This window comes from Cucumis melo, chromosome 6 (assembly GCF_025177605.1).
Source record: "Cucumis melo cultivar AY chromosome 6, USDA_Cmelo_AY_1.0, whole genome shotgun sequence".
Taxonomy (NCBI): Eukaryota; Viridiplantae; Streptophyta; class Magnoliopsida; order Cucurbitales; family Cucurbitaceae; genus Cucumis; species Cucumis melo.
In genome coordinates, this window is record NC_066862.1 from 22,708,286 (window position 1) to 22,780,374 (window position 72,089).

The 72,089-nt window shown below is 34.1% G+C and overlaps 2 protein-coding genes and 1 long non-coding RNA gene across 18 annotated transcripts; all 3 read left to right on the forward strand.

Moving 5' to 3' along the window:
• The first annotated feature begins 14,777 nt into the window (after positions 1 to 14,777).
• On the forward strand, positions 14,778 to 24,436 carry LOC103491772 (ribulose-1,5 bisphosphate carboxylase/oxygenase large subunit N-methyltransferase, chloroplastic). Of its 2 annotated transcripts, none has more exons than XM_008451853.3 (13): positions 14,778 to 15,374; positions 15,484 to 15,559; positions 15,930 to 16,135; positions 16,239 to 16,325; positions 16,434 to 16,526; positions 22,258 to 22,412; positions 22,538 to 22,622; positions 22,697 to 22,783; positions 22,862 to 22,981; positions 23,412 to 23,513; positions 23,588 to 23,760; positions 23,853 to 23,951; positions 24,170 to 24,436. In XM_008451853.3, the coding sequence occupies exons 1-11, from the start codon at positions 14,988 to 14,990 to the stop codon at positions 23,753 to 23,755; spliced, it is 1,566 nt and encodes a 521-aa protein (XP_008450075.1). In that variant the 5' UTR covers positions 14,778 to 14,987; the 3' UTR covers positions 23,756 to 23,760; positions 23,853 to 23,951; positions 24,170 to 24,436. The 2 variants fall into 2 exon arrangements, with proteins under 2 accessions (XP_008450075.1, XP_008450074.1); XM_008451852.3 differs by having other exon boundaries at positions 14,807 to 15,374; positions 23,847 to 23,951.
• Positions 24,437 to 32,798: 8,362 nt separating this feature from the next.
• Positions 32,799 to 40,223, forward strand: LOC103491771 (transcription factor GTE8). Of its 15 annotated transcripts, none has more exons than XM_051086845.1 (12): positions 32,799 to 32,991; positions 33,110 to 33,202; positions 33,511 to 34,932; positions 35,020 to 35,074; positions 35,166 to 35,306; positions 35,601 to 35,671; positions 35,790 to 35,862; positions 38,430 to 38,507; positions 38,937 to 39,052; positions 39,168 to 39,234; positions 39,321 to 39,451; positions 39,532 to 40,223. In XM_051086845.1, exons 3-12 carry the CDS (start codon positions 33,679 to 33,681, stop codon positions 39,799 to 39,801), a joined length of 2,256 nt encoding a protein of 751 aa, XP_050942802.1. In that variant the 5' UTR covers positions 32,799 to 32,991; positions 33,110 to 33,202; positions 33,511 to 33,678; the 3' UTR covers positions 39,802 to 40,223. The 15 variants fall into 15 exon arrangements, with proteins under 15 accessions (XP_050942802.1, XP_050942803.1, XP_050942808.1 ...); XM_051086846.1 differs by having other exon boundaries at positions 33,540 to 34,932; XM_051086851.1 differs by having other exon boundaries at positions 33,540 to 34,932; positions 35,604 to 35,671.
• Positions 40,224 to 43,823: 3,600 nt separating this feature from the next.
• On the forward strand, positions 43,824 to 45,956 carry LOC103491769 (uncharacterized). Its single transcript, XR_538130.3, has 3 exons — positions 43,824 to 45,135; positions 45,225 to 45,479; positions 45,556 to 45,956. It is a non-coding gene; the product is annotated as an uncharacterized LOC103491769 (long non-coding RNA).
• Positions 45,957 to 72,089: the final 26,133 nt, after the last annotated feature.

The following is a 72,089-nucleotide window of genomic DNA, read 5'->3' on the forward strand; positions in this document are numbered from 1 at the left end:
TTTAAATTGTTAAATGCAGTTTGACATTCGACTGACGATCTCCAAGTCGTACCTTTCTTCAACAACTTGATCAATGGTGCAGTCCTTTTTAAAATCCTTCAATGAACCGACGATAGTAATTAGCCAATCCAACGAAAGATTGTAACTCTGTCACAGAAGTGAGGGCTCCCTACTCTTTAATGGCTCGTAGTTTATCTTCGTCCATTCGAATCTTTCCACATTCGATGACGTGACCCAGAAAATTAATACGCTGTTGAGCAAAAGCACATTTCTCTTTCTTGACATACAACTGACTCTGTCGGAGCTTATCAAAGACTAGCCACAGATAGACCTGGTGTTCTTTAAGACTATAACTAAAAACCACAATGTCATCGAGATAGACCATTACAAATTGAACTAGAGACTCATGAAATACTTGAATCATTAAGGTGCAGAAAGTTGATGGGGGGCGTTGGTTAAGCCGAAAGGCATTACGAGAAATTCAAAGGTCCAGTACCTTGTTAACATGTAGTCTTCGGTCCATCCCCTTGTGCTATCCGAACTTGGTAGTAGCCTGACTGGAGATCAAGCTTCGTGAAGTACTGAGCTCCATCCAATTGGTCAAATAAATCATTTATGATCGGGAAGGGATATCTATTTTGAACTGTGACTTTGTTTAAAGCTCTGTAGTCTATGCACAGTCGTAATGACTCATCTTTCTTCTTTTGAAATAGCACAGGAGTCCCATAAGATGCTTTTGCAGGTTTGATAAATTCGGCAACTAAGAACTCGTTCAATTGTTTCCTGAGCTCAGCTAACTCAAGTGGAGCCATCCGGTAAGCATTCTTTGTTGGAGGCTTGGTTCTGGCTCTTAGGACAAGTTCGATCTCGTGATCGAGAATCTCCTGTCGAAGAGGCAGTGTCTTTGGCAGTTCATGCGGCATGATATCAACATACTTATTCAGAACTTTCTGGATCTCTATTAGTACAATTCTCGTTTCTATCTGCTCATCACCAACGAGATGGGCATAAAGGTTGGCTTTTCTCTACTGAGGCATTTTTTCAGTTGTAAGGCTGAAATCATTCTCACCCCACTCGGTTGTTTGATTTTTGCTTGGATCACTGTTGGGTTATTGCTTGTTACTACCATATACTGAGCTAATGGCATGATGATGACTTTATGTTGTAAGAGAAATTCCATATGGAGTACTACGTCAAAGTCATCCGTACAGACCACGACTAAATCAACATCTCCTCTCCACTCGTCAAATTTTAGAGATACCTTTTTTGATACCCTAACAATTGGCAAGACTTTAGAGTTCATCGCTTTCATCTTGCTCGTGTCCTCGATTTTCAATTTCAATCGACGTGCTTCTTGTTCGAAAATGAAGTTATGAGTTGCACTTGAATCCACTATGGTGCTTTTTACGGTTTTGGAGTTTATGACTGCATTAATAAACATGATCCCTTTTGAAAATCCTTCTTTTGGTGAGATGCCTTCTTTTGGATTGCCGATAAGAATTCTAAAGCACCCATTCGAGGGGTGTTCCCCTCATCTTCCCTTTTCGCTTCTATTTCTGCCTCTGAATCATTAGAACACTATAAGGAGGCTTGCAAAGCTATTAGCGAGCCTCGGTGTGAGCATTCGGCTACCCGATGGGGGGCTTTACACAAGAAGCAAGAAATTGGTCTTGCTTGATTTGAATTTTATGGGTGTGCTCCTCGAGGAGTGTTAGAGCTTGAGGTATGTGGTTTCTTATTGTTTGTGAAGTTTCTTGGGAGATTAGACTTTGAGATCCTATTCTTGGAATTCAGTGTGGTCACATTCTTCTTTTGGAACCCTTGGTCGCCACCGTAGTCAGTCTCTATGTAGCAGCCAAAGCAGAGGCAAGATCTTGAACTTTCTGTTCATATATAGCTTAGTTCTGGCCCACAACTTAAGTCCCTCTACAAAGTATAATACTTTATCTTTTTTCGACATGTCTCGAATATCCAACATAACATCGAAGAACTATTTCACATACTCTCTGATGGTTCTGGTGTGTTTGAGTTCCCAGTAGTTTTCTTCTAGCAATAAATTCAACATTTTCAAGGAAGAACTGAGCTGTTAATTCTTTCTTTAGATCTTTTCACGTGTCAATGATACATCGACCATTTTGGACGTCATTCACTTTCAACCTCCACCAGAGTTTTGTATCATCAGACAGATGCATGGAGGCTAATATCACCTTGGTTTCTTCAGAGTTGGTTCCACAAGCCTTAAAGTGCTGCTCCATATTGAAGATGAAAATTTCAAGCTCTTTAGTATTGCAGTTCTCATGAAAGTCTTAGATTTTGAGATCTTAAGCCTACTCGAAACATTACATACTTGATTCGGGGTCTATTTTCCTACTGCATACATCGTCAAATTTACTTACATTTTCATCTCGACCATCTTGTCCTTGATTGTTTTGAACGTTGCTCTAAAGTCGCTGAACAACTTTAGCATGGTCTTTCGGGAATAGTCAAGCTCTTCGACGCGCTCTTTCATGTGCACAACAGAGCTCGAAGAGTTACCCCACATTCAAAACTACCCACTTGGGTGGTTTTATGTTCCGACAAATCAACCCTCAGTGTCAGTTCACTTATGGGTAGCCCATCTACTCAAGCATTCAAGGCGTCTACTTCTCCGACTTCTTCTTCTAACCCCTCTAGACGGGTCTGGAGAAATCTTACTTTGTCAGGCAATTCTCTCAGATACAAGAATTGCTCCTTAATCTCAGTCAATTGCTTAGATTGCGACTTCGACGGTTGTTTAATAGCTGACATATTTGCGTCTCGCTTAGTCAAGGAGCTAACAAAGCTCTGTTACCACTTGTCACAATCGCAATTTTTTAAACATGGGACGGGCGATTGTGCGACACTTGTTCTAACTCGATGAACAAGTCAGCTGTCTAAAATTTGAAAGTCACGGACAAACTCGTAGTAGGATGTAGCCTCCCTTCACGTTTTGAGAGAAAATGGTTTTATAAAACGTGAGAGAGAGAAATTCATTGAAAACGTCGTTAAAAAATCATTGAAGACTGTCAATTGCAAAAAAAAAAGCTTAGATTGCAAAGAGTACAACAATGCTTGGTCGGGGATTCAACTACTATGTCTCCCCTATAGTACATTTTTAACATTTTTAGCTTTGGCAAGCTTGCATATGAAAATGTCGAAATGTCACTTTCTAGGTCGGCGACAACAAAATGAAAGCAATGAGCTAAACTAAGTACAAATCATAAAGATAAGGTGGTTTGAGGATGTTTGGGCATGCGACCATGGGCAAACAATGCCTTGGACATGCATTCTTGTGACACTATAGGAGAGACGTAGTAGTTGAATTCCTGACCAAGTCTTGTTATACTCTTTGCAATATAAGTTTTTTTTTTGCAAATTACAGTCTTCAATACTTTTTTTAATGATATCTTCAATGTTTTTTTTTTCCTCTCACGTTTTATAAAACAAATTTCTCTCAAAACATGAAAGGAGGCTATATCATACCGCGAGTTTGTCCGAGATTTTCAGATTTCATACGGTTGACTAGTTCATCTAGTTAGAACAAGTGCTGTATAATCGTTTGTCCCGTGTTTAAAAGGTGCAACTGTGACAAGTGGTTTTAGAGCTTTGCTAGCTCCTTGGCTAAGCGAGACACAATTATGTCAGTAATTAAACAACTTTCGAAGTTGCAGTCTGAGCGACTGAGTGAGATTGAAGAGTAATTCTTGTATTTGAGAGAATTGCTAGACGAAGTAAGATTTCTCCAGACCAAGCTAGAAGGGTTAGAAGAAAAAGTCAGAGAAATAGACGCATTGAATGCCTGAGTAGACGAACTACCCATAAATGAATTGACATTGAGGGTTGATTTGTTGAAACATAAAACCACCTATGCAGGTAGTTTTGAACGTAAGAGTAGCTCTTCAAATTCTGTTGCACACATGGAAGAGCACGTCAAAGAACTTGACTGTTCCCAAAAGACCATGCTAAAGTTGTTAAGTGATCTATTAGATGATTTTAGAGCAACGATAGAGACAATTAAGGCTGAGAATGCAAGTAAATTTAATGATGCCAACAGTGGGGAACCAGACCCCGAATCAAGCATATAGTGTTTTGAGCAAGTTGAAGATCTTGAAACTTAAAGCCTTCAATGGGAACCGCGATGCTAAAGAGTTTGAGAATTTCATCTTCGATATGGAGCAGTACTTTAAGGCTAGTGGAACCAATTACGAAAAAACCAAGGTGACATTAGCCTTTATGCATCTGTCTGATGATGCAAAACTCTGGTGGAGGTCGAGAGTGAATGACATCCAAAATGGTCAATGTACCATTGATACTGGGAAGAACTTAAATAAGGACTTAGTTCTTCCATGAAAATGTTGAGTTTATTGCTAGAAGAAAATTGCGGGACTTAAACGCATGAGAACCATTAGAAAGTATGTTAAACAATTCTCTAGTATTATGTTGGACATTAGAGACACGTCAGAAAAAGATAAAGTATTCTGTTTTGTAAAAGGACTTAAGTCATGGGCTAGGACTAAGTAATATAAATAGAAAGTTCAAGATCTTGTCTTTTTGCTCTTGCTATTGCAAAGAGATTGTTTGACTATGGTGGCAACCAAAGGTCCCAAAAGAAGAATGTGACCACATCGAATCCCAGGAATAGGATCTCCAAGCCTAATTTTTCAAGAAACTTCTCGAACGATAAGAAACCACAAACCTCAAGTTTTAATACTCTTCGTAGAGCATTTCAGTCAAATTTGAATCAGACAAGACCTATTTCTTCCTTCTTATGTAAAGGCCCTCATTGTGTAGCAAAATGCCCACACCAAGGCTCGTTGACAGCTTTGCAAGCCTTCTTACAGTGTTCTAACGATTTCGAAGGTAGAAACAAAAGCGAAAAGGGAAGATGAAGGGGACACCCATTGAATGGGTGTGTTAAAATTCTTATCGGCAATTTAAAAGAAGGCATCTCACCAAAAGAATGCTTCCGGAAAGGGACTAATGTTTGTTGACGCGGTCATAAACTTAAAACCCACATGAGCACTATGATGGACTTAAGTGCAACTCATAATTTCATTTCTGAACAAGAAGCACATCGGTTGGAGTTAAAACTTGAGAAAGACGCAGGCAAGATGAAAGATGTTAATTCCGAAGCCTTGCCAATTGTTGGAGTATTGTAAAGGATATCTCTAAAATTAAGCGAATGGAAAGGAGATGTTGATTTAGTCGTGGTTCGCATGCATGACTTTGACGTAGTACTCGATATGGAATTCCTCTTGCGACATAAAGTCATTTTCATGACACTGGCTCAGAGTATGGTAGTAACGAGCAGTAATCTGACAATTGTCCAAGAAAAGTTCAAACAACTAAGTGAGGTGAAAATGATTTCAACCCTATAACTGAAAAAAGGGCCTCAGTAGAGAAGAGTCGTCCTTCATGACCATCCCGTTAGTGGTTGAGCAAATAGAAACTGGGACTATCTCAGTAGAGATTCAGAATGTTCTGAATGAATAAGTTGATATTATGCCCACCTGAACTACCAAAGACACTGCCTCCTTGACGAGGGATTGATCACAAGATTGAGCTTGTCTCAGGAACCAAGCCCCCAACAAAGAATGCTTACAGAATGGCTCCAACTGAGTTAGCTGAGCTCAAGAAACAGTTAGACGGTCTATTGACCGTTAGATTTGTCAGACCTGCAAAAGTTTCCTATGAGGGCTATGTGCTGTTTCAAAAGAAGAAAGACGGGACACCCTGACTGTGTATAGACTATTGAGCTTTAAACAAGGTTACAGTTTGAAATATATATCCCTTCCCAATCATAATTGATTTGTTTGACTAATTGAATGTAACTCTATACTTTACGAAGCTCCACCTTCAGTTAGGCTACTACCAAGTTCGGATACCACAAGAGAACGAACCGAAGACTACGTGGGTAACAAGGTATGGGACCTTCGAGTTCTTCGTAATGCCTTTCGACTTGACAAACGTCCCTACAACCTTTTTTACCTTGATGAATCAGGTATTCTACGAGTATTTAGATTAGTTTGTGGTGGTATATCTTGACGATAACGTGGTTTTTAGTTCTAGTCTTGAAGAACACCAAGTCCATCTTCAGTTAGTCTTTAACGAGCTTTAGCAGAATTAGTTGTATGTTAAGAAAGAGAAATGTGTAGTTTGTGCAAGGCAGGGTGGTGTGATGGTCACGAAGCGTTTGGCTCAATGCAAGTGCTTGGGGCATGCAGTTATAAGGTTAGCCAGTGCTACCTAGGGCTATGCTAGGACTTGCTTGCGTGCGTGCAGCATGCCATTGACGGAGTCATGGCATGGGCAATATCCTAAAGTTAGACTTTTGAGAGTTTGGTGATTTTTAAGTGGTTTGTTGTTATTTTCTAAGTGCAAAAGAGGAAATTTGGAGTATTAATTTCTTTTCTCTAGATCGAGAAGAGGAGAGAGGAATTTTAAGCTAAGGGATTGTGTTACAAGTTGTGAGTGACCTTATGCATTTAACTCTTTTCAAATATGCTTGAGGTTTCCAAGCATGAGATTCTTTGCTAAAAGTATTCAAGCATGCTTCGAGAAATCTGAAATGTGATTTCCTTATTAATTTATAAAAAATTTGCAAAGCATAAGTTTAAACATGAGTTTGATAAAGTATTCCTACTAAGCATGTTTTATAAGCTACTTCTAAGCATTAGATATAAAACATGAGGTTTGAAAGCTAAGTTCTAAAAGTTAAAGCAAGCATGCTTCTAAAGTTATTAAACCTTTTAAGTTAAGCAAGTATTTATTCGAGTATGCTTTCAAGCTAAAGTTTAATGAATGTTTTACATGATTCTATACTTGAGACTATACAAAGTTAGTCGAATTGTGCCAGTAGCTTTTCCATACTGATGTGAAGGCAATAACTGCCCAGTTCCAATACATCAATGAAGGAATAAAGTGTTGTGCCAAGGGAGAAGGTTCAGTATGAACTATACCTAGTTAACTAAGTTATGTCAAGTGGCAATGAGGTGTGTTGTCACCCTGTTTCAGTTATAGATGGCTTACAGATTAATGTTCAATAAAGGTTTATGAAATGCTTGTTTGTTTACATGTTTCGAGTAAAGCATAGAGCATTACTATTTATAAAAACATGTTTTATTTGTGAACTAAGGTTATTCTTCTTATAGTTGGCATGTGTATGCATTTAGCATGAGTTAGAAGTTATGGGCCTAGGTAGTAAGGTTGTTTAATAAAGTTTATATTTCCATTGAGTGTCTATAGTAGTTGCATTAGAAGTTTGTTTCATGAGCATTTAACTTGTGTTGGTTTTGTTTTTAACGATAGTGCTGAGGCCGCTTAGTTAGTTGGTTAGTTGGTTCGTGAGTGTTATCAAACGATGGCAATGCTTATGATGTAACTCGAGTAAGAGAGTTTTATTAATGATTTTGAAGTTGTGAATATAAGAAAACAACTACTCTATTACAGCAAAAATAAAGTAATCCTAATCATAATCCTAATCCTAACTAATAAGAGACCTAACGAAAGGAAACTAATCCTAATCCTAATCCTAATTAATAAAAGAAACTTAATCCTAGTCCTAAATAATAAAAGAAACTAATTCTAATTCTAATAAACCAAAGAAACTAACCCTAATCCCATTAACTATCACTCATCCACTGAAGACTAACAATTGTCCTATTCTCATTGTAGATTTATTTTTGTATCTATTGGATATAACCAATCGACAGATCAATGACCCTTCACAAATTGCTTGAAAATACAGCTAGGTCAAAATTACCGTTATGCCCCTGTAGTTATATTTCACTCCTTAGGTACAACTAATCCCTCTAATGAACAATAAGTTATAGTCTCACCTCGGGCCAAGAGGGGGTGTGACGCCACATTGTTCAACCCCTTGAAATCAACCCTTAAGAGAGCAATTTATTTACTTGCTCTATCTATAAAAATTAAGTGAATTCCTTCTTATGCAACTGTGTTCTTAGCTCCCCAATTAAAAAAATTCCTAAAATGTAAGGCATATTGAGTCAGCGACATGGACCATTCTCACCCATGCAGATCAAAGGACCGCCTTTATAGGCAGGAGTTCACAACTCACTCAAGATTCATGTCAAGTCACCTGTGGTCATACTGATGAAATGTAGTTTCTTCTAGTAATGGTGTTAATAAAAGAGACTATTTATTTCGTGGTTTGGTTTGGTTTTATGAACTCTTTATATAGAATACTCGACTTTAATATCTTGACATCAATAATCAAGATTGTATTATTTGTAGCATTTTAGAACAATATTACTACAAACCGGGTCATATTTTTGTAGCGTCACAAGGATAAGGTATCCAACTTTATTCATTTATTACAGATCGTTTAGGTTATCACTTAAACATGATTCGCTTGTATGTCACCACATACATGTTCAGGTTACAGAAGATAACTTTGGATATTATTTTATTGGTTTCGTAGGTTAATGCAATTAACTGTCAAATAAAATAAAACACTTTATTTTATTAGATAAATAAAATCTTTGTACAATACCATTACAAACTACAAGACCTTAAGATTTATGACATCAACCCAAACAGTTTTCATATCCTTTTCACTAATGTTTTCATATCCTTTTCACTAATGTAAATTTTTATAAAGATATGTTCCTTAGTATTGTGATTTGATCATGGATTAAAAGTGTGTTTTGGATGTTTGAAAGTACATTTTGGATCATTTTTAACTAATCGAAATTATTTTTAATGTTTTGATATTTTCCATTTAGAAAACTTATTCTTATGTCATTTCATGAATGGCGAAACTTATTTTGTATAAGCTCATTCATATATTAATTGTAACCTATAGTTTTTATATGCATCTCATTCATATAATTAATATTTAAATCTTATTCAAATTTTAATCTCTCGTAATATTAAGTAAAAGTTAGAGTCTCATTAAAAAATAATTTTATATTATAATGTATCTATATATACATTATATTAATTGCATCATATACAATTAATTCCCTAATGTAATTTAAACAATTCTAATCATCCAGAATTAACCGATTATTATTTAACCCTTAATGAGCTAGCAAGGATCTCATAGACCTACAAATTATAAACTCTAATGACGTGAGATTAATTAATTAAGCTCTTTAATTATAGTTAGACTAGTAAATATTCATTAACTACAGGTCACTCCACCAAAGACTCGTAGTTGTACTATCCGCATTGTAAATATATTTCTATGTCTACAAATATGACTAGTCAACGGTAAGTCAGCATTTTACAATTGTTCTTAAATATAATCGAGTCTAATTATCATTTTATCCATGTAGTTACATCTAACTTTTTAAGAAGCATTGATCTCTTTAACTAATAAACAGTTTATATTCCAACTATAAACTAACGCCTCTTAGGCCAGTGAAAGGGGTGAGACTTCATTATTTAAGATCCATAATCAGTTTTTAAGGGTGCAATTTATCTAATTACCTTATAGACAGTAGTGAACAAATTATATATTGTGAAGATATACAATATATATGTTTCTAGCTCCTTGCTCAGACAAATCCCTCATATGTTAGGCTTATTGAGTTGACATTTTGGTTTCTCTCACTCATACAGATCAAAGGATTGCCCTTATAAGCATGAGTTCATAACTCTCTCAAAATTAAGGTCCAGTCACATGTGATCATCCTATGAAGTGAGAATTTCTTCAATAACGACGTTAAGAAAGAGAAATTAAACATTTAGTGGTTCGTTATTATATAAACTCTTTGTATAGGATACCCCTACTCACATGTTTCTACATGAATGAGTAAACAATCACACCATCTGAAACATTTTACAACATTTGTAACAAATACAAAGTGGGTCGCACCCATGGTCAAAATAAAACACCCAACCTTATCCACATACTTGTTGGGTTTTATGTCCTAAAACTCGTTGATAACAGATGTAAATAACTGACCATTGTCAACAAAGTGTTTTTGTTATTATTTCAATTAAAGTTATTGATTATCTAGTATTAATCTTGTCTTAATAACCCTAAATTCAATAAGCTAATATCTACTATATAATGAGTCTTGAATTGTATGTAGAGACATACAAAGATCAATGTTCAAAATATAGTCTAAAGGGTAGTCTATAGTATAAGGATAAGGTTGGATACCTTATTCTAGTAATATCATGGATACGTCCCACTTTTGTATTTGATACAAACGCAATTATCAAATGTGTTAGTAATATGGTATGCAAGTGAGAGTATTCTATATGATGAGTTTGATAAGACCAGACCACGAAATGGTAACTACTAAATATAACTCTATTGGCTACTTAGGTTTCTGTTTTAATAAGATGATTGAGATCCTAAGAGTATTATGAACTCCTGTTTATGAGGGATTATTTTTTATTTGCATGGGTGATAGTAGTCAGCTCGCCGACTCAATAAGCTTATCATTTTGAGAACAAGATCGAGTGAGAAGCTAAGAGCATTATATTACAAGATGGAATTAACTCTTTCCCATTTTAATGTAAGTAGATGAGTGTTCGCTTAAATGTTGACTTTGTAACTTGAGCAAACAGTCATACTCTCTTATTGACTCGATAGAGGTTTATGCTTAATGGTGGGACCATAAACATGTTTTTCACTAAAGAAGCATGGGTATTTAACATCTTGTTATTGGTTTAGATGTAACTCAGGGGTAAAATGGTAATTTGACTAAGCTTGTGTTAAGAACCCTCGTGAATGACTAACTTGTTGTTATTGGTTTATATCTGTGGATACACAAATATATCTATAATGAGAAGAGTGCAATTGTGAGTCTTTAGTTGAGTGTACACACATGATATAATATTGATTAATGTGGTTAATAAGTTTAGCCAATTAATCTCATATCATTGAAACTTTTGATATGTATGTTCATTAGATCTCTTTTCTAACTCGTAAAGTGTATTAATATTATTACGTTTTAAATGTAATTTGAAATGTTCAAATTTACTTAGAAAATTAATATCATTTATAGTGATACATTACAATATAAAATTTATATTTTAATTAAACTTTGTTATATAAAATCAATTTTGGATATGAGAAAATTAATTATTTGCAAGAGTTCAAATATTAATTCAAATATAAATTAGATTCATATTAAAACTATAAGTTAAAATTAATGAATGTTAGATACATATTAATACTATAGGTTATGAGAGAAATAAAATTGATTATGATTCAAATGTAGGTTAAACTAAATATTTTGTAATCAATTAATTGGAGATTTAATTAAATTAGGTGAGTTAAACTATAGGTTACATATTAGTAAAATTAATAGATTTACTGACTATCCATAGTTAGTTTCATACTCTAGATATACACTACAAAAGAGTGAGCTAGGCGTTCAAAACTAGCAATTTATTAATCCCTGTGTTCAACCCAACTTGCTAGAAGACGTCTCTCAACACATGCACTTGGGTGTAATGGAGAAATACTTGTACACAAGACTTCTCGTTATTTCTTTAAGGCACATAATTAAGCTATCATTACATTGAATATTGAATGCATGATAAAGATAGTTCAACACCAAATTGAATCGTACACTTAAAGCCATAAATAAAAACACATTCACTAAATGAGAACTTAAGCAAAATCCATGTCTCATAGAATATATACATTCCATTACCAAACAAGCTTTTGGTGTCGTTGCCAGGAAATTTAGTTTTGAATTACTTGTTTTGTTTTTTGTAGAGCTACAACCAATGATGTATGTGCACATATACGAAAGTGTGCAAACAATATAATGAGCAGAGACCCTCAAGCTAAGCTTGTATTTGACCTAAAGATTGAGCGCACCTTTAGCAGATAAACAAGGAGAATTGACAGAGGAGGTTGAGAAACCAAAATATGGCTGACAACATGAACCAAAATGTAGAATATAACAATGCTCCTTTAGTGGCCAATAGTAATAACAAAAACATTCGAAATATGGCCAATGACAACAACAACAAACTGATCCAAGCGCACCATATATTGATTGCCCATAATTGTTTTATTTGTGATTACGCATCAACAAACCTTTATAATTTTTCCCTATGGATCATGTGTCTGGTATTTGCTAGTGCACGATTTGATATGAAGTCTATCACGCTCCAAATGATATAGATTGCAAGTCAATTTGGAAGATAGTTTTAGAGAAGATCTCCATGAACACTTGAAAAGTTTCCTAAAAATATACAGTACTTTTGCTCTCTCCAACATTACTCAAGAAGAGATACGAATAACATTATTCCCCTTCACTTCAAAGGAAGAAGCTAGGAATTAGTGGACATATCCATTGAAACTAGGTGAGATCACCACCTAAGACCAAACGGAGGAGAAGTTTATGAAAAAGTACTTTCCTTCCACCGAAAATGCAAAAACAAAGAGATATAGCAAAAATTTAAACAAAGTGATTGAGAGATGCTAAGTGATGCCTGGAATAGGTTTAAATGTCTAGTCGAGAATTTTCTACGTAATGACATCCCTAACTAAGTAAAGATAGAAATATTTTACGATGGGCTTAACAAGACTTTGCAACAAGCTGTCAATGTTGCGACCATTGGTACAGGAGGGCTTTTAAAAAATAAAAAGGTATACTAAGGCAAAAGGGATTTTGAAAAGGATCTCACGAGATCAAGAAAACTCGGAAGATAATAACTTTAGCTAAAAGGCACGAAGGAGATGAAATGAATCATGACTAACTTGCTACAATCCATGATGTTGAACCAAGTTAGCATGGAGGAAGCAATTAAGTTAAGGCGATGAGTCGTATCGATGATGTTAGTTGTTTGGAATGAGGTGAAGCTCACAATTATGATAAATGCCCACAGAATTATGGTAATTTTATTACCTTGTAGTACTACCTAAGAAATGAATTTAGTATAAAAAAAAACTTTTAAGTTTTCTAGAAAAAATTAAAAAGGAATTTAGGTTTTCTAAAAAAACTTAATCTAAAAAATTTAACCCTTAACTTAATTTTTTTATTCGTCTATTTCAGTCAGACATGTTAGAGCAATTACTAGACAAACGACTTATTTAACTATCAAAATGCAAGCGTCCGAAACAATAGTCTGAAAAAAATAGATGATCCTAACTACTGCAGGTATCGTGGAGTTGTTAATCACTCGGTTGAAAAGGACTTTGTGTTGAAGAAGTTGATTATAAGGTTAGTTCGTGAAAAGAAATATTGAACTAGATGTTGATGATGTAACTCAAACAAATTACTTGATAATGGCGATAACTTCAAGTCACCATTAGTTAAGCTTAACCCCATCGCTTGGCAGCGTCTGTCGCCAACTACTCAAGAGAGTAAGTAGCAAAGACATAGCTAATGCGCACAGGAAGGAGTTTTGGAGACATCCCAGTGATTAAACCTCCATCACTTGTATACCGAAAAGAGAATAAGTGTGGTAACTTGGTGCGAGAGGTTGTCACCTTAAAAGGGAGGTAATATGAGTCTTATATATAAGCAACAACTTCTTGCTAGCTATCGCTTAATTAAGCTTTATCATTTGCATCCCGAGAGGCGAGCAAGTGTGGCATTTAAGGCACTGAGAGGTATTCACCATAATTAAAAGATAGTTAACTGATCGCTATCGAATCAAGGACTACAACACACTTAATCGCTTACAACGAGGAGACCTTCCTTTACACCTTCTTAACACAAGTTAGTTCATCCTCCATCTTTTTACCATTTTATGTTGTCTTTCACAAAATCTCTAGTGTAGATATTAGGTTTAATGCATAGATATACTTTTACTTTAACTGGATAGAGTTTGTATATCGCTTAGATGAAAAGTAAACTTTATAACTAAGGTTTGATAGAAATTCCTTTAGTTTGACTTTGGCTCATCCAAGAAACCTATCGTTTCAATTACACTTGGGCAAGCGAAAGAAAAACTTGACTCATGTTTATCATTTGTGAATCAGCAACGCATCGATAGGAAGCACTTTTTATCACATAATCTTATCCTAATCACCTACTAAGTCAACCATTCAGAACTTACATGACATAACCATGAACAAACGTCGCACACAATTCAAACATTTGATGGAGTGGTTGACTTTTTATCGCATAATAAACGTTACCATTTTACCCTTGAGCTCACAATTCATAACCACTCTTCTTTTCTTTATAATTATGTGATAAAACACTAAAACATGGTAAAACGGGCATGAAGACTTATGCAAGTTGTATTCTCTTATATTTATGAATTTACGATAGAAGCTACATGTTTTAACACTTTTATCCTGCGTTTTGGCTCTATTATTCTACCTAAACAACCATAATAACTTGTATTTCTACAAGTTACTAGCCTTCAAAAGGCTAAGTCTGTCCACAACAAAGAACGATCAACCTTCAATAGTTTCTTTTTTTATCGTCTCAAAATGACAAGCGACCAACATGAAAGAAAGAGGAAAATCTTGAAGGCAAAACCATTTCATATAGAAAACAAACCCGTAAAGATTCACAGTCGTATTCTTTACTTTTTTATATAACGAACAATTTTATAGAAAATTAGTCGAAATAGTCTTTTTTTTTTCTTTTCTTCAACCCTTGAAATTTGAATAAAAAAAATAAACTCTTTCTATCTTATACCTAAACTATGTTTTTTTTTTTTTTTTTTTAATGAAATAGCCAACGAGATTGCACGTAATGTCAAGGGAAACAAAAGAAAAGAAAAAGGGAAAAAAAATTAATTTGGCAATGTGTTTAATTTGGGCAGTGTGACCAACTGTCTCTTTCCCTCCAACTCTTGTGCAGCTCTTTCATTATCCCAACATTTGGACACAATTTCAAATCCGAATCCAAAAATCACATTACAAATTTGAGATTGAGAGATTACGGCCAAACAAATATCTACCCATCAATTCTTCTTCTTCACTCAGTTTCAACCTTCCACTCTGTACATTCATCCACCTCAAACCCTAAATTTCCGCTTAATCTCAACCTTCTATGTAGTATACTCCCATGGAACTTTCTCGTCCTTTACTCCACACTTTTCTTCCTTCCCCCTCACCCTCCTACTTTTCTTCTTCCTCCCACCGGCCCCTTCTTCTCCTTTCCAAAGTTTACGTTTCTTCTCCCAGAATTTCCCATTTTTCGAGTTCTTTTAGCCCAATTCATCGCCGAAATGTTTGTTCTGCTTCAAGCTCCGAAACCCTTGTTGCCGGCTCGCTTAAGGAAAATGGTAAGACCGGAGAAGCCGCTAAGAAGAAAGATGACGAGTTTGGAGATTTGAAGGCTTGGATGCACGATAATGGGCTTCCTTCTTGCAAGGTCATTCTTCAGGAAAAGCCTTCGCATGATAAGAATCATAGGCCTATACATTACGTGGCTGCCAGTGAAGATCTTGAGGTGAATTTCTGTTGATTTTTTGTGGGTTTTTCCTTTTCCTTTTCTTTTTAATTTTCAATTCAATTAAATGGATTCATGGTGGAGCTTTTTTGGGGTTGTTATATTTCAGGTGGGTGATGTTGCATTTTCGGTTCCGAATTCTTTGGTCGTCACGCTTGAGAGAGTTCTAGGAAATGAGACCGTCGGTATGATTTCTTCTGTCATAAAAAACATTTTCGTGATGCTGCTACTTAGTTCTTCAGATTACTGAGGAAGTTTAATAGTGGCTACTGGAGACTAGCAAGTGAAATAAATTCTGTTTTTCTGATCGTGGTTCGTTTGTAGCTTGGAAGTGGAATGTTTATAGTCTTCATGTGGGTTCAACCATGCTATTTTTTTACTGTGTATCAAACATTTTTGCTCTCATTTTAAGACTGTTTCATGTTGCTTTATTGGCCTCAAATTATTAGTGTTGCATTTGCCAGTCAACCCCATAATAAACTAAATTTTACAGTGAATTTGGAAGCTGGAAGGCAATCTTGATTTAATAACTTTGGCTGTTTGAATTTCTTGCAGCCGAATTGTTAACTACCAATAAGTTGTCAGAGTTGGCGTGCTTAGCCTTGTATTTGATGTATGAGAAGAAACAAGGAAAGAAGTCTTTCTGGTATCCTTACATTAGAGAGCTTGATCGTCAACGTGGGAGGGGCCAGCTAGCTGTAGAGTCACCTCTTCTTTGGTCAGAAGATGAACTTGATTACCTCTCAGGCAGTCCAACAAAGGTACCAAAACAAAATTGATAAGAAAATTATTGTATGCCTAATTCACCATTGCTCATTCTGAGTTGGAAAATTCCTGCCTGATATTTGTACTTGGATGGATCAGAAAGAAGTTCTTGAAAGGGCTGAAGGAATCAAGAAGGAGTATAATGAACTCGATACTGTATGGTTTATGGCTGGCTCTCTGTTTCAGGTAATGCCCTTATGAAATTTGTTGAACTATTCGATGGAGGAAAAATAGCAGCTTTTGTTGAGTATAGCAGATGATCATTAAAGCTAATTTTTATTGGGAAATTTGCAGCAATACCCGTATGATATTCCAACTGAAGCATTTTCCTTTGAGATTTTCAAACAAGCCTTTGTTGCAGTTCAGTCATGTGTGGTGCATTTGCAGGTAATTGAAACCTTTTTAGTTTCACCATCCCTCTTCGTGTTCTTCTTCTTCCCTCAATAATTTATTTTTGAAAACTGGTTACGATTATTAAATTGTTTCCAGTGGGAAATTGGGAATGCATCTGTTTTAGACTTGATTTTTATGATTTGTATACGATCTAGATTTCTTAACTATCATTACAACTACTGCAGTCTGTGAAATTATGGGCTTAAGCAACCAGCACATACGCCTCCATGATTCTCACAATTTAAAGCCCATTTTTACCTTCATGTTTGATTAGATTAAGTGTTTCTATGAGACAAAGATTCATGCACAGAATAATATTTTATTTGTTAACGGTCTATAGAGTTGCGTGATATACTCAAATTACTAACTCTATCGGAAACATTCTAAAATGACCGTGGACAAGAATTTATTGCTTTCTCTTTTTAAGATGTCTGTTCTTGATTCAATTTGCTTTGGTAAAATGTTCTTGTGTCTATGGCAAGGATAGTAGGGTGGCTGCCAAGGAATGTAATTTTCTGTGCATTTCACAAATAAAAGAACAACCCTTTATAAATAAGGAAAAATAATTTTGGCAAATATACTACAACCAATGCAATAAATTATAATACAAAAAAGGGAATAATCAACAATCCCCCTCAAGCTGGTTTGAAGGTATGAATCATTGCCAGCCTGTCAATCAATTTATTGAATTGCCACTTTGGAAGGCCTTTAGTTAACACATCTGCAATTTGTTCTGTTGTCGGAAGATAGGGTATGCATGTTACTCCCGCATCGATCTTTTCCTTTATAAAGTGTTTATGAACTTCGATATGATTCGTCCTATCATGAAGGATTGGATTGTGGGCAATGGAAATTGCTGCCTTGTTATCACAGTAAACGCGCATGGGCATCATCTAAGTGAATCTTAATTCTTCCAACAGTCTTCTTATCCCTATACTCTCACAAATACCATGGGCTAAAGCTCTAAATTTTGCTTTTGCATTACTTCTTATAACCACACTCTATTTTTTACTTTGCCAAGTAACAATATTTCCTCCAACAAAGGAGCGATAACCAAACCTGGATCTTCTATCAGTTGTGCTACTTGCCCAATCAACATCATTGTAAACTTCAACATTGAGATGATCATGCCTTTTAAACAATATGTCTTTTCATGTAGTAACTTTCAAATAACTGGATTCTATAAACTGCATCAAAGTTAGTTGGCCCAAGAGTATACTTGAACTAACATACCATACTAACTGCAAAAGTGATGGTAGGACCTCTGTGAGAAAGATATATGAGTTTCCCCACAAGTCTCTGGTACTTTTCTCTTTCCTTTATCTCATTTTTTGTTGCAGCTTCCAATTTCATATTTTGCTCAATGAGAGTTTTTGCTACCTTGCAACCAAGTAAACTTGTCTCTTGTAACAGTTTAAGAATATACTTCCTTTGGTTGACAAGAACGCCGCTTTTGGACTTGGAAAATTCCATGTCTAAGAAGTACTTAAGGTTTCTAGGTCTTTGATTTGGAAATCATCAACTAACTTTTTCTTCACAAAAGTCGATCTTGTCTCATCATTGTACGTAAGAATGATATCATCAACATAAACTATTAAAACCATAACCTTGTCATTTCTTGTATGTTTATAAAACATTGTAAGGCTTGACTTTGGTTGCATTCGTAGCTCATGACTGTTTTTCAAAGCGTTTAAACCAAGCTCTAGGAGACTTTTTGAGATCGTACAATGGTCTCTTTAACTTGCACACTTTGTTAATCTCGAGATCTACCTCAAAATTGGGTGACAAATCCATAAATACCTCTTCTACAAGTTCCCCATTGAAAAAGACATTTTTAACATCCTATTGATGAAGAGGCCAATCAATGTCAACGGTAGTAGACAACAAAATTCTGATAGATTGATTTTAGCAATTGGAGCAAATGTTTCTTGAAAATCAACTCCATAGGTCTTAGTAAACCTCTTAGCAACCAATCTAGTCTTGTACCTTTCAACACTACCATCAACTTTACATTTCACCTTGAACACCCACATCCAATTGTTTTCTTATATTTTGGTAGTTCAGCTATGTCCTACGTGCAATTTTGTTTCAAAGCATTTATTTGTTCCATCACTGCTAATTTCCAATTTAAATCATTCAAGGCCTTTTGTGTATTCCTTGGAACAAACAGGTTGATTATTTTGAGTGTGAAGACTTTATGACTATAAGACAATCTATGATAAGAAAGATAGCTCGCAATTGGATATTTGACACAATTACGGGTACCTTTCCTATGGGTAACTAAAATATCAAGATCAGAGACATCAGGTAAGGAATTATGAGAAGAACAGGGAGAATTAGAAGAAGTTGAAGGAGAATGTATGTTACATGGATCTTCATAATCATTTATCGAGGTATTAGGTTGGTTTTGTGATAGATCAACTATCTGCTCCCGATTCCTTTGAGTCAAGTTTCTTCTGGTGTAAATTCGTATTTCAGGTTTCTAGCTTGTCAAGTCAATCTGTAGCGTTTCTCCCCCTGAAGAAGAACTCTCCACACTTGGCATCAAAGAATTAGAATTCATAATTTCAAAATCAATGGTGTTGGGATATGTGAAGTTTCTAAAAAAATTATCTTCAAGGTTAGATGTCTTCCTCTTGAGAGAATTTTGGCTAAAAAAGGTTGATTTTTCAAAAAAGACACATTCATACTCTCAAAATACTTTTTGGCTGAAGAGTCAAAACATTTGTAAGCCTTTTTATGGGAGAAATAGCCTACAAAAATGCATTTAATAGCTCGAGGGTAAAGTTTAGTGTGCCTAGGGCCAGCATGATGGACACAAGCAGGGCAACCAAATAATTTGATTGGTAAGTCAGGGAAGAACCAAACAGAAGGAAATTTTTTCTTTAAGTGATTCAAAGGGGGTTTTAAAATTCAAAACCTTAGTTGGCATTCGATTGATTAGGTTTGCAGCTGTAAGAACTACGTCACCTCACAAATATTTTGGGACATTCATAGAAAACACAAGGGGACGACCAACTTCAAGTAAATGTCTATTCTTTTGCTTAGAAATTCCATTTTGCTGAGGAGCATCATGACATGTGGCTTGATGAAAAATGTCCTTTTCATGTAAGAAACTGGTTACATGTTTGTTGAAATATTCATTACCATTATCAAAGTGAAAGATGCGGATTTTAGTTTGGAGCTGAGTCCCCATCATATTGTAAAACCTAACAAAAACCTCTTTTACCTTTGACTTGTTAGTTAACAAATAAAGTCACGTTAAACGAGTATGATCATCTATAAATGTAACTAACCAATGTTTTCCACTACGAGTTAAAACTTTAGACGGGCCTAAACATCAATGTGAACTAAGGAAAAAGGTGAAGAAGCCTTGTCAGGTTTGTTCCAAGCAATGCACAAGTAAGTAGATCGATGATGTTTGGCAAAATTGCAACTTTCACATTGAAAGAAGGAAAATCAAGACCTTTAAATAAATCTGGAAACAAATACTTAAGTAAAAGGAATTAGGATGCCTAATCTACGATGCCAAATCATTATTGTTTCTTTAACATAAGGAGAACAAACACTATTCAAGCCCTGAACTTGTTTATGACTAGTTGGAACTTCATCAAAGTAGTAGAGATCACCAATCATCCAATCGTCTCCTCGGAGTCCTAATCTTGAAAGGTACAATGAGTGTCAAAGAAGAAAACACGACAGTTAGGATTCTTAGAGATTTTACTAATAGATAACTTAATTGCAAGCTAATTTTGAAACAGGAAGAATAGAGTGCATCATTAAGTTTTGTAGTTAGAGGAATAGTTTCGTTGCCTACAATAGGGGTGAAACTACCATCGGCGATTTAAAATTTTTCATTACAATATATAGGAGAGTAGGATGCAAATAAGCAAGAGGAACTAGTCAGATGATTAGAGGCTTCATAATCTATAGTTCATGGAGATGAGTTTATACAAGAGAGGGCTTGAGGAAAAGCACTTGATTGTGCCAAGGAAACTCTAGGATTACCAGATGAGGAAGTAGTCTTTAGGAGTTTCAAGATTTTATCCATTTGCTCCTTGCTAAATAGGGTGGAATCACCAACATTTGCATTCGAGGTGTGTAGGTGGGAATTTCTCCCCCTTTGCTTAAAACTTTTCCAATTCGCAAGTTTTCCATGAAGCTTCCAACATGTTTCACGTGTATGATGGGGTTTATTGCAATGGTCACACCAAACTCGAGGATTTTCATGTGTCGTGCTGGAGTGATCAAAGGCCTTCATGGCTGTTTGTGTGCAAAACTTTCTACAAAATCAATAGGCTCTTTTTCAATCATAACACTCCTTCAGCTTTCTTCCCAGCGAACGTTAGAAAAGAATGTCATTTATAGATGGAAGAGTGGTTTACCCAAGTATTCGACCTCTAATCTCATCAAATTCAACATTGAGGCCAGCAAGGAACTTGTATATACAACCATCTTTTACGGTTCTCCTGTAATGCTTTTGATCATCGGTAGACTTACACTCGTATGAATCAAAGAGATCCAGGTCTAGTAAAATCTTTTTTAGGAGTGAAAGTATGTGTCATTGAGTTACCTCCTTGGCGTATATCACCTAATTTGAGAGTCAACTGAAATATGTGTGATTGATTGCCTAAATCAGGGTACAATTGTGTCAAATTGTCCCACAATTCCTGGTTGTAGAGTAGCACATGTAATTACAGCTGATGTCTTCAACCATATAGTTTACAAGCCAAGTTAAGACCATGGAGTTTTCAGCATCCCATGCAGCAAACAAAGGGTCAGCTGGTTTTGGGGCAGTTTTCTCTCTGACAATGTAGCTAATTTTCCATTGTCCACAAATATACAGTCTTAACATTTTGTGACCAGCGAAGAAAATTGTCTCCATTAAGTTGGATCGTGGTGAATTGGATAGTGGCGCAATTGGAATGGATATGATTGTCGCCTTTAGCCATTGTTAACTTAGTATCCAACATGGTATGAGCAATAAAGATAAAAAAATGGGGAGAACATATCTGAAAACACCAACCAAAATCGTCAACGGCAATGGACGACACAGAAAAGGGTGACCGACGAGGACCACGACAAATGACGACAAAGAAAAAAGAACACGAACTTACAGCAAGAAAACACTGCTGCCAGCGGCATCCAACGAGTGGTGGTCAGCGGCGGAGATTGGTTGGAGTATCTCAACTGGCGGGAACAATCCTCGAGGCGATGGAGCATGTGGGCGGCGGCGGGGGCCTGTAAGAGTTTTAAGGTTCTTTTGGTTTTAAAAAAATTATGGTTTTTTAGGGTTTCAAGAACCTTCGCCAATAACATGCCAAAGAATTTAATTTTCTGTGTATTTCACAAAGAGAGAAGGGTTCTCTTAAATAGAACAACCCATTACAAATAAGGAAAAAATGATTTTGGCAAATATAATAGAACCAATACAAAAAAGGAAATAATCAACAGTAGCTATATCACTATTTCATAAGCGGTATCTGGTGCATGGCTTCTTGCCAATATTGTATCTAACTTCTATTTCTATTTGTTTTCCATTGTTACAAGTGTTCCTTGCTTATAAGTTAAAACTAAATTTAGAAGTCTTTCTTATTATACATTTTAAAAGTATGCTGTTCCAGATACCAAAGTTCACTTAGTTTCTTAAGAAAGCATTATGTTAAGCTTTTCTCTGTTCTCAAGAAGTTTTCAAATTGATTATCTAAAGGCTTTTTGAATGCAGAAAGTAAGTTTGGCTCGGAGATTTGCTTTGGTTCCTCTTGGCCCTCCGCTGTTGGCTTATAGAAGCAATTGCAAGGCAATGTTAACGGCTGTTGATGGTGCTGTGGAGCTAGTGGTTGATCGTCCATACAAGGGTGGGGAATCAATAGCTGTTTGGTAAGTTTGTTACATGATTGAAACTGTGCAATTGTCTGCATGATCGGTTAACTGTTAATGTTTGTGCACCCTATTTTTAATTGATTTTGCACGATTTTCGTTCTTGTTCAAATTCTTGAGGACAGGTGTGGGCCACAGCCTAATTCGAAATTACTCCTGAATTATGGATTTGTTGATGAAGACAATCGCTATGATCGCTTAGTAGTTGAGGTAAAGCTTTGTGTTTGTTTGTGAGTGATCTTTTGGAGGAAGGTCTTCTAATGTTCTTGTCCTTTGTGTTTCAGGCAGCTTTGAACACTGAAGATCCTCAATATCAGGATAAAAGAATGGTTGCTCAAAGAAATGGCAGATTATCAATACAAGCATTTAATGTATGAATTCAAAATACTATCAGAACTGTGAAGGTTTTAAGTTATACTTGGTTTCATGTAATTTTATTTCTGACTCAGGTTTATGCCGGAAAGGAGAAAGAAGCTGTCCTAGACATGCTTCCTTATCTTCGACTTGGCTATGTTACTCATCCTTCAGAAATGCAGTCTGTTATTTCTTCTCAAGGTCCAGTCTGTCCAGTAAGTTTTTCTTGTCCCCACTACTTCTGTTTGCTTGTTTGAGGATTGGATCTTTAGTAGAAGAACCTATAAGTTGAAAACTCTATAATTAGGGGATGTGTTATAACTGTTTGATAATACAATATTTAGTTGTTTCTTTTGGGTAGAAACTGTGCTTCCAGTAAGAAAAATGAAAAAAGAAAACACTCACACACACACACACACAAGGACATAAGAAAAGAAGTCTAAACAAAAAGAAACCAAAACTAATAACAGAAAAGGATTCCAATAATGATGCCTAGATTCAGATGCTTGTGCACATCAATTATATGATATGTTGATCACCAATCCAATCTCTGCATTTTTCTTTTTTGCACAGTTTTTATAAAAGCACTTTTAAACTAGTAAACAGATCTTGGAAATCCACCTATGATAAAACGTTTCTTCGTAGGTGAGCCCCTGCATGGAAAGAGCAATGTTGGATCAAGTTGCTGACTATTTCAAGAGACGACTGGCTGGCTACCCAACTACCTTGAGTGAAGACGAATTTCTGGTAAGGTCTTTGGTGCTTTTTTTCTTTTCTCTACCTATAATTCTTCACTTTTGCTTACCCATCTATTTGATCAGCTGGCTGATGGTAATTTGAACCCAAAAAAGAGAGTCGCTACCCAGCTTGTTAGATTAGAAAAGAAAATACTTCATTCATGCTTGGAAGTGACAATTGATTTCATAAATCAGTTACCGGATCACACTGTATCTCCCTGCCCTGCTCCCTATGCCCCCTTATTGAGATAAGTGAGGTAGTCACATACCACTTGTGTTTGTTACGGAATTTCATATTATTATCATTGTACTAGTTTCATCATCTCTTTCCTTTCACTTGTAGCTGTAGATGTTCTTCCAGCAGCGGTCGTATGTCTGTTTTATGACATCTATTTTATGATATCGCAATTCCAAGCAAAATCCTCCATCCCATGATGAAGCTTAAAAGGTCAGTTTGATGAAAATTCATAGGACTAGCTTCAAGGTATCTCTATTTATCCCTATTCCTCATCACTAGAGCACCTGCTGTTGGTCGAACAATTTTATTTTTACAAACATCAGTTCTGCTCACCATGTACTCGTAACTCAACGTGCATGATTAGCATAACCGTTGATTGGTTTGAGCTGGAGATTTCTGAAAATCCTGCTTATGCTGCTATGTGGCAGGTAAATCTAAATAAGCTGCCCACTACATAGGATGGCTGATGTTTCAGGGTGGTCAGGTATTGAAGATAATGACGACAATAATGATTATAAGTTGAAAATGTTTGGAGGCCAAGGATTTGAAGTTACCGAGTAAAGCCATATTCCTTCTCTCCTTTAACATTCGTGGGTTTTCTTACAGTCTCTAATACTCACTTTGTCCATTGCTTCCTGTAAATAACCAGAACTACTCCATTCTTCTCTCAATGGATCCCCTTCCTTTTCTAGATATCTTCTTTTCCATATTAGCAGTTCTCAGACTCAACAATCATAACTAACAATAGTGGAGATAAATTTTTTGTTTTTTTCAATTGACATGCACTCATTCTTTGAGTTTAGAAGTTCAACCCCAATTCCGCATCTTATTTGCACAATCTCACGTCTTCACGATTGTACCATTTTTTTCCCTTCCTTTTTGATGTTAAGGGTTAAAATAAGAGGACCATTTTTTTTTTAGGAAAGCCAAACGTTTAATGTTTTGCTTCGATTTTCTAATTTAATTAGAAAAATAATAATGATAGCTTAGAATACTATTTTGGCTTATGCAATTGAGGGCTTTCAAATGTCCAAATTTCCACGCATTTTTAATAAATCTTTAATTATTCTTTCATAGTTAAAGGAGTGTTGATGGTGAAGGTACAAGTTGCTGTGAGTTGGGATGCCCATATTTTGGGGGCTCAATTTGGTATGTCATGATATTTTATACAAATGTTCACCAACTTAGTCTCGACGTACATCACCATTGATGTCCTTGTTGCCACAATAGTCATCACCTCTAGCGACTTCTGGCAGTGACCAAGTTTGGCCACCTTCAATCACCAACTCGGTCAAATATTGTTTCAAGTTATTAGTTCATAAAATAGTTGGTCTTTACAATAATTCGACATTAATAAAAACATTTCTACCATATAATAAATCAAACTTGGGAAGTTACCAAACATAGACCAATTTTGAGGAGTTGTAGGTTTTTAGGATTGCTTTTTAAGGAGTTTTAGGACAAATAAGGTATGAAAAGTTCAAAAATGTTCTTACATAAAATTTTCTTTTTTTTCATTCTTTTTCTCCTTCGGAGAGAAAAAAAAAAAAAAAGCTTTCTTTCCCACCTTCTCTCTCATATTTCTCTAATTTCTATCTAACTTATTTCTCTCAAGCTCCCTTGCTCTTTTGGAATGTATTTATGTTTTTTTTTTCTATTGATAGTCTTTAACGTTCTCTGGGTAAAACATTTAAACCTTAAATGTGTAACCCAAAATCAATTTTATAGTTGTTCTATGTTATTTAGGATTGTTTAATACATATTTACCAAGTTTTTATTATTTTTTCATCTTGCGAACATTTCACAATTTTCAAACTTCAAATGTCCAATCTCGAATCATTCATATACTTGTTTTATGTAATTTAGGATGTTTCTACACATATTTGAACAACTCGCACACATTTCGCAATGTTCAAACTTGGAATTTCTAACTTCAAATCAATTATATACTTTGAAGTTGCTAAAACATGTTAAAAAAAATATATAAGTTACCTTTAAATCACCCAAAATAGATATAAAAGTTGATTTGGGATTGAAATTTTAATTTTATAAAATCACCCTAAATCACCTAAAACAAGTATATAATTGATTTGGAGTTTGATATTTCAAATTTGGACAATGCGAGTTATTTGCTAGTTTAAAAATAGTAGCTACAAAACTTCATCATGTTAGATTTTATGTCATAAAATTTATAGTTTGTAATTTAAAATCATATTCTATTAAAAAAAGAGAAACTTACGTAAATGTAACAAAATACCAAACTATTTATGGCCCGCCCGTATAACAAAGTCCATAAAATTAGTCATTTTTTAAATATTTCAGGTTTGTCTTTCCATCTTTCTTTTGCGATTCGTCTTTCCCATGTGATTTCGTCTTTCATTTTTCCTATTTTTTTTTCAGCAATTTCTTTCCATCATCTTTCTTATTTTTTAATTTTTTTTATTTATGTCGTTTAATCTTTTCATCGTCTTTCTTCTTTTCCTCTTCCTTTTTCTTTTTCGCTTTTCCATCGTCTTTCTATTTTTCCTCTTATTTTCTTTCACTGCGATTTCTTTCTATCGTCTTTCTTCTTTTCCTTTTGTTTACGTCGTGTACAAAAAATAGCAAAATCTAAAGGATCGTGTATAAAGAATTTTGAAAAAAAAATCATCTAGATTGGAGTAACCAAATGTAAACTATAGTTTAAAAAATAAGAGATCGTGTATAAAGAATCATGAAAAAAAATCATTTAGATAAGAGTAGCCAAATGTAAACTATCGTGTAAAAAAATAAACAATCGTGTAAAAAAAATAAAAGATCGTGTATAAAGAATCTTGAAAAAAATCATTTAAATTGGAGTAGCCAAATGTTAACTATCGTGTAAAAAAGTAAACAATCATGTAAAAAATAAAAGATCGTATATAAAGAATCTTGAAAAAAAATCATTTAGATTGAAGTAGCCAAATGTAAACGATCGTGTAAAAAAGTAAACGATCGTGTAAAAAAAAATAAAAGATTGTTTATAAAGAATTTTGAAAAAAAAATCATTTAGATTGGAGTAGCCAAATGTAAGCGATGGTTTAAAAAAATGTAAACGATTGTGTAAAAAAAATAAAAGATCGTGTATAAAGAATCTTGAAAAAGAATCATTTGGATTGGGTAGCCAAATGTAAACTATTGTGTAAAAAAAGTAAACGGTCGTGTAAAAAAATTTAGACGATCGTATACCAAAAGAATTAAAAAAATCGTGTACCAAATTTTGAAAAAAAAAAATCATTTAGATTTAGGTCCCCAAATGTAAACGATCAAATCTAAACGATTGTGTAACCAAATTTAAACGTAACCAAATTAAACAGTCGTGTAACAAAATTGAACAATGAATTGAAAAAATAAATTGTAACTATATCTAAACGATCACGTATAAATTGTAGCCATATATAAACGATCGCAAATATATTACGTCCGCGTTATTAATGGCGTGGTTGACGGGACATTTTTAGTATTTAAATTGTGAGTCTCTAGGCTTTTTCCGTTTTTGGAATTGGATTACATACTGTAAATGTTTTGCCGCTTTTTTATATTTTTGAAAAGATCCCTTAAAAAAAGTGGTTATTGACGCTTTATTAATGAAAATGAATACTATAATATTAAATCCAATAAACTAAGATCTCAAGATTATCTAGTGTGGAGTTGAACTTTATGCAGAGATATAAACATGGATCAATTTCAAGTATATAGCTTAAAACAATCTATTGCATACGAATAAGGAGAGACACCTTATTCTAGAGACACTATGGAGTCGGTCCGCTTTGTGTTACTGCAAACGTTGTGATCCTAAATCGTTCATGTAGATATATGGAATTGGGGTATCATATGTAAAGAGTTCACATAAGATTGAAACCGTAAATAGTCACTTTTATGTTATAACCTTGTTTAAAATTGACTATTTTATTTATTGATGACCTAGGTAACTTAATCTTAATTCTGAGCTAACTATGAACTCTTGTTCCGTTCACATGGGATTATCCTTAGATCTGTATAGGTGAGGGCAGCTCATAAGCTTTAGTCGAATAAGCCTCCCATTTGAGAGATAAGATCGGGTGGATAGCTAAGGGACTTAGGGTACAAGGCAGAATTCACTCTTAAAGTCGGTAAATAGGTTATTTCGTTATTAATTAAATCCAAGTCTTAAACAAAAGGTCTCGCCCTCTTATTAGCCTGAGAGGGATTCAATTTATAGGTTGGATCTTAAACCAATTGTTTATTAGAGGGGTCAATGGGACTTAAGGAACAAGATGTAATCTTGGGGTAAAATGATGTTTTGACCTAGCCAAGATTACAAACAACCTGTGAAAAATTAACTTACCAATCATGGTTATATCAGATGGACACAAATATATCTATAGTGAGGGAAGTGCAACTATGATATTTTAGTGGAATGACTCATGAGTTAACGAATTTTGATTAGCTCAGTCTAAAAGGGTCTAGATAGTTAATTTCAGATTGGTAAAGCCCGTGATCTATAGGGTCAATAGGTTCCCCTGCAAGCTCATATGGAATAAACTTAGAATAGTATGTTGGATTAGTTCGAATAGTTCAAATTAGTAAAGGGGAGAAAAATCGACAAGTATATATGGTATAACTATCAATTGTCTTTTAAGAGATAAAACTTTATGTTCAAATGTGGTTTGAATATCAATAATATGAATGTGGATTCATATTCGGAAGCTCGAAAAATGAAGGAAATGGTCAAAGTTGTAAAAAATCTCAGAGTTGACTATTGACCATGAAAAGTCCAATTTTGATCAGCTTTATATTCAAATTTAATTTGAATTTGAGAAATATGAATGCGGATTCAAGCTCGGGAGGTCAAAATTAGAGAAGACAGACAAAATGGTAAAAAGTCAAATTGTTGACTTTTGGTTTGAAAAGTTAAAATTTGACTTTGACTAAAAATGTGAAAAGACTATTTTGCCCTTTGACTAAAATTAGTGAAAAAAATCAAATGTTTTGTTGAATAATCCCACTAACTCTTAGTGGGATAAGTGGTCACATAGGATATAAACACCAAGTTCACTAATGGTTAGTGGGGAATGTGAGGTGGTCAGCTTTTATGAACTAATTACAGGCATATTTGCATGTAATTAGTTTATAAATAGAGGACTTTCCAAATGTTAGAAAAACTTTGTCATTTTGATATTTTTACTTTCTAAAAAATTTCACCAAATAAATTACTCTCCCAACTCTCGACCCTAAGTCCAACCTCCCATTTCTATCTCTCACTCTCTAACAAATCCTTCACTCATCAGGTCTCACAATCCGATTCTAAGTCCGAAAAATAGCGGGTCAACATTGGTGATGACCCAATATATATTCGTGTGGATATTACATAAATTTCGGGAGCTACAAAGATATGCGTTATCTAAACCTTAGTCTTGATTTAATTAAGGAATTCTTATGCATGTTAATTTTAATTAGATTAGATATAATTAGAGTATTATTGATTCAAATTTCCGCTGCGCGTGTCTAAAATTCCATCACATTAAACATGTTGTATAATAACCATAAATCACATAAAACAAGTTTAGAATTGATTTTGAGTTCGGTATTTTAAATTTGGACATTGCGAGATATTTCTGAGATACAAAAACAATAGCTAAAAGTTCCTAAAACTTGGATAAAATAACCATAAATCACATAAACACAAGTGTATAATTGATTTGAGATTTGACATTTGAAAATTGGGAGTTGCAAGATGCTTGCGAGATAAAAAAAAATAGTAGGTTAAAAACTCCATCAAACATGTCGTAAAATTACCCTAAATCACTTAAAACAAGTATATAATTGATTTGGAGTTGGGTATTTTAAATTTGGACATTGCCAGATTCTTGTGAGATGTGTACTAGAGACAAAAGCAATAGTTAAAAACTTTTAAAACTTGTATAGGTGCATCCTAAATCACATAAAAGAAGTATATGATTGATCTGAGAATGGACATTTGAAGTTTAGAAGTTGCGATTTGTTTGCGAGATTTCTATGAGATAAAAAAACTAACAAAAACTTGCTTAATATGTATTAAACAACCCTAATCACTTACAACAATTATTAAATTGATTTGAGTTATACATTTACGGTTTAAACATTTCACTTAGAGAACATTAAAGACAGAGGATTATCTATAACAAAAAAAAAAGAAAAAAAATATAAACGCTTTCCAAAATAGCAAGAGAACTTGTTCAAGAGTGACTAAGAAATGGCAAGAGAGGTTGAGAGAAAAAGAAGTTAGAGAGAAATTAGAGAAAATGAGAGAAAATGTCGGAAAGGAAAGTTTTTTTTTTTAATGTGTTTTTTTAGGGAAAAAGAAAGAGAAAAATTTTCATGTAAGGGTATTTTGAACTTCTCATACCTCAATTTTGTCCTAAAACTCAATTTAAACAAAAAAAAAAAAAATCCTAAAAACCTATAATCCTTTAAAATTTGTGTATTTTTTGTAATTTCCCGACAAACTTGTATACATAAATACTTTTGAGAAAGAGTTGTCAAATACATGAGTGTTTTTATTTTGAATTTTTTTTTAAATGAAAATGACTTTTTGGAAAATATTGTTTTTTCTAAATTAATCTAAAAGAGCAAGTACTTTTTTAAAACAGATAAGTACAAACTAGAGTTTGGGAGGCGGAAAGAAGTTATCAAGCATACCTATTAGATAGAGGATTTGGATGATCGATTATGTAATTTTTCTTTTGTAAGTGAATTTTGTCATTTGTTCGCATTATTGTATAATTCTTTTTGTATCATATAATTAGGGAAGGAATGTGGCTATGTATTACCTACTTTTTGTGCCAACTATGTAACATGACCACTAGTAAGGTCATTAAGTACTATTAAATTTATTTTGTTTCAATGAACCTAATATAATTTTGTTCACCTTAGCTATAAACTAGAAACATCATATGCACAAATTTGCAAGATGATTGCTATTTGCTTAAATTATTTTTTCTTTTGAAATGCATGCAAATCTTAAACAAAATTTCCCAAAATTCCAAAAACTACATGTGTGCTTATAAAACACACTAAAGTGCAATCCATGTTTTTTTTTTCTTTTTTTTTTTTAATTAAAAAGAGGTAGAATTATTTGCTAGAAAAGTTTCTAAACAAAAATAATCACAGTAAACACAGATTATTTGTGTCAGACAAAAATACATCTTATACTTTGGAGATATAGACTCAATTAGCATTCCAAATACAAAAGTTTTAACTTAAAAAAAATAAAAAGGAAAAATGTCCTTTTCGATCTCTTGATTTTGGATTTAGTTTCTACTTTATTCACTTCTTTCAAAATGTTACATTTAGTCTTTTATGTTTTGATTTTGCTTTCAATTTAGTTTTTAACTATCAAAATATTATAATTTACTATTAAGATTTGAGTTTTGTTTTCATTTTATCTTTAAATTTAGAGATTTTATATTAACCTCGATTTTCATTAAATTTTCTCTTACAAATATTGATGCTCGTACTTATTACTTAAGTGATGAAAATGAGTTATAATTCATTTAATAATTTCAAATGCTTTAAGAGTGAAAATGAAAAATAAGTAATTAGCAAAAATCTAAAGTTAAAAATGTAAATATTAGAATCTAGGAACCAAATTCAGACAAAATTCAAATACTAATAGTGAAATTATAATATTTGAAACCTAGGAACAAAATGAAACCAAACTCAAAACTTAAAAACCAATTGTGTAACATTTTGAAACCTAGTGATTAAATAAAAATTAGACCCAAAACTGAAGAACAAAAAATGTATTTTTTCATAAGAAAAACCAATTTGCATCTCAAATACAAACATTTAAAACTCCACTAGCATATAAATTCCACTAACATATAAATTCAAATCAACACTCTAAACAATCCTAAGTTTTTTTTCGAAAGAAAAGAAAAAAAAATAATGTACACCGTGGTATTTTCTTACACAAAAATAATTATTTTTGTTTGACCAATTTTGAAAAGAAATTGTCATCAATTTCAAATATATTAACTTCATTAGGACATTTAAAAGTTTAGATTTAAATTAAATTTGGATATTTAAGGACATATTTAAAAATAGTAAAATATTAAAAGGATGTACAAACAAAAGCTTAAATACTTTATATTTTGCTATTTATAAATAATTTCAATATTTTACTATGCTTGGCAATTTTTCTATTCAAAATACTATGAATTATAATAGAGTAAAATTTACATTATAAAACTAAAACGATATTTTAACCCCAATATCAATACAATGCATCTTTTGCTTTTTTTTTCTCATGAAGCCAAAGTTGTGATAGGGTAATCTTATGCATTTGAAAAATTTATTTTGTTGAATACCAAATAACAAATTTTAAATCTCTCAAATCATATCTTATACGCAAATTGATAGGGATATTATTGTTGTTAGAAGTAACACAAACACATTTGTGGATTCATGCATTAGGTCTCGTAGTATAACAATATATGCAGCAAATAAACGTCTCTAAAGTAGGCTTAAAGAGTTAGATGATTCCAAGAAGCGGACTAACAATCATAAGCCTCAGGCAATACTTTTTCTTCAAACAAAATAGAAAAGAAAAAGATAAAAACAAAACAACAGAGTGAGTGAAATTTGATAAGTTATTAGAATGGATGGAAAATTTTGTTAGTGAATAGGGTTGGGCAGAACGAGTAAGAGTAAGAGTAAGAGGGAGGAGGTGTGGTTGAAGAGGTTATATAAGTAGGGTATGAAGCATGTAGTGTGAAAACATCACCAATCACAGATTTAGGATTGTATGTATGTCAATCAAAAAAGTAGTAGTAGTAGTAGTAGTATGTCACATTTTTCAATTCCGTATTCAATTTCCATTTATTCAATCAATCATATTCCCACCCTCACTTACTTACTTTTCTCACCAACTGGGAAGCCAACAGTTAAAAAAAAACCCTCCCCCTCCCAATAGGATCCACATCCAACGGCTATAATCACCCAATCTACCTACCAGTGTCTTCGATCTCAGCCGTCCAATTCCCTCAACCCCGTATGAAAAAATCCCGGGTATTGCTATAGTAGAGGGGACTAGAGAGTGAGAGAAGGATTCTTACTTTCTCTCTCTTCTCTCTATCTCTCTTCTCTCTAGGTCTTCGACGCGCTTCTCTTCCGTCTTCCTTCTTCCTTCTTCCATCTTCCATCAAATCTTCCATCTTCCAATTTCCACTTCGATTTCCGTTCTTTTGCTCCAACTTCTCAGGGATTCAAGGTTCCGATGTTCTGTTTATCACTCTCTCTTTGTGTTTGAAGTTCAATTTCAAGTTCTCGGCTTCAGTGGCGGCTTCTGATCTACCTTCTTCGATTCGGTTTTTTTCTTCGTTCTTCAGTTGTTGTGGGATTTTGCTTTTGATTCAACTCAGTGCGTGAGGTTTTCTTCCGTGGAGCTCTTGGGATTTACTGGAAAGTTTGTCAAGCTACTGGTAATTCATCTAGGGCTGTGGTCTGCTTTTTCAGTTTTGGTATTTTCCTTTTAAGATTGGCCGTTTGTAGATGGTCAAATTTGGGGTTTTTTTTCGTACTTGGTTTATTTGTAAAGAGAAGAGTATTGGGTTGTGATCTGCTGTTTTCTCCTTTCGTAATTTGTACTATTGACTTGCAGTAGTTCTTTTAGAATTGAAAAAAGGGAAGAAATTGGCGTGATTTGTTTATATGCTTTCCCTTATTCTTTTATTGTCTTTTGTGGTTTTATTCGTAAGTTTATGAACGAAAGTGTTGCTATTGAGTCCAGCTGAGCGGTGAAGAACATTTTCGCTCTAGGTGTTTACACTTTCTTCAGGGTTTACGTGTTTGCAGTGGAGGTTTATGATCACGTCCGTGTTCAGCTAGTGACTCTATTCTTGAAGAAGCGGAATTGATCCAGGGCGCTAGTGAAGCAGCCAGCTTCTGGTTTGCATAAATGGATATGAGGACAGAAAAGAATATTACATACCCGGAGAGATACTATGGAAATAGTTCCTATCGCACTGCTGGTGAATCAGAGGGTTCCGGCAGCTCGGGAAGAATTGACCCTGAGATTGCTGCCTCGGAAGTGTCTAGCACTCCGATGAGGAGATGTGTCAGTTTTAGTTCTGATAACCGTGAAGGTTTGCGAGTTCCAACGCAAGTCCTTCCCTTGACTAGCCTGTTGCAGTCTGAGAGGAAGGACTTGGTTTACAGGCTGAGAAAAGAACTTCAACAGATTCAGACCCTCAGAAAGAAAGTAGAATTGCTTAGAACACATAGTTTTACAGTTTCATCTTCAAGTGATATTCTTAGCTGTAGCAATGTACGCAATGGGCTGTCAGCTGAATGTATTAAAAATACCTCAAATCCAACTTCAGGGCAACGAAAGAAATCTAATGTTCCAAGCCATAAGAAAGGACAAGGATCCAGTCGGGTTGCTTCAGATAAAGTTGGATCTGCTGCACAAGCATCTGTTTCCAACACCTCAAACGCTACTTCAGCAATTTTGATGAAACAGTGTGAACAACTACTGAAAAGAGTAATGTCACACCAGTATGCCTGGGTATTTAACACCCCTGTTGATGTAGTAAAGTTAAATCTCCCCGATTATTTCACAATTATCAAACACCCCATGGATTTGGGAACGGTGAAATCTAAGTTATCTTCTGGAGCGTATTCAAGTCCATTGGATTTTCTTGCTGATGTGAGGCTTACTTTCTCTAATGCAATGACTTACAATCCACCTGGCAATGATGTGCACGTTATGGCTGATGTTCTCAATTCATATTTTGATATGAGATGGAAGGCTATTGAGAAGAAACTGCCAAAAACGGATGGTCATGCATTGGCAGCTAAATCTAGATCTCGAGAAGATGTTGATACGGTTAAACACGTGCCTCTAAAAAAGATGAAAGTTGCTTCTAGGTCCCAAGAAGTAACACCCATACCCTCCAAGCGTGTAATGACGGATGAAGAAAAGCTTAGTCTGGGGAGAGAGCTGGAGTCACTGTTAGGAGAAATGCCCTTGCATATAATTGATTTCTTGAGAGAGCAAAGCTCTGGTGGAAGGGAATGCGGAGAAGATGAATTTGAGATTGATATTGATGATCTCAGTGATGATACACTTTTCAAATTACGGAAGCTACTAGATGATCATTTTCAGGAGAAACAAAAGAATAATGCTAGTGCTGAACCGTGTGTGATTGAGGTATTAATAACAATTCAACATTTGTGTTCTATTGTAATCTTTTTGTTTATTTGACTGCCTTTGTTTTAAGTAATTTATTACTTTCAGTTGCAGATGTTGAATGACTCTGGAGTAAGCAACTCATCAATGCAACCATCTAAAGGTCTTAACCCCACCTTGATTTCATAATGAATACTAGCGACATGATTTTCCTGTAGTTTTTTTACTTCATTTTCTTCCCATTGCAATATTAGGGAGTGGGCCAGTTGATGAGGATTTAAATGGTGGTGGAAATGAAGCTCCTGTTTCCAGTTGTGCTCCTATGGAAATAGAGAGAAGTGCTATGGATGCTATCCATAGGAACAGAAAATGCACGAGCTCAAGAAATTCAAAGGGTTGGTCGAATTTCCTTTTCTATCTTTATTGGTACCTCCGTCGTGGCATGTTGTAATCACCATTTTGCAAGATATCATCTTTTAGCAGTAATACTTACCTAATATAGCTACGTTGAAGCCCAAAAATACTTGTCAAATATAGCTTCTAACACCACTAAAAGAGTTCTATAATAATAGGTATTACAACCAAAAGATCCATATGTTGCATGTGTTGGTAAATAAGTAGAGTATCATTGTTTAATTTGCAATTTTTTGTCACTGACCCACTTTTTTGACAATCTTGTTTATTATCAGCAGATTCTGATTCTTCCTGTTCTGAAAATGACTCTGATTGTGATAAAGCTCCAAGTCAAGTACACGAGCAGGTATTATATTGATTATTAGGGTCAATTGGTTGGTCTCTGACCAATTTGCATTCTGGCGTTGCTTGTATTGTTTAATGGATGTGTGGGTGTTTGATTTTTCTCTTTGGACTATCGACAGGTTCCAGAAACCATTGGCTCAGAAGGTCCAATAATTGAAACTACAACCTCAGACGAACCATTTGAAAGGAATCGTGGGTGCTCTTATCCTTTCTTCATATCTTATAAAGAAATTGGATTATGCGATACTTATATATAATCTTCATGAATTGATAATTCCTTACTTGTTGGAAAAGTTTTGAACATCAGGTCTTGGTTCTTTCTCTAGACGCTGGCGAGGAATGCCATTTTTAAAAAATTTAGAATGCGGACATGGTAAAGATACAGATGTTAAATATAGATTTATAGGTTAAAAACATTTTGCTAAGTAATAATTTAGGCACTAGAGGTTGTCTCAATTTAGTTCCAAACTTTAGTATATAACAATATAATTCTTATACTTCAACTTTAACAATTAATCCACATGGTTATAAATATTATTAAGATTCAATGAGATTTCTTACTTACGTAAATTTGATTAGAGACTAAATGTATTTATCAAGACAAAGGACAAAGTTGGCACCTTGATGGGGGTTTTCACGGTGTGATTAAATTGTTACAAAATTTTAAAATACAAGGATTTAACTATTTTATACATAAGGTTATATATGGACTAAATTCTTTCCAATTTAAAAGTATTAAAACAAACATTTACGGACTAAAGATATGGATTAAAATTGTTACCCTAACGAATATTTAGGGACTGAAGTTGCTTTAACCTTTAAAAATACATATATCTTTCTCGTAGGAAAAAATATAATGTGGTTCTTGTAGTATGGGTTGGGAAGCTTTTTGGTATCGTCCTTTTAACCTTTGAGGTTTGGGAAAGTGGTTTATGTGGTTCTTCCATTAGTATTAATGGAAAGACGGTGGTCTTTCTTTTAAAATACTGTCGGTTTTTAATTTTAAAAAATATTTACTATTTGTATTTGTTTCTTTTCTCAATCCCTCCCCTTGCATCCACGTCGGCTGCCTCCTTTTTTTTTGTTTGTTTGTTTATTATTTGCATCTCTTGTTATTTCCTCTTCTCGTTTTCTTTTTCTCCTTTCCCTTCTTCCTCCTTTCTCTCCCCTTTTCCATTTCTTCGCACATTTAGTGAAAAAGCCCGATTGTGGGGATTTCAAATTGAAATGAAGGGATTTTCTCCCTTTGTCTCAGACTGAGAGGGGGGGACGGGGGCAGACGGGCAGAGGGAGAAAGAAGAAGAAATAGAGGGAAGAAATTGTCGAATCAAATGGACGGTTACATAAATTATTAAGCTAATATAATATTGCCTACTCAGCTAGTATAGTCAGACATTTAACTCTACATATTTTTCCATTGGTCATCTATATGTCAAAAGAGCTTAGTGATAATTTTCTAACCATTTACTGTGTTGATTGTGGTATGCATGGATCAGCGAAAGAGGATTTCTTTGATTGCTTTACAATCTCTTGTTCTTTAGATTAGATGAGATATTTTAATAGGCACAATTATTGTCGGTAGGTGGATTTGTTTTTGTTTAATCTATCAAAAAATCTAATCACATATAGGAGAAAGCTTGTATTAGCTGTTCCTTTTTGTGGGTACACGATTTGTTAATAGATCTCAATGGATATCCTTAGAATAATTATTTTTTCTTGACATAGTTTGATAATTTTTGTATCAATGCTATAAATTATAATGGGCATTGGGCATTACTAATTAGTACTTGATTTACTTTTTTTTTTTGTTTGTTAACATGTCCCAAAATGCGTTAAGACACTTGTTAAACATGATAGACATGTTCTAGATTCTAGTTAAACAAATTGCATACGAGTTTGACACTTATTAAGGGCATGTCAATCACTTTTCAGACACATCAAGCGTGCCTTTGTTGAGATATTAACTTATATCCTTTGAGTTCTCTTCACAAACAAATGAAATATGGTTGAGCATTTATCACATGTCATGATAACAGTCTAGGTGCAAGTTTGTCTGGACAATCACGAATTTATAAAAAAAAGATGTTTTTTCAATTAGGAAGTTGAAAAGTGGTATAAATTTATCTATATTGGAATAAAACATTTTACCATAAATGTTTGGTCTCTTGCTTTTTTGGATTTTTTTTTTGGTATGTTGTATGTATATGTGTGTATATATATTATTCATTTTTCAATGATAGCTTGATTTCTTACTAAATAGGAAAAAAAAAATTCAAAACAAGTTTTTAGCACAAGAATTGTTGAAATGTATTAAGAAAAAAATATATACTTTAGAATTATATATAATCAGGAATTCGTGTTCATGCTGTGTCTTTGTATTAGATATCTTTTGGAAGAGAACGTAGCCATGTTTGATTTGTGCTTCTTAGGATCTGATTGAAATCCCTCTCCCGACAAATTCTTGCTTGGGTTTTCTCTTGTTTTGGATTATTAAACAAATATGTGTTCTCCAAACGATGGCTAGTAAAAAGAAGCAAACTGGCTTTAGTTGGCCTCTCTATTGATTCATGTTGTGTTTACCATATAAGTTAAATCTTAGTTGTTGTCTCTAAATAATTCATTAATTCTCTTAATACCAATCTTCTGAATACTTGTTGTATATATATATATATATAAAATATTTTATACTCTTATTAGGCATAGCAATGACTAATGAAGCATTTGCTTTGTAACTTATGCTATTTAATGGCTTACTACAGAATCTGAAGGTGGCTACGAACAACCTGAGCAGACTTCCAGCAAGCCTAGTTCTACCGAGTCTGATTGCAATCAAGATGGTGAGTTGAAGTTTGTGTTCGGTGTGGCTTTTGAAAAAACTACTAAGTGGAATTATTTTTCCTGTAAACACTTCTAGAGGAATTGCTAATTTAGAACGTGTTTAGTATAACATTTAAGGAAAATTGATATTGAAATCCCTTTACAAGAAGAAACACTTGAGTTTTCCTCAACCAAAAAGTGGCTTTATAGTTATTAATTAATCATTTCCTACCAAAAAAAAAAAAAAAAAACAAAATATACCCGCCCGCACAATTGAGATTGGCCAAATCACTTCTGAATGTAGTGCAACCAAAGTTACTGAAAGCCCTTTTAAGCACAATGTGAACAATACATTATTAAAGAGTTGTTTTATTGAAAAGTATGGCATGCATAACCTACTGTAAGAGTGAATTTTTACTTTTCAGTTAATTCTTTGATAAAAAATGTAGGTAACTACACTGCATCTGAGAAGCCGGTCTCACCTGAGAGGCTTTACCGGGCTGCTCTGCTAAAAAATCGATTTGCTGACACAATTTTAAGAGCCAAAGAAAAGACGATGACACAGGTGGGTTCAAAATATGAGCTACTTGTTTAGCATCCTACTACTTTTAATAGATATTGCAATGAGAGATGCGAGTTTTGATCTGGATGGTGTGCATTTTGATCTGGACTGAGATCAGGGTGACAAGGGTGATCCCGAGAAGTTGAGGCGGGAGAGGGAGGAACTGGAGCTGGAGCAGAGGAAAGGTAATTGGATAGACTTGTCAATTTGATTGACTTTAGTTTTAATGTAATATTTTGCCTTGTTAAAATTCTCTGTTTATGTAATGCAGAAAAAGCACGATTGCAAGCAGAAGCAAAGGCTGCACAAGATGCACAAAGACGAGCTGAAGCAGAAGCTGCAGCAGAGGCTAAACGTAAGAGGGAACTTGATAGAGAAGCAGCACGACAAGCATTGCTCCAGGTAAATTACAATCAATCCAAGTTCAGAGCAGTCACCCTAAACTTCCAAGTTTTTTGCTAATTACTTGTTTATAATGCCAGATTGAGAAAACCGTTATAATAGATGAGAACTCCCAATTTCTTGAAGACTTGGAGATGCTAAGAACGGCTCCTGCGGAGCAGTTGCCAAGCTCTGGGGATGAAACAAGCCCCGATCACTCGCAAGACGGCCTGGGCAGTTTCAAATTTGTAGGGAGCAATCCATTAGAACAACTTGGATTATTCATTAAAGCAGATGAAGAGGATGAGGAAATCGAGCCAAATTTTGTGTCAAACTCTATAAAAGATGTAGAAGAAGGTGAAATTGATTAGGGGGATAAAATAGCGTGTGATGTTGAATTAAATGATAGAATTGATCAAGGCAATGAATAGAATTTATCCATCCTTTTTAAAGTGAAGAAATTGCTGTTCCTCTTAGTCGTTCTGATCATTAATTAAATTTATTTAGATAAACATAGGATAGAAGAAGAGAGCAGGTTTTATTAATAGAAGCATCATTTTGAATGGCTTCTGGTTTGGTTGGTTAGTTGGTTTGGGGGTTTGGCTTTTGCTTGTGGATTTGCATATTAATTTAGTGTAGTTTAGTTTAGTTTTAGTTTTAGTTTGTGAAAGTGTTCCCCCTTCACCTCCTTCCCTTTCGTTCCTTTTATGTACTTGTCTGTGTACATTGATACTTCAAACAATACAATATGGGTCTCTCGAAACAGGATTTAGTACAAACCTTTTTCTTTTAATCTTCTTTTCTTCCTTTTTGGCTCTTGATTGTGTATTTTATTAGTGGCAGTAGTCTTATTCATTTGCATGTTTTAGCAGATTAATTAACTCCAATAATTTAAATGACATGAATTAGATGACTTCTAGATTAGGTTATTTCATTTCTATCTTGTCCTATTTTAATTTAATATTTGATTTCAAATGTAAATTGTAATCTAATCTAGGGGTTATCTACTATCATTTGCTATATCTTTTATGTTATGTGTTTAAATAGAATGTTAAATTTTCAGCTAATCTATATCTTTTACTATTTCATGTGTCATTCATAATTTCGAAGGCAGACTCATAAAGAAACTTGCAATTAGGTGGGGAAGAATGGACCTAAGATTGGGGAGTCACCCTCTGGAAGCCTTTGCTCTCCCATACTATTATTTTCCCTTAACAAAGTATAAAAGAAAACTAAAAATGAATATGAATTAAAGATATTTAAAGAAATTATTTTCTTGAGAAAGAATTAAAAAAAGTTTATTTGATCTTTCTTAATTCTCTCTCCCCACTCTATCAGCTACACATATTTCTTCTCCATTTTTCTCCAATCTCTTTGTCTCTCACTCTCTTTCCACTCAACTTTTCTCCACTGTCTACCATCCTCATTTCTCTCTCCACTCTTCTCTTCTCAATCTCGCTCTCACATCCTCCTTTCTTACCTCTACAAAATAATCATTTTCTCTTTCGCCCACACAAATGACAATTCTTCTTTTTCCTAAAGAAAAAGAAAAAAAAAAAAAACTCAAAGGGGTTGGAAGAGAGAAATTCTTCAGCGAGAGAGGGTTAAAAATCCTTCAACGAGAGAGGATTTAAATTCTTCAATGCGAATGGTACCAAAAAGGTGTGAATCTCTCCCTTCAACTCTCTCTTTAGTTTATTTTAGGGTTGATAAAAAAAAAAATAGCAAAATTAGATGTTTATTTTGGATAAATGATAATTTTATTTTTAAATTATCAAAATAACAAAACAGATAATTTTTAAATAATAAATGAGAAAAAAATGCAATAAATGCCCCTACCTAATTGACAAGTGTGTTTTCTAAATACAATTGTAACATAGTCCAAAAATATTCTATAATTAATACAAACTACGCATCCACACTTGAATATTCTAATTTTCTCCCAAAAAAGAAAATAAACCATCTTCTGCATGCAACCACTTTACATGCCATTCATTAGTTGGAGTTTGAAATCCGTATCATATATCACATTTGCAACATTCACATCTTCTACAATATATCCCATTATGCATCTCCTTCTTCACTTTTGAAAACACTAGAATTTCTTTGTGCCATCTCCTTTCCTTCATATCTTTGTTCCTTCAAATCTTCGATTAGCATCTCCGTTGTCTCAAATCTTCGTTTGTGCCGCCATCTTCGTCTTTCCTTCGTTTCGGTTGACTATTAAGATCGCTTTCCACCATTTCCTTTTGGCCTCCGTTTAGGTATGCAAACGTTTGTATTCAACCGTTCGTTTCCTTTTGTTTCCCTTCAACATAATCCGCTTCAAATTCAACATTCAATTTTTAGGTTTGCTATATTATTTCAAGTCTTCAAATCTTCAATCTTTACGCTTTTCATCTTCAGGTTCGCTTCACCGTTTTCGATACCATCAATCTTCAATCTTCTATTCGTTTTCAAATCGATGAGTTATTCTTTTTTCTTCTTTGGATTTGTCCCCTATTCTCACATTTTCTACAGGTAGATAAAAAATATCCCGTTCTCAAATTTTCTTCTTAAGATTTGTCCCGTGTTCTAACATTCTCTGCATCTGTTTTCAATGTTCTTCTTGACCTGTGTTCTTCTATTTTGAAAATATAGTACTGACTTTTTTTTTTACGTAAATGTTAAATTTATAGATACAGTTGAACGGATATTTTATAATTTATTTGTTTATTTTAATCTTCCTAAAAGAAAGGGCATAAAATATGAACAGATATGCTCTTTATTTTAGGAAGATTAAGTGGGATTTGTTGTGTACTTATGAATATATATTATTCTTATAAATTTTAGAGAATATAAAGATGAAAAAGAGGAGGGAGAGGTCAGAACAAGAACAAGTGACCGGTTAAGAGCTGTGGGGATCACTGGTTCCAAGAAACAATTGCAAATTGGAATTCAAACTCTGTCGAGTTCTTCTGACGAGGTACTAATCTATGCTTTTAAGAATTATCAAAAGTTGTAGATGTTTATAGCTTTTTCTATGCCTATCAGAAAACAGAAAATATAAGGGGAGAGGGATCGGGGAGCAAGCGGGAGAGTCCAGGAACTTCAAAAAAGAGGGGGAGGACTGAACCACCAAAAGAAGACGTCATTGTATAGAAGAAACAAAGGATAAAAAGCTTGGTAAACTGCAGATTGATTTTCCAATGAGTTGTGGTCTGTTAGGTTTCAACAAAGCTTATTTATGTTGTTGCCTGTGTAGGTTTCAAGAAGGCGAGTTTACAGAAGGAAAGAAACAAAAAGAGATTGAAGGAAAGGTGTGTGTTCCCCTTTGTTGTACTTGAATTATGTATTATATAAATTGATTATAACTTTGACAAACAGGAAGATACTGAAAGCGAAAGCGAATAGGAGTAACAAGTAGAAGAAGATGAAGAAGTAGAAGAAGATGAACAACAAGAAGAAGATAAACAAGTAGAAGAAGAACACGATGAAGAAGGAAAAGGTAAGACAGTAGTAGATGAAGGTTCGAGTTCATCAACGAGTGAACAAGATCAAAAACCAATGGATACTAAGAAGAGAAAAAAGGCTGGGGAAAAGGGAAAGAAAGTAAGCACATAATTTGATAAAATGTATTGGCTATAAATTTTGGTTTTATAAAATAGGTGAAGGCTATTAAAAATGAACAAAAGACAAGAGAAGATCGAAGGAGGATGAGAAAAGCACCAATGAAATCGAAAAATCTGAGGTATGTATTATGGTACTTATGTTGTATGTGATTCATTCAGATACTCTGTATTTGTGTATTGTGAATGTAACTCTTGTTCTGAATGTAACTCATGTTTTGAATGTAAATTATGGTATTGTGAATGTAACTCATGTTATGTTTTTGAACGTATGTTTTGAATTCCATAAGTCACCATAAGTGGAGTTTGTATGTTTAGTGTATTTGCATGTATGTGGTGCAATTAATTACACTGTATTTGTGAATTGTGAACGTAAATAATGTTCTAAATGTGTGGTACGTTATTATATGTTGAGTGTATTTGTATGTTGAGTGTATATGAATTCCCGAAGGGAACATATGTATTATGAACGTATGTGGAGTTTATGTACTTTGTATGTTTAATGTAACTCATGTTATGTTTTTTAATGTATGTTTTGAAGTCAACACTGTACATTTGAATTCTCATGTATGTGGTACAGTTAATTAAACTGTATTTGTTTATTATGTATGTAAATCATGTTCTGTTACATTGAATGTATTGACAGTGTATTCAATTATAATATAGATTGTCTGAGATTCATTTGTGGTAGTTACAATATCTTTGTTTAATATATCTTTATTGTTAATCAATTGAAAATGATAGATATATGTGTGGTTACTGATAATTTTTTTCAAATCAATGTTAGGACTTGATCTACTTAATGTGCTATGAGAGGAGAAACGAACCTTTAAAGACCAATCTACACACTAAGAGCATGGTAGTAGATAAAATTAAAGAAAATCTTAGAGATAGCTAGGCTGATTAATAGGTTTAGGTAGGGGATATTTGGGCACTTTCTAAACTTCTCCATAACAAACCAATCCTCCCAACTATTGTTGTACCTTATTCAGCGAATGTGCAAACCCAAATCGACTAGTCAGCTTCAATTTCTAATAGGAGGGAGAGATCTAAAGTTTGGGTTGAGAGAATTTGCCCTTATAATCGGCCTAAAATGCCATGAGATTTCTGATCTTAACCAGGAGGATATAAAGGGGGTGGGCGGCTAAAAGGAGTATATTTTGAAAACCTTAAAACTGTGATGAGGCAGTACTTGAACTTTATGTTCAACATAAGTACTGCTGGCACCGATGATGATAGAATAAAAATGCTGTACTTTCTCAAGAGTTTTTTGATCCCTAGGCAAGAATGTCTAAGTATAGAGTGGATCACATCATTATGGTAGATGATGATGAACTATTTGATGGGTACCCATGTGGTAGAGTTACTTTTGAACTCTTAGTAGAGTTCATGAATAGGGTCATTTGTAGTAAGGGGCAAACAAGGATTTCGATGGGGGGGGGGGGGAGGGGATTTATTTTCCCCATTCTTGTTTGGGCTTATGAGGTAATCCCAACATTGAGTACCCTGCCTAACTTCTTTGCAACAAGGATTTCAAATGAAGTCCCTAGGATTATAAATTGAACAGCTGACACACAATCCAAATGGAAAGATTTAAAAGATAAGGTATTCGATTCGCCAATGGTATGTAAATCTTGTAATTTGTAGGAGTTTTGATATTCATAACAGTTTTAATATTTATAAAGTATTTTATTCCTTTTTGAAACAACTTGAAGTGTCCCCCATGCTCGCCACACCAATTGAAGTGAGAATGCCATACTTTGCACCATTCCTTGAGACAGAAAAAGATATACTCAAAGAAGCAGAAGATGAGCTTTGAAAGACCTAAAATTTTGACCGCGTAGACCATGTTTTGCTGAATAGAGGCATGCCCTCTACAAGTGGGATTGATGACCTGATGAGAATGTAGAAAAGATTGAGAAGAGCTAAAAGAGGATGGAGACAAGTATGGAAGGTATTCTTGATTTTCTTAAATCTGTAGAATTGAAAATGAATACTTGGTTTGAAGAACTAAGGAAGAAGATGAATGGAATAATAGAAGCAATAAGAAGCCAACAATCTAGTTCTTTGGTTGCCCAATACACCAATGAATTTATGGTAAGCATGTTATGTAGACTTCAATAATTTGTGTGCATGTAACAAAATCTTAACAAATACACTGTATCTGGTATGTATTTGTTATGAAGGGAGCAAAGGCGTTTGAAGAGCACCATGACAAGGTGGAGGAGGACCAAGTAGAAGATGACGTTGAAGATTTGAACTTGGATTCAAGCAATCCAACGATGCTTGGAAAAAGGGATGACGATAAAGACAAAGATGAAAAAGGGCTCATGGATGAAAGTTGAACACAAACTTCCAGAGGGCAAGATGGTGGGCAACCTAAAATGACAAAATCAGGCACACTATCAACAACTAGAGATGGAGATCGTTCGCTGTATAAGGTAAAGAAAAAAATTAAACTGTTGAAACTGTGTATAATACATATTATAAACTAACATATGTACATAAGTGTAATAGGCCACAAAGGAAACCGAGGAGGAGATAAACAGGCTAATACGATCAATCGATGAAAATGTTATATATGACAAAATCAAGAAAAAAGAAGACAGAAGAAAAATGGTATAGTTGTGGATGTGTGTATGTTTCTTAATTAAATGACTATTAGTTTAAGGACATATGTATATCAAATACATTGAATTTGTACCTCTAACTGTGTGGAGTAGGTTGACCATATTAGGAAGTGTGTGACAATCGATGATATGTATATTTCTTTGGGTTATTTACAAGTTGGCACTGTTTGCTGTAATGAATGATGGTCATTACAGAGTATTTGAAACTATGGCTGCGAGAGATGTGTATTTGAAACTATGCCTGCGAGAGATGTGTTACTGTGATTCATTTATATGTATTTGAATGGTTTGTTGCTATGTATTTGAAACTTTGTCTGATTGTTATTATTAATGGTTTGTAACTTCGGAGAAGTTGCTATATGAATTCTAGAGACTGAATGATTTCTATTAGTTTTAAGAAGGGCAGATGTTGATGACAGTGTATTTGTAATTTTGTCTAAGTAAAAATAGGTTGCTGTGATTCATTTATCATTATGAATATCATTGAATGAATGAATTAGTATAATACTAAATGAATGGATGCATAAGATTTTAATGAATGTGTTGCTTTGATCAGAGTCTGTTTATTATCATGAATGGTTTGTAAGTTCAGGGTGTTTAGTTTCTCAAAGCAAGAAGTTTGGATAACAATTACATGGTATTGGAAACTCTGGCTACATGAGATGTGTTGTTGTGATTCATTTATTATTATTAATATTACTGAATGAATGGATTGGTATAATATTGAATGAATAGATGCGTGATATTTGATTAGTATAATACTGAATGAATGGATGACTATTATATTTAAAAAGTTTAGATCGAAATTACAGGGTATTTGACCTCTGATTGCGTGAGATAGGTTGGTGTGATCATAAATTATTGTTTCTGATCATAAGAAGTGTAGTTTCGATCAAGTATAGCTCTAACCATAAATTATAGGGTATTTGAAACTGTGACCAAGTGAAAAAGGGTTACTGTGATCAGTGGTGACATGTATTTTTGCTGTTGTTGTTATCGTGCGTGATTGTTATAATGGACGTCTATTAGTTTTACGTGTGTATCACGATTACAGGGTAATTAAAATTTGGCTTATAAGAATGTGAATGGCTGTATTTGTGGTTTGACTACCTATTCCTTATAAGGATGTGAATGATTGTATATGAATGATATATTTTCTTATAGTACTATTAACTAATGCCTTAGAAATATTAAAGAATGCACAGGGTCATTGTTCATTGAATTCAACCCCAAGAATGTTGAAGAATGTGCAACCATCATTTGGAAAAATTAAAGATAAACCATATATGGCCAAGGTAATAACATACTTAATATGAATCTGGGTTCAAAATTTCGAAAATGGTAATAACATACTTAATATAAACTCTTGTTTGCCAATAACTTGTAGATTAAAGGAAAAATGCCAAGTAAGGATAGACTTTCAAATATCAAGGAAAAAAAATCCACTAACGGGGGTTATTCTAAAACACGTAAGCATATCTCATAATTTATACGTAAGTTATAACTTATTATCCTATTAATGGACTTCTTTTTTTTTTTTTTAGTTGAACACCACAAAGGAAGGATCGATAAATATGGCAGAAGACGGGGAACATAGAATGAAAAGATCAAATGCTAAACAGTATAGAGAGGTCACGCCAGTTTCAACTGGAATATAGATAGATGATTTAAGAGGAAAAGTAGCTCCATCAAACAAAGATAAAGAGAATTCATCCCCAGAATGGTCATCCTTTGATTTGCATCTAAGTCAGGCTTGATAGATTCATTTTAAACTTTTTTGTTAGGAGTCTACAATTTATGGAAATATTTATTGTTTTATTGGATTAATTACATTAAATCTATGTAATTTTTGTTCAACTAAAATATTTGTTTTTAGGTATATGAAATTTATCAATTTATTTGTAAAGTGACTCCCAAATTCAGGCTTATAAGTTGTAAATTAAGTAAATTGAAATACATTGTATTTGGATACTGATGTTTATATGAAGGCAATATAATAATACAACTTATATGTATAATTTATAGTTGCGATAATCAACATCATATAACCTGCCTATTCAAAATAACCAATATAGTATATTTACCAAAAACTATACATGTCAAATACGATTAGAAACTATACATAATGTATCTTGCCCCTATGCGGTAATATATGTCATTACTTTCATATTAGGACAACCTCAATGTATCTAGTTTGAAAATAACTATACTTGAATTTAAAACGGGTCAATACAATATAATGTATTTACTCAACATACCTAAGTCACTGTAAAATATAAGAAATACTTTGTATTTCAATGAACAAAAGATCAAATCTTATTTGAACGAATCATTCAACCCACAAGATAACAAATACAACTATGAATATAGACAATTTGAAAGGAAATATAAAGTACTTACAACTTTAAATTATTAAATATGAAAATTACTAAAACAATAACTTAACGTTGAAGGGGTTCTTTACAAGACCTACAATTGTGACCTTTTTGACCACACCTGCTGCATCGAACAATTGCTTTTTTCTCTAAAAATGAAGTAAACCTCTTCTTTTTTGGTCTTCTAGCTGGATGTTTAACCTGCGGTGGAAGTATTTCATCATTGCCACCTTGGTGCATATTCCTAATTTGGTCTACACTACCAATAGGATGTGTTCCCTTCTTGTACAAATGTAGAACTTATCAGTGTACAAATGTAGATTAAGATTCCTTGTGGACAATGCAATACATGCATGTGAATAAGGGATCAGATCAAGGTCCCATTGATGACATGAGCATGTGCGATCTAAAATGTTGACGACAAATTGTTCCTTACGATGGTCGACTTCAAATTCATGTTGGTCTACAGGATATATATGTCAAAACAATACAAAAAATGTCATTTACAAAAAAGTGAATACCTACTTATTGCATTTATTTTTCAAATATTAAATAACGTACATTCATTGAGCAAGTTTCCCTTAAAGATTCCTGAATCATATTTTCCGCATATATTGAAAGTTGCGTGCGTTGGAAACTCCATTTGGTATGACGTTCGTATAACCATTTTTGGACCAAACTACAAATTGATTTTAGAAGTCCAATTACGGACAATTCTCGCTGTTCTTTCAAAGTAGAATTCATACTTTCAGAGATGTTGGTTGTAATAACCTGATATCTTTTTCTCCTAAAACATGCCGTAGCCTACCTGTGTCTTCCAACAGCTTCTAACTCATGCGTAATTAATGGAGATAGTTGTTCGAGCTGTCTCATGTAGTACTCAAATTCCAATGCTGTATAAGCTCTGACACATTTATTGAACGAGTCCTCCATGGAAAGTGATTTATGGTTTTTTTTCAAGTTCTTCAACAAATGGAATGCACATAATCCATGTTCAGCTACTTCGAAATCGACATTAAACCCATTTTCTATAATTTTGTGAGCATCAAACATAGTTACCATTTCATTATGTTCCCCAAAAACGGCCTTAAGATTTTGAAAAAAACCATGCCCATGACAAATCATTCTTTGAATCAACAACAGCAAAAGCTAGTGGCAAAATTTAAAAATTGCCATCAATAGTACAAGCAAAAATGATCATACCAAGATATTTGTTCTTCTTGGCTGCACCATCAACTGAAATAACTAGTACACAATAATTCCATGCATCAATTGAAACATCTAATGCCATGAAATAGAATTTAAACCAACCTACATCATCTGCTTCTTCAGCCGTATATGTACCTAAACATAGTTAAATAAAACAATTTAGAATTACAGTGTATTTCTAAATTAATTGTGTGTTATTTGTTAAAATACAATGTATTTATAGTTTTTATACCTGGGTTGTTTCGGATCAATGCATCTGAAAATGCAGATAGCATGGCATACGAGTCCTCCGGAGTACCCTTAATGGAATTGAAAGCAATTTCACGTCTTCTCCAGGTTTTATCATAGCTTACGTTCACTCCGTGGTGAATCTTCATATAATTTATAACATCCAAAGGACGACATGGAGACTTCATTTTAAATATTGATTTCGTACACTTAGAAACAATCCAAGATGTTGCTTGTCTGCGATCATTCTTCACGATGTCAATAGAACATTGATGTGTATCCGTGAATTTATGAACAATCCAACTATTACTTTTTTGAATACTGAAGCACGTAGATACCAAGGGGAAGACGAATCTTTAGATGTACGATTAGACCTAACAGTAACTAGTTCAAAGCTATTATTCAAAGCAAGCATATAAATAACTTTCTTCAAAACTGATTTTTTCCTAAACATTGACCAAACTCTAATGGATATACCAGTATGAGACGATTCAAATGCATCAAGGTCAATAATTCCATTTTCATTACGTGAGTCTTTAGTTCTAGGTAATTTACTACTCAAATACGGGTATTTCCAATATCAGTAGCAGATATAGTGTCAACGACAACAAGTAAATCATTATCGGGGAATTTCGACATGACTAACATAATCCAAGACACATCCTTATCATCAACAATCCGAATGAGGTTAGAATTGTTGCAACTATTCCAGTAAACGGTCAACCGAGAGACATAAAGTTCTGAAGTTGGAAAAAGTCTACGTTGGATGCAATTTACAAATTCTTGAAACGACGATGAAACTGGAACATATACATCAAGGACGCGATAGTCAATATATCGAGATGATTCAATCCATCTACCATCCAATACAGTTTTCACTCATTGTAAAGCCATTTAAAAAAATTCAAAAGGAACACATTTATTGAGTAGTCTAAAAACTGTTAGATTCTATATATGAGCGATGTATATGAAATTAAATTATTGTTTCATATATTATACAAACTAAATATAGGGACTCCATGAGTTCAATAATGGTTATCTATTTTTCTTTTTACCCTGCTATGCTTTTTTTGTAGCTCTTGGGTTTTAGTTTGATGTAGCGGTCGGGTATTAAGAAGATATGGTAGACTAGGGCGAAGGAAGAAGATGTATATGACATAATCTTAGGAATGCAAAATTAATGATTTTTCATAAATAATTTAGAAAATAAAAATGTTAAAACTAAGAGAAATATGTCATAATTTTAGGAATTCAAATTAAGAATTTAACATTAATGTAATTGTATATGTTTTTTATAAATAATTTTAAAAATAAAAAATGGTGAAATTAATGATTATGCATTATCTTTGCCATTATTTTAGAAAGTCAATTTTGAATCTAAAGTTAATTAATTTATGTATATTTTTCGTAAATATTAAAAAATAAAAAGGTGAAATTAATGGATTATGCATTATCTTTGGCATGATTTTAGGAAGTCAATTCTGAATCTAAAATTAATTAATTTATGTATATTTTTTCGTAAATAATTTAAAAAATAAAAATAAAAAATTAATAATTAGAAAAATAAAAAATTGAATATTTGAAGTTATTTTTCGTTAATTTCTTGATTTTTATCCTAATAATTAAGGATGTTGAAACTAATGGCATATGATTGTTGGAAGAATATAATAATTTTATGATTTAGTTAATAATTATCATAAGTGAGTGTATTTACAAACACTGTATTCGTGATATGATATATTTTGTTTGATTTTTTGATCTCAATAAATACATTGTATTTGTATATGGATAATTGTCATCTGTAGAGTTAGTTTTGTCAGAAATCAAAATAATATAACAGTTTGCTATTTTTCTTTTTTCTATCATCAAATTTACTATTTTCATGGTTTTCCCTTGGAGTGATGATCAAATTACTCAATGTCGAGGAAAAAAATTAAACCTCATGGAGTAAAAATTCAAGATCTTTTATATTTAAAAAGTATCCATACTCGGTTCTACACCTATAGAAGGTTTGAAATTTTCAATCATTCAATCATTGTGAATTTTTTATCTCGACTTGATATGCATAGAAGATGCTATTTTTGTGTTTCATTTGAATGTTTGCAGTAAATTTTAATAATAAGATTTTTTTTGCTTTGATTTTATTCCATCGTCTTTCTACTTTTCCTCTTCTTTTTTTCGCTTCAATTTCTTTTCATTGTCTTTCTTCTTCTTTTTTTTTACGTGTTTATATTTGGGTAACCAAATCTAAATGACTGTGGATAAGACTGTGTACAACAAAATAGCAAAATCTAAAAGATCGTGTATAAAGAATCTTGAAAAAAAATCATTTAGATTGGAGTAGCCAAACGTAAATGATCGTTTAAAAAAGTAAACGATCGTTTAAAAAAAATAAAAGATCGTGTATAAAAAATCTTGAAAAAAAAATCATTTGGATTGGAGTAGCCAAATGTCAACGATCGTGTAAAAAAAGTAAACGATCATGTAAATAAATCTAAATGATCGTGTAAAGAAATCTAAACGATCGTGTAAAGAAATCTAAACGATCGTGTACCAAAAGAATTAAAAAATTGTGTACCAAATTTAAAAAAAAAAATTATTTAGATTTGGGTTTCCAAATCTAAACGATCGTGTAAGAAAATTAAACGATGGAATTGAAAAGATAAATTGTAGCCATATCTAAACGATCGCGTATAAATTGTAGCCATATCTAAACGATCGCGTATAAATTATAGTCATATCTAAACGATCGCGTTGTAGCCATATCTAAAAGATAGCGTATAAATTATAGTCATATCTAAACGATCGCGTATATATTGAACCATATTTAAACGATCGCGTATAAATTGTAGCCATATCTAAACGATCGCGTATCAAACAATAACCAAATCTAAATGATCACAAATATATTACGCGTGCGTTATTGACGGTGTGGTTGACGGGGCATTTTTTTGTATTTTACACGATGAGCCTCTGGGCTTTTTCCATTTTTGAAATTGTTTTATAGATTGTGAATATTTTGACGCTTTTTTTATATTTTTGAAAAGACCCCTAAATCTTTCTCATTTTTAAAAGATCATGTCAATTAGTTAAGTTGATTTGGATTACCTCACCAATATTTTAAGAGCCACACTCTCAAAACCAAAATAAATATTTATAAATAAAAAACCACCTTGTAAAACTAAAAGGAAAAAAGATAACAATAATAATAAAAAAGAAACAGAAGCAAAATAAATGTTAGAGAACTTTGAATATAATATGAGCCGAATACCTTTGCAAATTGATTACACTTCAATTGGGAACAAATACATTTAATATATAATGTTTAGGCTCAAACTTAATCTAGATGAAGTAATAAGACTTAGATATGAAAACAATTAAAGATCGAAAGAACTTAAAAGACTTTGTATACTCAAATCGTAATCGAGGCACACTTCTAATAAGCACTATCCTAAAGATTAAATATTCGCTCTACACGGGCTTGCAAAAAGACTGCAATGATCATCTCAACAGGATACAACGACTAACTCCAGTAGAACTATACCTTTCAACTCCTCGGATCAAGCAGCACTCTCGTATAATTGCTCTCAACTCAACAAAAGAACAAAGAAAAGAAAGAAAGAACAAATGGGGAGAACTCTTCAATTTTTGAATGGATTCTAAAAATGAAGGAACATATTGCTATTTATAGGCTAGCAAACTTAGTAACCATCCAGAATATAGAATAAAATCAAATAAATACAAATGTCGAAACATTTGTTAAATTTAACTCAATTTAATTGTTATTTGACTAAAATCAAACATAACCCATTCAAATTGAAGAAACAACAAATTAAACGACTTTCATACATGTTAAATTTTTACATGAAACAACATCTTCATTTGATGGTTTCAATCCAATTTAAAGTTTCTAACAAATGAATTTAATTTACACAATTAAGTTCAATTTTTTTTTTCATGTTTCAAAATTCACCAAAGTTTTACTTTCTTTCACTATAGATATCCAACAATTTCCCACTTGAAAGAAAGAGAAAAGTCAGACAAAATCGTTCAGAGCAAATAGACAAGCTATGCATCAAGAGAGTTGTTTTCTGAACTTGAACATTCCTTAGTGAATATCCATTGAATTTACTGAAGAAATAGTAAGACTAAGCTCTGGAACTATTTTTCTCATTGGTGAATTGAGACAATAGATATCACACATAACTCATCTTGTATCTTTAAGTTCTATATGTTTGTGTCCATTTTGGTTCTAGACAAAATCCGAATTCATGAGAGCTTTAGAAAACAAAAGCCATTTGAAAAGTTCTTATAGAAGTGAACGTACACTACAAGAAATCAGAGATTTTCCAATGCACAAATAGGTGTCGAAAAAATGGACGTAGGGACACAAAACTTTCCCCGATGTCCTAATAGACACGTTGGGGAAAGGCAAATACATTATTTAATTGTTCACCTTCCCCGATGTCATGTACATGGCATCGGGAAAAAGGACGCCAATTCCGGAGTGTAAACCTACTGCATTGGGGAAGGTGAACAATTAAATAATATATTTCTTTTCTCGTGACACGCCTTACATGGTATTAGGAATAGGTGTCCATTTTTCCAACGACATTAGTAGTGCGTCGGTAATATGGGGGTTATTATCAACACACTACTAATGGCGTCGGGAGTGGGGGGTTCTCTTGACGTTTTCGTTGTGCGTCGGGAGTTCCCTATAAAAAACGATCTTTCAGTTCTGTAAATCATAGAATTAAAAGAGAAAAGAAAGAAGAACAAGAGAGATCGAGAAGAAGAGAAAGAGAAGTCCATTGTCGCTCGTTGTCGTTCCCTTGCTGCCATTCGTCACCGTCTGCTGCCGCTCCTCGTAATTCCCTTAAGTATTTTAGTTTTAATTTTTCTTTAGTTTAGGGTTAGCTTAGTTTTTTGTGTATATTTTGATTTAGATTATGAATTTAGATTTAAAATTAGTTTTTTGATTTATATTTTAAATTAGGTTTAGGATTTTTTTTGAATAAGTTTTCGGTATTGAATTTGAACGTTAAGTATTTTATGGATTTTAAGAACTAGTTTTCAATTGAATTTGTATTGAAAATCTGAGGGGTAGGGTTAAATGAAAATTTGAGGGGGTTTTGTATTGAAAATTTGAACCCGGGGGAGGGGTTGAATTGAAAATTTTGGGGTTAGGGTTGAAAATTTGAGGGAACCGGGGGGGGGGGGGGGGGGTTGTATTGAAAACTTGAGAGGAGTGATGACTGTTATTGTTTTATAATTTCTGTAATTTGTGGTTGAGATTTGTTTTAGCTATCCTACAGTTATGGTAGCCTTTAGTTTATACTTAATTGTTTATTTCTCTGTAGTTTTGTTTGTTAGAACTGTTAGGTAGCTTATAAATATTGAAGTAATTTGTTGTTGATTTATTATGACTATCCTGCAGTTATGGTAGCCTATTAAGTGCCAACTTAGTTTTGAATTTGTTAGTATTTCTGAGGATTGGAAGCTGTGGTAGATAGCTTGTAATGTATATATGTTGGAAGGGGTAGGTAGGTTGTAAAGATTGAGGTTGTTTGTGGTTAGCTTGTGGTGGCTATCTTGCAATTATGGTAGCTTCTGTAGTTTAAACTTAGCTTTGGTGAACAGTTTAGGAGACTGAGCATAGCTTATTATGGGGAGTAAGTTTAGGGTTTGAAAGGAGAAATATACGCTAATAAAACCTATTTATGTTTTAGGTCTTTAACTATGGACAAGGGTTGAATGAAACTTAGGAATAAGTTTTTCGTTGGAAGGAGTGACCCGATTTTTAGAGGTTTCCATGTTTTAAGTCGATGATTACGAACGCATAAGGGATCCATGCAAGAGATGTATGAACTCAAATTAGAACTCATTAGAGAGTATGGAACGACATCTACTTACTATTGAAATATCCCCCTACTATAGAAAATGAGTGTATCATGGAGAGCCAAATAACTTGCATAGAGGTATAGAAAACTTTGATGAAGGAACTACTAGTAACCATTTTTATGAAGAAGATGAAATGTTTGGTATGCTGAATGATTTACAAGCTTCAATTGAACAGGAAGAGGAAATGGAGGAAGGTCGTTTGGGGAATGAAACGTCGTGTAATATTGGGGTAGATATAGAACAAGAGACAACAAACATACTTAAGTAACCAAGCTAATGTGTGGTGTTTTATAATGTGTAGTGCTTTTTTGTACTTGATTTCAACGATCAAGTAATGAATAGATTTGTTGAGCATCAAATGCTCAAGTCTTTCAAGTAATTCAGGGGCGTCTATTGTAGCCACATAATTTTGTCCGACATTATTTAAAATCAATTTAATTGCTAGATTAATTTTTGTCTTAATTTGACTTATTTTTTAATTTTGTGATTAACTACCTTTTTCTAAAAAAAAAAGTGTTATTTAACTACTTTTTAAGTTTTGTAGATAGTTTGGTTAAAGTAACTAAACCATTTAGTTAGGGTAACTAAAGTGGGTGGAGAAATACTAAATGTGGCAATTTTTTAAATTTGTTTTTGTTGCCAAAAGGCTCAATGCCCTTTTGAGGTGTAAGCCAAAGATGACATTATTTCAAATTCAAAAAAATCTTACCATTTTAAATTTTTAGCTATTTGAAGAAATGATTTTGGCTATAAAAATCTATTCTTCTTCATCCACACGACAACATAAAGAAAAGACCATAAAAAAAAAAAAAACTAGAAATTTTTACAACCTTCACATCCTCTATTCTTCATCTAAATCTCTAACCTCCATATCCCCTACTTCTCTTAACCTTCATATCTTCTAAACAAAAAGAACCAAAAGATCTACAACATCCATTTTGTCTTCTTTTCTAGCAACCCCCAAATCTTCATCTTTCTTCCTACAATGACAAAAATCCAACACACAGAAAACTCTAACTTAGTTGGAGGTGTATGGTTAGCTTTGGTCCCTCAAACAACAAGTGAGATTAGTGTGTTGGGATTTCAACATTTCTTTCTTCTATTTTTTCCTCTTCTTCTTTTTTTATTTTGTTTATTTTCCTTCAAAGTTCTTTATTTTTTCTTATTCTTACTATTCTCATTATTTTATTTATTATCTTTCCTCAAGTTTCCATAAAAAAATGCAAAACGAAAAAAAAAAAGAAAAAAGAAAGAAAGAAAAAAAGAAAGAAAAAAAGAATAAATGATTAAATATTTGCTTATTATTTTTGTTCTTATTTCTTTACTTTTCTTTCTCTTATAATTATTTATTTATTATCTTGTGAGCTTCTCTTTTATAGTTTTTATTTATTTATTACATATTTCTTCATACCTTGTTCTTATCTCTTTTTTTTTTATTATTTATTATTATGTTTTTCTTTTGTTAATTTATTCTTAAGCTTTGTTCTCTATATATTGTATTTTTTAATTTTTTTAATATATAATTAGCATTTTTATTTATTTAATTCTTTTTTTTCTTTTTATAGCTTTGATTATTGCTTCTTTAGTATTTTCTCATCTTGATTATTGCTTTGTTTAATATTTTTCTCATCTTGATCATTGCTTCTTTAATATGTTTTTGTCTTTCATATATTATTTAATATTTATTTTTTCTTTCTTTTGTGGTCAATTTAATATATTATTGCTAATAATTGTTTAAATTTATTAACATTTTAAATTATTTTTCTTTAAAAACATCCGACGATGGAATCTAGGAAATTTGGGAGTCCGATTTCTTAGAATTCTTGAGGTGAGGAAATCGATTCTTTGGAAGTCCAAGATTGATCTTCAATATGTTTTTATTAAAATCTCAATATTTTATTTTATGTTTGTATAATTTATTATGATGTTTCTTTATTCTTGTTTCTACTTTATCTGATTTTCCTATTAAACCTCATTTTGTTTCCTATTTAAGATTTTCAACTTTTTCTAATTAAAATTTCAATGTTTTAAAATACTTCTAATTTAAAATTCTCCAGGTTTTAAAATCTTTCACATAATTTTTTTAATCATTTAGAATCTTTTTCTTTTAAAATAATTTTTTTTATGTTTTTCAAATGTTCAAAATTTAATCTATGATTTCATAAGGTTTCTTAATCTATATTTTCTAATAACTTATAATATTTTTCTTAAACAAAATCCTACGATGGAATCTAGGAAATTTGGGAGTCCAATTTTTTAGAATTCTTGAGGTTAGGGATCACATCTTTGGGAGCCTAAGATTTGATCCCAAGAAAAAATGATTTTAATTAATATTTTAAAAAACATCTCTTTGTTAGAAGACTATTCCTATGATGGATTTTAAGAAATTGCACTAATTTCTCACTTTCTTGAGGAGAAAATTTTCTTTGATGTAATCTAAGTGATGGAATGCTCTCCACTTATTTTATGAGATAATTGCTTCAAATATTGGAGTAATGAGGGGGTAAAATAAGATATTAGTTTTCAAAGAAATTAAAGAATATTTTCAATTTAAGATTTGAAATTTGACCATTGTTTTTTAAACGGATGTTGTAGGGTGCTAACATCTTCCTCATGCACAAATGACTCTCAAACTCAACTCTAGTTTTCATAGACCATTTTTAACGATTTTATTTAAAAAAGTGTTTACTATATTTCAATGTCCAATCACATCGTAAAAAGAGTTGGTGGGGACTTCTATTTTGTTTTAAAACTAACCATTTTAAGAACGTCGGTCGCTCCGCATCATCTTGAACACATGAGACAACTATTATAGACATTACAAAAGTACAACAACCCTGAACAGACACGTGCCAACCCACCACACTTATTGGAGGGACGTATGGAAGATTGACACTTTTTATGTGATCACTACATGAGCCGTGCATTTCATGTGAGAGACTTATATATTGTAATGGTTATTTTGTTTAACTTTTTATATGTATAAAATAAACAATTATTTTCATGCCGAAGCAATCACAGACGAACAAGGTTGCTAGACAAAAGCAGCCTTACAATCATAGTAGCGAGGTCAGTCAGTCAGTCGACTGTGTGGAGTTATTTAAGGAAACACATGTTCGAGGTGGCACGTTCGTTTCATAGGCCGCTGAGGATGCACATGTAAGTTCAAACAATACTTTTGTCTTATTATGTACTTTTATTTGTGTCTTAATAACTTAATTAAAAAATTGTTGCATAATCAAATGCTAGAACTCCAACTCTAGCTTACCCCAGGGGGTTCTCAGCCACTCTTTAGGGACGAGATATGCGAGATCGTTTTGGGTAGACGATCAAGCTACTCAAAAGATCTTGGTTGGGGACCTAAGCCCAAGTCACACAAGAGTTGTGCTAGAAGTTCTTTGACCTCATTTTCGTAAGCTAGGGAGTTCGAAGATGCTAAAGTCATGATTGATCAGCAAAGAGTCGAGCTTGAAGAAGCTAAGCGCATGATTGAAGAGAAGGACATCAGAGCTGTTAACTTCATAAATGGAAGAAATGAAGAAGATGGTCGAAGAAATGCATCGGGCACAGAGGGGACCATGATTCCTTGTTGTACATATATATCTTTGAATTATTAAGTTTTTTACTTTGCATTATTCAATGATATGGATATCTAAACTTACTTTTGTGTCATTGTAGGTCTGGAGTTGTTGTAATATGGCGTACACGACAATTAGGATACAAACCTATTTTTTTTTTATTTCTATGTTCTTTGTTTTTCAAACATTTACTATTCTATGTAATTTTTCGAACATTCCTAGATATAGTAACATTTAATTATAATATGCTCATTTTGTATTTGATATTTTATATAATTATTTACTAATTTATTGCTTATTTTATATTATTTGATTCAATTTAAATCGAATTAGAACCGAAAAGAATAATATATGATCGAATAAAGAACAATTCATAATTTTTTTTAAAAATCTTTTCCGAATGTGTCGGCCATTGCCACATTCCCTGACATTACTCTAAGTTCGTCGGGGTAACTATTTCAATCAAAAAGAGAAGAAAGAAAAAAGATAGAGTAAAGTCCCTAGCCTGCTAGCCTCTTCTTATACTCATTTCAATTCTTCTTATGCCGAGATCAGACTATTCATCTCAATCCTAAGAAGAAGTTCAAGCGAGTCCATGGAGGGGGAACCTCTCCTGCCTTAGTCTAGTGTAATTGAACGAAAGCCTAACTCTTTCTTTGAACATTTTTTGTCAACTCCTTCTCTCCTTTCAGTTGAGACCTCTTTCTATTAATTATTTTGTAGTCTTCTTTTGACTTATATCTTATTAAAGAAAATTAAATTATAAGGTTTAAAGAATTTGCGTAGAAGGAGTCAGAAATCTATATGAACTTGTCTGGTGTCCTTTCAACTCCTTTGAAGCCTTGTTCATTGAGGACTTTTGTTTTTGCTTCAAAGTATTCAGATTGGAAGACCTCTCCGAAGGAGTATATTCTACTAAAAAAAGAATTTTTCATTGATAAGGAAGGAAAGAATGTGTTAAGCAAATGACAAGGGATCCTTTTTGCCTTGAAAACTTTTCAACTCCTACGGAGCTAGCGTTTTGCCTTCTAAATGTTAGTTTAGAAATAGAGGTGAATATGAATTTCCTTTGTTGCACTCCTTTGAAGGATAAGGAGTTTCGCTTCGCCCCTATGTTTTCAGTCGAGTTATTTCATAACCTTCGGACCGATAAAGGATTTTTTTGACTGATTTTTCATGAAAAGTTGCTACTTTATATACCTTTTACTAGCATGTTTTTTCATTTTAGCTAAGAAACTAGTCATCATCGTAGGCAAGGAGTGAAGCGTTTACGTAAAGAAAAACAGAATTCACTCATGAATGAGAATGAAAGAATCCATTAATTTCATGTGACTTTTGAATTGAGGACCCCTCCGTTAGGAGTTTGAAGACCGAAGGACTTGTTTATATCCATATTCATCTGTCCTTATTAATGAGACAGGTCTTGCTATTTCTTAACCTTTCAATCTCCCCCTTGATTCTCTCTCATTCTTTTCTTTTGCGGAGTGCTTTCTTTACTTGAGCCTTTTTCTTTAGAAGGAGTAAAAAATAAACAAGGGTCAAGACTATCTACATCTTCATCCCAGTTAATCTATAAATCAACCTTTAGCCACAGAAAGGAAAGGTGAATCCTTAACCCATTACTAAAAAGGTCAGAGTGCATCCATTCATCTATCTGACTCGAACTCTTTTAGTTTCATAGTCTCCGTTGAGAAGCCGATAGGGAAGGATATGAAGGAGCTCGACCATCTTGAAAGAAGTGAAAGTTGCTCGAGCTAAACTAAAGAGGGGCTAAAATACGAAGCTTGCTGAACGAGATCATATATCAAATATGAAAAGGCTGACGACCTCAATGAATAAGGGCTCACATCAACCTCTCTTTCAAGACACAATAGACGATCCAGCTTCCACTTCAAGGGATGCCACCTCTCCTTAAAGACGAACCTTTCACCTCTTAGATCTAGAGCACCTACCTAGAAGCTTCGGAGAAGGATGTAGAAGGCTAAGCTTTCCTTTCGCGGAGTGGGGCTGTTTAGAGGACGTAGAAGACTCAAAGAATTTGAGAGAAGCTTGCTTTTCTTATTACTATTAGAATAAGGGGACATATTCATATTGACTTGGCCTCAATGAACAAAGAAAGAAATTCAAGATTGTTTAAGATTTTTGAATATGGATATGGATACACCTCTTTCTTATTTTAGGTGTTCACATTGCATTCCATGAACAGTCCCAACCAATCTATTAATTTTGAATGATTTCTTGTTGCCAACCATACCCAAAACCTAACATTTTCTTCATTTTCGTTGATACCTATAAAATCAGACTCAAAAGGTCCAAACCTACTAAAAGGAAGAAGAAGGAGAATCCCTTGTTTAGTCACTTTGAACCTATAGGTGGAAGCAAGAAATTCAAATCGATAAATTGGTTGGGACTGTTCATGAAAAGCAATGCGAACCCCTAAAATAAAAGAGAGGTGTATCCATATCAATATTCAAAAATCTTGAACAATCGGAGCATAGCGACTTAATATGACTGCTTATATAAGTCAGTATTCCTTCTTGTTCCCGGTTGAGGTAGAGGGGAGAAAGAGGTGACTAAAGGAGCCTCTTTCGGAGATGGAAACGTACCCTTGGTGGAGCGAAGTAGAAACTTTCTTTTGGAGCGATAGAGACCCCCGGAGCGTAGCTATCTAATCCAATATTCAAACTGAATCTTCATTCTTGCTTGCTTATTCCAGGGGGAGGGGAGAGAGAGGTGACCAAAGGAGCCTTTTTCGGAGATGGATAACCTAAAAGTGTAGAGGAAGGGAGAAAGAGGTTCCCAGGGAGACCCTCTTTCGGAGATGGATAACTCCAAGGTGGAGGGGAGGATATATGCCTAAAGGAGCCTGTCTAGAGATGGATGGAAAACTAGAAAACTAAATGAATGAATTATAATGGGTGGAGGGGAGAAAGAGGCTCGATTCCATAGCATCGTCCTTTGTAAGGATTAAGACTGGTAAGCCCGCCACACAGTTTTGGTAGCTATTGCAACTTTTGTTCTAGTTTCGGATGCATCAGATGTTTTCGATCGGATCGATATGCTCTTGAATGAGATCTTGGCCAGCTGGCACACAATGTAGTTTCATTATTCACTGCTCTTCCTTACCTCTCTTATGAAAATCTGACTGACGACCACAAATAGAAGAAGAGAATGAAATTTGTCTCACAAATGAGAAGAGAGAAAAGTCATCCATGAAAGGTTTGCAGTTTTTTTGCACTCCTTTTGATTTAAAAGACTAAAAACTCCCATATGCTTTCTGTTTTTAGTGGGTTTAGAAGCCCACGGAGTGGAAGGGAGCGAAAGAAAAGCCTACCATAAGAAGAAAGCCTATTTGTAGGAGTCGAATGATTGAAGAAAGTTCAGTAAAGAAAGCCTAGTAATATGAGGGGAGGCAAAATCTTTCTTATTCTTATATAGGGATCGTGACTCAACTTGTCCTGTATTGAGTTCAGGAGAGGATCAGCTAACCGGTTTGAGGAAGATGTCGGGGAGATAGAGGACTAGGCTAAAGCATGGACTCATAGGATCGAGTATGAAATCTTCCTTCCTAAAGTGAGAGGGGTAGATGTAATTGACTGAGACCGGAATCAAAGGAAAAATTTCCTCAAAAGTTGCCGATCTTCTTCAATCAGGGGTGTGGAAGAGTTAGAAGAAGTTTGAATAAGCTTTATTCGTTGTGGAATCTTCAGCTCAGGTACACGTAGTTTTGTCTTCTATGAGTATTCTCTTGTGCATTCTCTTTGAAAAATAGTGGCTCGACTTTCTATTAAGGCAGAGGAAGCCGCTGAGTTGACTCGATATCTCGGTATGAGGTATATAGGCAAGAGCTAAAGTGAAAGCAGAAGATCAAAGCAATGTAGCTATTTATGGTCTGAATAAGAGAGATTGAGGTGAGTAGAGTAGTAGCAGCTTGATGTCTTATAGATGTTACCGAAGCGAGATGATAACTTATGAAATGGAAGAAGACGAAGAGAATGTGAAAAGCATATTCAAACCCCCAATTTCCTCTCTTTCTTAGTTGAGTGGCTTTGCACCTTTCAGTCTCGCCTTAAATTCTTTGAGCCTCTTGCACTCCTTGGAAGTCCTTTCATTATCACGCTTTAACTCTTGACTCAATTACATCTTTCCTACGGTCCTAGTTTGAATTGCTTTTTCCTCATAGAAAGAGTCTGACCTTTCCCCTACTTTGAACCTGAAAACAATCGATCTGATCAGCCACTCTCTCTCTTCAAGTTGGGTCGACAGGAGCTTAAAAGGATGTAATGAAAGGAAAGGGTAGAAAAACTCTAATTGAGTGAGACTGTATGAGACCGTATTTGTCTTATTAGTTTTGGGGAAAGAAATTGAGAAAGGAATGAGAAATTTCTCACTACAAGAAGTGGGGGGGCTCCCGGCGCACAAAAACATCGACAGAAGTGGTAAAAAAATCAGAAAAAGAATTCTTGACGCATAAAGCGATGTTGGAAAAAGAATTCTCGACGCAGAAAGCGACATCAGGAAATTTGTCAAAAGAAATGCGTCGGGAGAACAATTTCCGACGCGTCACCAACAAGGCATTGGAAATTACCTTCTCCCGATGTTTCCTTTACCGACGCCTTCGATGCATCGACAATACCTAATTCCCGATGTCATCATGTCTGACGTCACCTATTCATTGGGAATAACGACTCTCGATGTCATTATATCTGACGTCACTTATGCTTCTTGAAAAACTATCTTCGATGTGTTATGTGCAACGTATTTCCGAAGTTTGTTGCATCGAAAATTTGTTTTTATATGTAATTTTAAATATGTAATTTTTATTTTTCCCCTAAAATAAACTTTAATATTTTTCTACCAAGTCTCTATTTTATGAAATATTCACATTCGTTTTGGATTAAATTAAAGAAAATTCAAAATAAATTAGTAAATTGTGAAATACAAACACAAATTCAATAAAAAAAATTTAATATTGATAATACAAAGAAATTCAAAAAATATAATTGCGTTCATAATGCAAAAAATATAATGTTCATAATAGAAAAAAGCGCAAAGAAAGTCTTACATCTTTTAACGAGCCTCGTACGCCATTATACATCATGGGTCCTACAATGATACAAAAGTGGCTAAGTTTAGTACATATATATCCATATCATCACTGTATATTGTCATTTCAAAAAATTAAGAATAATGGAAAGATATATACGTATTGCAAAGCTAGGGATGATGTGGTAGTCCTTGTTGTGCCCGAGTCATGTCATGTATCAGCTTCCACATTTGTTCCACTTATGAAGCTAATGCTTGGTGATTTCTTGCTTGCTCTTCAATCCATTCCAAAGCTTGATCAAGCTTAGCTTGTAATCGAATTTCTCTTTCTGTGGACTACGAACATGACATCGAGGAACTGCTCGCACTCATCGTCTTACAGGCCTTCAGCTTGGGTCCCCAACCAAGGCCTTTCGAGTAGCCTGGTTGTCTACTTAACACCTGATCGCATATCTCATTCCTAGAGAGTGGCTGATTACCCTCTTGGGTAGACTGGGATTGGAGTTCCAGCATTTGATTCTGCAATAAATTTAAAGCTAAGTAAGTAAAAAATATATTGTCAAAGAGGACAATTAATAAGGGTATAAGTGTTGCTTCGATAACTTACATGCGCATCCTTTGAGGCCTGTAACACGAACGTCCCGACTCGAACGTGTATTTCCTGAAACAACTCCACACGATCGACTGTTACACATTACAAAAATAACACATTAGCTTGGTTAACTTAAATATGTTTCAAATGAAATCATAAATGTGTAGTGGACTTAATTACCTGGAGGTCTGCCTTGACGACCTTAATGTATTCTCTGTCAACGTTTGCGCACTTAAGGCAGCGGACGAGAAATGCCTTTTACATACACACCCCTATCGCTTGGCGAAGCGAACGGTGTGTGGGGAAATAGGCTTCTTTGTGCCAGGGGCGATCGTCATCGAAATGCGCCCATTGGCTGCAACGTAGTGCTCCAACTCTAAGAGTTGAGACTGCGCACGTCTTTTAAGAGTCAGAGTCATAGGTGGTTGAGAAGACGACCCTACTCAATAAATTATAACATATAATGTTAGAGAAAAAACATGAAATAATCCTATGTTAAAATGTATACCATTATTAGACTCACCTCAATTGTCCCCCCAACGATGACGACCCTCCCGTAAGGTTATCTAAATCGTCTGCAAACTTAAGGAACATAGCATATATCTTGAGGAAATTATTGCATGGGTATGACAACAACATAATGCCTGTGGACATAGAAAAAAAACACATAGCTAGAATCAAAATATATAAACTAAATAAATATGTGGGTACGTGGTTCGTCACTATAATTCATCGTCGTCGCTTGCATGTGACAAGTGTTCATCCACATCGTTGTGAGTTCCAATTTAAATTCATACACCTTAATCGTCCATGGCATCAACGTGAAACTTGGAAAATTATAAAAATTGGGTTACTCCCTCTCTATACTTTAGGAAAAGCTTATTCCTAAGTTTTCTCTAACCTTTGTCCATTGTTTAAGTCTTTAAAACATAAATAGGTTTGATTAGAAACATATCCATCTCCTCTCACATCCTAAACTTACTCCCTTGAATATACAATCTCTCAAAATTTTCACTAAAACTAACTTCAAACTACAGAGGGTACCATAACTGCAGGATAGCCAACACAACCTAATTATTAACCACAAAATACTTCAATCTTCGCATACTACCTACCTCTTCCAACAACGCTACCTTACAAGCTATTCTACCACCATCTCTTCAAACCCTCACAAATATAAACAAATTCAAAACAAAAAAGGCTACCATAACTGCAGGATAGGTATCCCAAATCAACAACGCAAAGTTATTCAACACAAACAGGCTACCATAACTATAGAATAGCCAAAACGAATGTTAACGCATATTACAAAACTTTTAACACAAACAAATTCCATTGCCCCCCTCAAATTTTTAATTCAAACCCCCACCCCCTTCAAAGTTTCAATTCAACCCTCGCCCCCATTTCAAATTTTCAATTCATCCCCCACCCGTTTCAAAATTTAAATTCAACCTCCCCACTTCAAATTTCAATTCAACCCATATTCAAAATTTCCATTTCACAAATAAAATATTCATAAACAAAATCCTAAACTATCTAACTAAAATAATTCATCATCAAAATCCTAAAACAAATTTTAAAAAACAAAACCCTAAACTATCTAAATAAACCTAACCTAATTAACTAAAATTAAGGATTTTAAACTTACCTCAACTAAGAATGTGCGGCGGCAGACGGCGGGAGAGGGACGACAGCGGCTAACGGCGGTGAGGGCAACGACGACAAGGGAATGAGGCTTCTCAACTAAGATCTTTTAGTATTCCCCATCTCATCCTCATGGGACTATGGGTGAAAGAAAAGATAAGAAGAAGGAAACCTAAGGTAAATGAGAAGCGTGAGAAGCGGTATCAGAGCTTTGTTAGCGACTCTACAACTAAGCAACAAAAAAGGGATGCACGAACAACTTCTCTATAAGTCATTCACAATACTTTAAGGAATTTGGCCGAAAACCACCTTCTATATATTCAACCCACGAAGCAGGGACAACAAATGAATATGGCTAAGAAGACGTAGACGAGGCTCAGTTAGACCAATGAATCTTGTTTTGGATGGAACCGCTCCGTGGTCTTCATTTTTGTACTCAAATCGTCCATGTTCACGTCAAAGGGTGAGAGGTCAGAGGAAGCCTCACACTAGATTGAGATAAGAGGCAACAGCTATCCCGGAGAGGGAATCTCCTATTACGAGTTACAAGGTCAACTCTTTTAGAATGCTAGAACTCAATTTCATTCTCAGTTTTGAAATTGAAAGAGGAAGAAATTCAAGCCCTTTCATAATATGGGTTGTAGATGTTTAGGAAGAAATCTGAGACCCCATGGAGTGGTAAGAGAAAGTTAGAAGAACTCTGAAGATCAAGTAGAGAGAAGGACAAAGTAAGGGTTTAGGAAGAACGGGGAGTAAACGAGAGGAGCCAAGAACTTGAATAAGGTCGATTGCTTCCGGAAAACAAACTCCTTTTTCAAAACTTGAATAAGCCAATAAAATTTGTTTCAACTGTCTTGAAAAACTAACTCAATAAGCTGAAAAAGACAACAAAAAATGAAGGTATTAGATCAAATCACCTTGGTAGGCGTTAAACATAAAGACCTACTTCTTTCTTCATATTGACATTCCTCGACATTACAGTCGCAGAGAACGTATATGGGTGGAGCGTCTGCATAAATGTGAAATTCCTACGCGGTGGAATATCTATGGTGCGAGATCATTCGGTGACCGATCGTCTAGAGGGATCGTTCACGCAGTCGTGGCCGAGAAGGGGAGAGTTCGAATTGAAGAAAATCGGGGAAGTGGGAAAAATTTTGTAGAAAATAGATAGGGTTTTTTTTAGAGATTGGAAAAAAAAAGGAAAATTTGGGGAAAAAAGAGGAAAACGATTTCTTTAAGAAATTGGAGAAAAGTGATTTAGGGCTTTTTTAAGTTTTTTAATTAATGAAAATTTTAATATTTTATTTTTTTAATTATTTAGTAAATCTTGACGTTTTTAAAACGTCAAGGATAAGTACCTTACTTGACGTTTAAAAAACGTCAAGAATTTTGAAAAATGACTCCCCTCCACCTTTTCATAAAAATTTAATCAATATTACTTGACATTTTTAAAATGTCAAGGATAAGTACATATCATTTGACGTTTAAAACACGTCAAGAATGTTGTATTTATAAAAATTCTTGACATTTTAAAAATGTCAAGAATTTAATAAATAATACTTGTCGGTTTTAAAATGTGAAGGAAAAATACATATTACTTGACGTTTCAAAACCGTCAAAAAAGCTAAAAATTGACTACCCTCTGCCTTTTCATAAAAATTCTTGACGGTTTTTCTTTTAAATCATCCATTTCTTGACATTTTTTCAAAAACCGTCAAGAAATTAAAATTACAACCGTTAAGAAACTCTTTTTGTAGTAGTGAGAGGGACCTGTTGCCGCTTAGTTTACATGAAAGCAGGAGTCTTATTAGGATCGACTGAGTAAGCAAAAGAGGAAGTTTAGTTGTGCTTAATGCATGTTAATCACTAAATTCAAAGGTAAACGTTTCTTTTAACCCTAATTTTGTAATTAGAGTTGTGCTTATTGCATGTTAATCGCTAAATTTAAGTTTAGTTGCAATTAGAGTAAAATTATCAATCCTGTTTTTCACTGCGTATGTATGCTATCCAACAAAGATGACCCGTAGTTAGGAGTCCAAAATCGGGGGAGTAGTCTTCTTCCATATGCATTCACCCTTCTTTGAATTTCAACCCTGAGCATTCAAAGAGGTAGGTTGAAGCAGAGAAAAGGAGCGAGGAGACGAAGTTATATTAGGAGAGAGAAAAGCCCTAGCCAAGTAGGGATGAGGATGGATATAGAAGCTGTGCTCGGACTGAGCTTTCCGTAATAAGTAAGTATGTAACTCAACTCTAACTCCTAGGATTGACATGTCTCAGTTATGGATGCCAAACTTAAAGAAAGAAAGAGACATGATTCAAAGAAATAAATAGCTTAAAAGCCTTATCTCTTCTTACGAGGTTCAAAGAAGAGAGAAGAAGGGGAAAGTCTAGGGAAGTAGAGGATGTGGAATATTCCAGAAGACTAGCTCTACGATTTGAGAGTCCATTGCAAATACTTTACTCCTAACAGAGGGTCATCTTGACCCTGATTTTCCACGAGTTTAAGAGGATCAAAGAATTTGAGACTTACAGGAGAGGAGCTATAGTTAGAAGTCTAAAGTTGGACGCCTTTTTCATGCAGAATTGGAGAAGCGACTGAAAGTTCACCTTTGAATGTCTCATGTGGAGCTTTATTTTAGGAGTAAAGAATTTGCGAAAAACCACTAATTACTATTCATCATATTCATTATTTATATCTCATTATGTATACAATGAAAGATGCCAACTATGTAACAACTTCTTAGAAAGACAAGACAACCAATCAGAAATGTCACCAAATCGTCCGCTCTTTAGGGATGCCCTCAATGTTGAGGAACATATACTAGGGTGTATGTGCGAGTCGTTTAGACCATGGATCGAGACAAAAGAAAGTATAAAATTTTTCCCATATCTATGATAAGTACTAGTGAATAGGATAGAAAGAATGGAAAAACTCTGTTCACTACCTCTAATCAATAAACAAAGATTTCTCGTATCCTTTTATTTTGTATCAAATTGATGGTTGATATTGGTGCAAATCCAATCATCTCAATTTGCAATTTTAGATGAGAAAGAATTCCCCATTGGTAACAAATGCTTATCCATTGAGCAGAGGAAATCATATTTCATATAAGGATTATGACCTTATTCTTCTAAGAACGAACTCAGAGGGTCAACTACCCAACTAATTTGAATAATGAAATCCCATTACTGTATAGGTAGATCTTGTTGTGAAAGACCGATTACTAGATAATGAATGGGTATAGCCAAAGAGGGTGGCCTGTACAAGTTCACAATAACATTGATGAAAGAAAAGAAGGAGCTCTGGTGTATAGAGACACTTCGCTAAGCTTGCTTCGTTTTTGAAAGTCGGTTCCCAGTTGGGGTATCTAATGTGGATTTTTTCTCAGAAAATGTTGGGTGTACATAGGCTAAGATAGACTTCATTAAGCTTGAAGTGAGGAAGATGCAACACTTATCAGAGGTTGAACTTCTTCCTTCCTTATATTCTTAAACTCAGATTGCTCCGTCCTTTATTTACACCACTCTTACAATAAGAAGAAAGATAGAAAGATAGATATAAAAGAGAGCAAGGACAGAGGTTCTAATAGATTAGATATGCTCCTAGGTTAGGACTAAGAGCGAGAGTTGCAACCTATATATCTGATGCTCTTATCTACTTTATCGTCTTTGGTATTATGCTTTTGATTAAGAAGGTTCAAAGAATATTGACCTAGGGTTGGCCTTCTCTCTTTATCGAGTAATGACTAGAATATCTCTTCGTTCTCCGTCGTATAATGATCAGGATTAGCTCGAGGCCCCTCCTTCTATAATTGGTCCTATCATCGTATAATATCATATCTCACCCACTCATTCTACTTTTTTTTTTTTCACATAAGGCCTAGTAGACCAATCCGATGTGATCTTAGAGGACTTTACCCAATCTAAACCAAGGCTTAGTCTGACCTTTATCCGTCGTTCTCTTATAAGCAAGTCTGAAGTGGGCTCTTTCGTATCTATGAAGTGGGCTCTTCCATACTTTATGAAAGGCAAGTTCTACTTCCAGCTTCTACCAGCTTGAGCCTTCTATATTAGAAAAGAAGGACTATACGGGAACCCAACAAAGAGAGGTCCTCAATAGAGATAAGAGAGTTGATAGCTTCCAGTAGTAGTTCAAAACTATCTTAGTCTTTCGGGAAAATAAGGGGTCGCTAAGAAAAGAAATTGTCTTTTAAGCCTTCTCTCTTTAAACCTTTCTCAAATTCTTCTCAATATTCTTTGATCCTCTGAAAAAAGAGAATTGAGGAATTTTTTTATGAGAGAGACCCATCTTCTTATATATAAGAGTGATCCATCTTCGAGCCTAGTCAAGTACCTCATAAAAGTTTTATACTTTTGACCGCTCCGTAGGCTTCTATGCTACCGAGACAACCCATTATCTAACTCTTCTTCTTTAAGTAAAGAATGTGTCAACCGAGGCCAGGAATGCAGATGTCTTCATAGAACATTCTTCTCTTTTTCTTTTTGTCCCCTACTAGAAATTGTCCATTACTCGGTAGGTCATTTGGGCATAGGGATTCGACTAGGATTCACGTGGGTAGCATTTTCATGCATGGAACACCGAAGGGATTCTACTTTCTTTTCTTTCGTCCTATCCTATGAATATGAGTCTTCAACTAGGAGCTTTTTCATGGAAATAGAAGTAGGTAGTGGGCGGCCAAAGGCGAAAGCGAAAGAGATCATAATTCCCCTGTCTTCTTTTTATCTTGAAAGAGGGGAAATCTATGCAAGCCAAGGGCAAGGACAAGAGCAATGGAGAGGGAAATACCAAAAGCAAAGTGAAAGTAGTCCAAGATCATATGCCATCAGTGGCCAAGAAAAAGAGATTTTAGAGGGTATAGGGTAGGGTAGGAAAGAGAGGACCATTACTTAGTAAGATAGCAACTAGTGAAAGAGTATAACTCAAAGACCATGCACGAACATTTGAAAATGATCCATCCTTTAGTTTTGATTCAATCCTCAAGTTCTTCATTCTTTCACCAAACAAAATGGATACGACGTGGATTAGCCTTGTACTAACAATACAAAAAAATGGTGGGTTAGAGACAGCTCAAGAGCCATAGTAACCCAATGGTTGACCTGAATACCACTATTAGCTCCAATGAGAATTTCTTGATGTACAAAAAAGCTTGGGAAAGTCAACTTCTTCTCTTGATGGTGTAACCGTAGGACTCGTCAAATGGATTCCTTCTTTGATTGGTATGGTAATGAAAGGGGAAAGAAGGATGAAATAGGGAAAAGGTATCAGAATTTGCCTATTATGGGAGATAGAATGTATTAGAGACCTATGATCTTAAACCGATCTATTCCACTGAGGAAAAATCAAAATATTGAATAGCCCATTAAGATAGATTTATAAAAAAAGCTCTCGTACACGCAATAGAGCCATAGACAGTTAAGTGAAATCCATTGAGAATAGATGAAAGAATTTGATTTATGGACAACATTCTTGTGGTAAACGCTGAAATGCTAGAGGAATAATCATCATAAGGCATAGAGGGGGAAAAGGTCAAAGAATCCAGTCCTCACCCGACTTATAGACAAGATATTTCAGGCTGACTATTCCTGACGACGATCAGGAGTGGACCCCTCATTTCCCTTTGGAATAGAGGAGGATGGAAATGAGATTTACAGGATCAGAGGGGGGTGTGCCTACCCTTTTAGAGTTCAGTACCATGGGAATGTGATTAGGAGTCACATTTAGTTAGATTGGACAACTATCTCCATATCAACCACCTTTCCCATTTCCTCAGCCAAGGAGACCAAAAAAGAAAAAGAATGGAGTATAAAGATAAAGAGAGAAGGCGAT

Coding starts and splice junctions, on each gene's coding strand:
- LOC103491772 (XM_008451853.3), top strand. CDS start 14,988: ATGGAACTTTCTCGTCCTTTACTCCACACTTTTCTTCCTTCCCCCTCA. Junction 15,560..15,929: donor TCTAGGAAATGAGACCGTCG/GTATGATTTCTT, acceptor AATTTCTTGCAG/CCGAATTGTTAACTACCAAT. Junction 16,326..16,433: donor TGGCTGGCTCTCTGTTTCAG/GTAATGCCCTTA, acceptor GGAAATTTGCAG/CAATACCCGTATGATATTCC.
- LOC103491771 (XM_051086844.1), top strand. CDS start 33,679: ATGGATATGAGGACAGAAAAGAATATTACATACCCGGAGAGATACTAT. Junction 35,863..38,429: donor CGAACCATTTGAAAGGAATC/GTGGGTGCTCTT, acceptor GGCTTACTACAG/AATCTGAAGGTGGCTACGAA. Junction 38,508..38,936: donor GTCTGATTGCAATCAAGATG/GTGAGTTGAAGT, acceptor TAAAAAATGTAG/GTAACTACACTGCATCTGAG.